Raw genomic sequence first — 72,089 nt, forward strand, 5'->3', positions numbered from 1 at the left:
TCTCTCTCTCTCTCTCTCCTTTTCAGGCTGCATCTTCATTCTTCATGTGTTGCAATTCCTCAAAAGACACACAACAAACATTGAAAATGAACCCTGTTCCTATGATTCTCTCCATGTTCCTGATCCTCCTTCTTCACCGTGCAGTTGCACAAACACAACACCACCCTCCTTTTCATTCTCCTGCACCCGCACCTGCACCTGCACCTGTTCCTGTTTCTCAACCCATTGCTCCACTTTTCACCTCCAATCCCATCCCTGCAGCTCTCTCTCCTGGTAACTCTGCTTCCTCTGTTTTTGGATCTTATGTCTTTCCTCAAGACTTATTAACAATATTTTCACCTCTCTGTTCATTAGGATTTCAGGTTGGGGAACAACAACAGCACCGAAAAAGTTCACACAACAAAACGGTGGTTATATCTGTGGCCGTAGCCACCGGTGCAGTTGGTGCAGTTATTCTCACTTTGCTATGCTTCTGGATTTGCCATACCAAGCGTCCCTCAAAATCAAACAAGAAGAATCAAAGTCTTCACATCTCAGGTACTTATAATATATTTTCTTTTAAACCTAAGTTTTGAATTAAATTGAATATTCAATTGCTTATTTCTTTAGTACTAATGGCTGCAAGATACAGTGGAGAAAGGGCTCATAGGAATGAAGACGATTGGTATGAAAGGTTGTGCTCCAATCATTGATTATAAACAAATAGAGAAAAGCACGAATAATTTTGACGAAAGTAACATCTTGGGTGAAGGAGGTTTTGGATGTGTTTACAAGGCTCGTTTGGATGATAATCTTGTTGTTGCTGTTAAGAAGCTACACTGTCAAACTCAAAATGCTGAGAGAGAATTCGAGGTATCTATGTAATCTTTTTCTTTAACTCTTATGCTTCTTTCTTTTCTTTTTCATATTTGAAACTTGTGTGACATGAATATATACAGAATGAGGTCCAATTGTTGAGCAAAATTCAGCATCCCAATATAATTCCTCTGCTGGCTTGTAGCATTAATGGGGACACCAGGTTCATCGTTTATCAGTTGATGCAAAATGGATCCTTAGAAGCTCACTTACATGGTAACAATCAAATCTTAAAGTACCAGAAAGGTTTTTTGATAGTTATAATTAGAATTCTAGCCATCTGAATAATGTTTCTAAGAGACATGTATCGCACTAAATCGAGTTGAAAAGATGACATTTATAATTGCACTCAAAGTTATCTCCGTTCTACTGATATCTTTATTTTTCCACCAAACAAAAAATGACGATGAAGGACCTACTAGAGGGTCTGCATTGACTTGGAACATGAGGATGAAGATTGCTCTTGACACGGCAAGGTTATTAATTAATCAATTAATTAATTAATTATGTGTTAATTAATTAGCAGCATGTTAACAAAACTACTATTGATTAACTGTGAACAGAGGATTAGAATATCTGCATGAGCATTGTCACCCTCCTGTCATCCATAGAGATATGAAATCTTCCAATATTCTTTTGGATGCAAACTTCAACGCTAAGGTAAAAACAAAGAGCAAAAATGTAACTGCTATTTATAAGAAAAAAAGAGATTTCCTTTTCCTTATCCTTTTCATATTACTTTATCATATCATTTATTGCAACAACTAATGTGTTCTCATTTCTCATTACACAACCGCTGGTGGTGGATTGATTCAGCTATCTGATTTTGGGCTTGCCATAACTGATGGGTCCCAAAGCAAGAAGAACATTAAGCTTTCAGGCACATTGGGGTACGTAGCCCCAGAGTACCTTTTAGATGGTATGTTATTATGCCAAAACAAACTCTTCATTTCACTGCATATGCATTTCTCTGACTCTGACATCTTTGATCCACTGTGTTGGTTTTATTTTGGAGCTTTGTGGTGTTTTTTTTCTATTATGAATTATGCCATATGAGTTTAGGGTTGGTTTGAAACATTTTGCTACTGTTGGTCATGTACCTGCCCAACTGACATGACATGTCATCTAAGGATTTAATTAATTTGACTTTGTTGTTGGTTACCTTACAATAATCTCAGATGCTTTGTTTTCTCTGGTTACTTCTCCTTGTTGATATAAACTAACATCCGAATTGTACCACTCACAGAATTAATGATTAAATTAATATATAATTATTTCTCAATGTCAATAATATCATGGATCTACACATGAGGAGCGTGCAACTGAATTATCTATTTGGTTCATGATACCAAGTGTTTTAGAGATATGAAACTTTAATAATAGAAAACATTAAATTTTAAAGTTTTTAATACATTAAATGAATTCAAAACGTATTGAAAAAGTCAAAACTTCTTATTTTAACTTTCTTAGAGGCTCATCATTTTCTTTCTAGATAATCCATCCATTTTATATTAGGGTAAAATATGTTTTTATCCTTAATACTTATAATTTTTTAAAAATATTCTTAATGTTTAATTTTATTCAGTTTTATCCTTAAGATTTTTAATTTGTGTTAAAATTATCCCTACGATAACTCCATCTAAAGCTCATGAACAAAATTAAAAACGTTCAAAGATAGTTTTAAAACAAATAAAAAACATTAGTGATAAAATTGAATGAATTAAAAATATTAGGACAAAATTAAATTAAATTAAAAGTTAGATGTATTTTTGACAAAACATCACAAACGTTAGAGACAAAAAACATACTTTACCCATCATATTAAATGTCTCTTTTCATTTTTATTTTTGTTGCAAATTAAGTGTCATTTTCTAATTCCATGAAGTCATTAATTCACTTTTACATATTATATTCTCTATTTAATATAAAAAGAGAAACTTACAAGAGTAAAGAATTAGTAGAGAGAGAGAAAAAAAAATACTAGGAGTATTTTTGTCTTTCTTTTTTAATTCTTTATATTTTTAATAAAATTTAATGATTGTCTTCGTACCTGCATAAAGCTAAAAAGAGACAGACTAATATAAAACAGAGAGTAAGAACTATATTTCACTCAAATTTTAAGTCTTCATTTATTAAATCTTATATTAATGATTTAGATTTAAATGAGTGATTTTATAAAATTATAAAAAAAATAAAATTTGTTAATTTATTTGTTAGTTCTAATAGTAAGTGATATTTATGTATTGATAGGGAAATTGACAGATAAAAGCGATGTGTATGCATTTGGGGTTGTACTTCTTGAACTTCTGTTAGGAAGGAAGCCTGTGGAGAAACTGGCACCAGCTCAATGCCAATCTATTGTCACATGGGTATGTATGCTACCTGCTTTTATTCATTTAATTTATTAACCCCACACACCGCGCGTACCCGTATAATTATAAATAACCATATGAATGAATTTATAGGCGATGCCGGCACTGACAGACAGATCCAAACTTAGGAACATTGTGGATCCAGTGATCAAAGATACAATGGATGTCAAGCACTTATATCAGGTTGCTGCTGTTGCTGTTCTCTGTGTTCAGCCTGAGCCAAGTTACCGTCCTCTAATCACTGATGTTCTTCATTCACTTGTCCCTCTTGTTCCCATTCATCTTGGAGGAACACTCAGATCTCATTGAATTCAACCACATTTTGTTTTCTTAATAACTGATTAATGTATACATTGTATATATAAATATACAAAGAGATAAAGAGTTCTGTTGATATAAATGAACGATTCCATCACATTTATTGCGAGAATTCTTCAATTATATGAACTCATTGGCAACCGACACAGCAAATAAGTGTGTTGTTACATGTTAGCGTCATAATTAAGTTAAACTAACAAACCGTATTTTTCTCCGAAGCTTCTTCTTAAAGAAAGTACTTTATAGTTTGTCACGGATTAGCAATATTACAAGTTAAGAGGAACCATTATTTATCGAAATGGATATCCTTAATGTTTTCATTGTCATATGTTTGCGGCTACAATCACAATTATATATCAGGAGATTGTGATATTAGAACTTAGAAGGATGCATGAGTAAACCCTTTTTCCTTAATTTACATTTCAGATAAAGTATATTTTTTATCTTTAAAATTTGTTAAAATTTTTAAAAGTGTCCCTAACTTTTATTTTATTTTAATTTTGTTTCTGTAGTTTTTAATTTGTATTAAATATACTCCTAACAACTAAATTTTCAAAAAATTTAAAATTAATCTAGCAAAAATATATGACTATATTTAATTTGTTTATGTTAAATGTTGTTCTTGTGAAATCGTTGCTGAGTTAGTCCTAAAGTTTTTGAAAAATTAGCGATCAGGAATATATTTGATGCAAATAAAAAATTTTTAAAAAACAATTGAAATAAAATTTTGAGATATTTTTAAAACTTTAAACCAACTTTAACATAAAAAATATATCTTACCCTTAAATTTTTAATTTTATTTTACTTTTTATTTTTAGAGTACATAATAGACAAACTATCAATTATTTTTATGAATTTTTTTATTATAATTACAAATTGGCTATTTATATTTTTTTGTCACAATTTACATAAATCCGAGTTTCTGGACGTGACATAAATTCTTTTTTTTTGTCAGAGATATAATTCTTAGACAGTGCAAATTATTCATCAAAATGTTGGTGTTTCGATTTTTTTCAGGGTCCAAATTGGGCCACAAAATGTTGGTGTTCATTTCTAACTTCTTGTAACAAGACGTTTCTCATTTTTATTTTCTAGGTTTTTGATGTGGCTGCAAGTCTTATTCCTTCTGTATATTCGGAATGAGAAGCCCACTTACAATGTATAGAAGGCCGTTTGGTTAGCTGGGGAAGCTTAAGGTTGCATTTGTTTTCTAGGATTAAGACTAAGACTAGGAGGATTGGGACTGAATATTGTATTAAATGATTAGAGATTGAAACTAAAATTTTGATCTTGAAATACAAAATTTTAGTTTCTTTAGTATTTTCAAAAACTAGAAATATAAAGGACTAAAATTTTTAGGAATGAATATTGAAATTTTAATAATATTTTTTTAAATATATTTTCATTTAATATTTTAAATTCTAAATCTATCTCTCAATTTTCATATTTATCATAAACCAAATATGATACTAAGATATAATTCAATATAGAATATTTTATACTAACCACAATAAAGAGATTTAATTTAGTCTCTGTCTTTTAATCTCAGTCTTCCCTCCAAACATAGCCTAAGAAATGAGAGGAGCACTAATATGGGTAAAAAATATTCAAATAGTTTAAACACTAATAGAGACAAATTGCTTACCTCTTGCTCAGGTAGTCAAATCTAGAAGCAACATATATGTTATTCTTGTGGACATTTTCCACCTCCTAAGAACGCTTCCTGAATCTAAATTGAAGGAGAATAGAGTATTTGGCAAAAAATACAACAACCTAGAGACCAAATCTCCAAAGTAGTCCTCTAGATTCGGCCTTTGCACTAATTTTACCTTTGAGATTTTAATTGTACTAATTTGTCCATCCAGATTGAACATCGAGCTATATACAAGTTTTTTAGTCTATTTCTGATGTGAGTCAGCAAGCGAATTGCTGATGTGGCATAGCCACTGTCACGCTGTCAATTATAATGGCTAGCTAATGTGGCTAGCAATGTATAACTCCCCAATTTAGTTCCTATTCCCATTTATGAACCCTAAAGCTTTTTCTTTTTCTTTTCTTCTTTTTCGTCTTCTACTTCTTCGTTAGTCTCCAGAATTAGTCGTTACCTATCTCTTTTAGAAAAAATTACTTTTTTATCATTATTTTATTATTATTTTTTTATAATATTTTAATCTCAATTTTTAAAAATTTTATATTGAGCCCAAAAATTTTATAAAACTTATATTTTAACTCTTTTAACTTTTGATATTTATACTTTAACCCCTAAATTTTTAGTATTTATACTTTTTATCCCAAAACATAATAATATTTGTACTTTGATCCCAAAATAGATTAAAGAGTTGTTCTTGAATGTTCTTGATAAAACTCAAAGTGTTTTTCATGTTCTTTATAAATTCTTCAAATTCTTTCTTCGATTCGGACCCGTTTTACAATCTTTTTGGTACCCGATTTTTTCTAAAATTTAAATTAAATTGCAGCCATCAAATATAAAACCTAGAACTTTTAAAAAATCTTGTTATAAGCCAACTTTAATTTATTTATTTATTAAAGACTTTAATTTTAGAAATTATTTTATTAAGGGATATTGAATCAAGTCTTGATAAGTTAAATTTGAAGAAAATTAAGGTTTATTTGATTTTACAATTTATTGAGTGTTTTCTTATTTACAATTTAAAGTTTTAGAAATTTAAAAATAATGAGGTTTTGACTATTTAAATTAGAATTTTTATCTAATTTTAGAATTATTAAATAATTTTCTAGATTTAAATTATAAAATTTAGTAATCGTAAAATAATAAGAATTTTATATGAATTGATTTAAATAATTGAGATTTTAGAATTTAATACTTTAAGTTTTATGAATAAAAAAATTAATTATATTATCTTATATTTTAAATTAGAGTGCTCGATTGAAAGCCAATTAATAGATTGATACAACAAATAATATTTTTGAAGTATTTTTAAGCGATTAAACTAGATTTCAAATTAATACCTTATACCCTAATTTTATTAATATTACTCTACTCTAATAGTCTAATTAACCCAAAAATCCCCAAATCAAATACTAACCTAACCCTAATTTTTATCTAATCCTAAATCTATTACACACACTACCCCTAAATCCCCCATCTGCCACCCACATTTCCCCATTCCCTTTCAACGTTATACACACACGTACACGAGAGGGAGAGAGGGCGCGAATCAGAGAAGAGAGGACGGAGTGAGGAGTTGCTGCCTCGCCACCTCCGTCCAGCTCGTTCTGCCACCTCCGAGCCATCGCCGAGAAGAGAGACAGAACGTGTGAGAGATTGGGTTTGTGGAGGAGAGAGAGAGACCGAACGTGAGGAGGGAGAAGCTTTCGCTGTCGTCATTGTCGTGAGGTCTGCACTGCCGTCATTGTCCTCTTCATCAAGCCACTGCATGAGAGAGAGAAGGAGCTCACGAGAAAGAAGCTCATCGTCTCCACTGCCATTGCTCCCTCGTCGTCGCTGCTGTTTGGGTAGTCACCGGGGGGAGCCATTGCTGTTAGCACCGCCGTCGAAGTTACCACTGCTTTGTTGATGCGTGAGCATCTTTTCTATATTTTTTTAGTAGTTTAGATATAGATTTATTAAGTTTTTATGAGATTTTGGTATTTTAGTCCTGTTTGGATGCTACTTTGATGCGCATAGTAATTTTATTAATTTCAAGAAAGATGCGGGCAAGTTTGATAGAGTTCCTGTAGAAGAAAAAGGAAGAAATTGGATGCTATCAAGATGGCGCTAAACGCCGCTACTTGGCGTTTGGCACCAGGTGCCTCGTACTTCGTGCAAGCTCTCTATAAAGCTGGCGCTAAATGTCACGACTCGGTGTTTAGCGCCACGCATCCAGAAAACAATGGAAATAGCCTCTGTTCAGCGGCGCTAAACACCGAGCCTGGTGTTTAGCGTCAGTAGCACATTTTGGAGCTCTAAGGAAGCCTTCGTAGCTTTAGTTTTTTTTTAGTTTTCTTTATTTATTTTATTTTTTATTATTTAAAACTAAACACAATCTTTTAGGTTTTAGAATTTATTAATTTATCTTATTTTCAAAATCAATTAGGTCAAATATAAAAGGAGAAAGATTCAGCCCTTCAGGCTCTTCTTCTCTTCTTCTTCCTCATTCCGCATTTTCAGACTTTTTAGAACCCTAGTTTTTCTCTGAGCCATGAGCAACTGAATCTCCTCTGTTAAGGTCAGGAGTTCTGTTTATTTTGATGAATTAATAATTTCTACTTTTGATTAATGTACTAATTTAAATTCAAGGATTATTTTCGTTCTTCATCCTAGAAACTAGAATATATTGGAAGATAACTCTCTTTCTACTTGAATTCTTATTGAATCTTAGAAAAGTTAACTCACTTGAATAACGCCTTGAAAGCAATTCCTCATAATTCTCTAATTACCTGTATTTAACGTGATATAGACATATAATCATCATATCTTTGGGTACTTAGGATTTGTGTGGCTAATAAACTAGAATTGGACCTAAACCTTCAATCTAAATTAAGTGACCAAAGAATTGGCGGTTGATTAGATTGTAGGAGATTAAACCACTATGGAATTAGGGTTTAATCAATTAAAGTTTGCCATGAATTGAATCTTGCATGATTAAAATAGTTGGTAAGAATTGTTAATCCAAAAAAGTAAATATCTCTAAAACCTTAACTGTTTTCGTATATAATTCTCACAACCCGTTTACTGTTTTCTTTCTTAAAGTCTCTAATTACTGTTTTATGATAATTAGAACCCAAAACACTCCTTTTTGCTTGTCAGACTAAGTTACACTCAACCATTATTGCTTGATCCATTAATCCTCGTGGGATCGACCCTCACTCACCTGAGGTATTACTTGGTACGACTTGGTGTACTTGCCGGTTAGTTTGTGGTTTTCAAAATCCGCACCAAGTTTTTGGCGCCGCTGATAAACCCCAATTTTAGGGTTTATCTTGTGTTGAATTTAGAGCATTTTATCAACTTATCTCATATTTATTCAATGAAATAGCATGGTTTTGTGAATTTTTCCTAATTTGTGCTTAAGAGTGAAAACATACTTCTTAGGCCCTTAATTTGCTAAATTTAATTCACTTTGATTCTACTCGATACCTTGATGTATTTGTTCATTAATTTAAGGTTTAGGAGGCAAGGATTAGATCAAAGAAGTGAAGAAAAAGCATGCAAAATGGAGAATTCATGAAGAAATGAGGATTTGGTGAAATTCATGTCCACGCGTACGCATGACCCACGCGTACGCGTGACACTCGGCACGTGACTTCATTAAAGAAACACGCTGGGGGTGATTTCTGAGCTCATTGAGGCTCAAATCCAACTCATTTCTGAAGTATTTGAGGCAAAATTCAAGAAGGAACAAGGGGGAGCAATTAGTGTAGCTTAGGAACCATGCTTTACGTCATTTTCTAAAGAGAGAAGCTCCCTCTTCTCTCTAGAATTAGGATAGAATTAGGTTAATCTCTCTTAGATTTAGGTTTTATTTCTTATTTTCATCTAGTTTCTTTTACTTTTCCTTATTCTATTGCCTTGATTCTCTTAGTTTTACTTGTTATTTCTTGTATTTGGTTACTTTTATGTATTGAACTATTGTTAATTTCAATTTCCTTTAATGCAATTTGATGTTTTATGTTCTCTTAATGCTTGCTTGAGTTATTGTTGTTATTTTCTTGTATTTGGTAGTAGTAGATTTTATTATTATTGCAATTTACTGTGCTTTTCTTTTTATGCACACCAAGTGTTTAATAAAATGCTTGGCTTAGTTTTAGAGAAGATTTTTGAGCATTCTTGGTTTGGAAAGAGAAATTAGATAATATTGAGTCATTAACAACCAACTTGGATTGGTGATCTAGAGTTGTTAGTTAATCTTGTTTCCATTGATACTACTTATGGATTGGGGTTAACTAGGCCTAATTGATCTTCTCCTGATGTGGAGATAACGTAATAGGCTTAACTCTTGGTAATTATTGTGTTATGATTAATGACTAGGATACAAAAGCTTGATTCTCAATCCTTGCCATGAATGCCTCTTTAGCATTTGTTATCTTTAGTTATTTTCTCTATTTTATTGTCATTTAGATTATTGTTTTCTTATCCGCAAACCACCCCCTTGAACCTCATAATCGATAACACGCATACCTCACTGCAATTCCTTTGAGAGACGACCTGAGATCTAATACTCTCGATATTTTTATTGGTTTATAATTGTGACAAAAAAATTAAACTTTGATGGAGAATTCATTGTTGGTCTAGACTATGCTTGTAACGAAGAGATTCTTTTTATTGAGGAATTCTATACCAACATAAATTCTACCCATCAAGTTTTTGGCGCTGTTGTCAGGGAATTGCAATATGTGCTTGTTATTGGTTATTATTCATATGTTAATATTGTGAATAGTTTGCTCTTTGTTTGTTTTCTTGTTTGAGTTAGTAGTTAGGATTTTGTCTCTTTGTTTCTTAATAGTTTTTGTTTTGTTTCCCTTTTTACTATGAATTCACATCCCTTTGGCTATGAGTTTGGTTACAATTATGTTGTAGGGAATGAAAGCTTCAATGAGGGATCACATTATGGGAATGGAATTCAATTTAGGGAGGAGCCACAAGCTTATATTCAACCTTCATGGCAACAACCTCCTCCGCTCTCTTATGGTTACAATCCACCCCATAATGTATACAATTATGAACTAACTCCTCAACATTGTTGGCAACCTTACTCACAAGTCACATACCACCATTCACCTCCATATGATCCTAACACATATCCACCATACCAACAACTATATGAGCCATATGAACCATACACAGAGCCGCCACCATTCCAACAATAATACTCCCAAAAACCATAAATTTCACATACGTCACCTCAACACCCTCACCAATATGAACCACTTTCTAACTATGATACCTTTCTCCAACACAATGAACACTTTCTTCTACCACTGCCTTCATTGGATAAAATTCTCCAACCTTTAATGCAAGAAAAAAGAGAGCTTCTTTCCATTCTCCAAAGGCGAGAAGTGTAACAGCCCAGACCACCCGCTAGCACGATATTGTCCGCTTTGGCACACAAGGCCTCACGGTTTTGCCTTTGACGATAGGGATGATAGCCAAAACCCCCCACACTTACTCGTCAAAATGGGTCATGCTAGGGAGAGGTATCCACACCCTTATAAGAATGCTTCGTTCCCCTTCCTAACCGACGTGGGACCTTACACTCCACCCCCTTAAGGGAGCTCAGCGCCCTTGCTGGCACATCGATCTGGGCTCCGGCTCTGATACCATCTGTAACAGCTCAGACCACCCGCAAGCACGATATTGTCCGCTTTGGCACACAAGGCCTCACGATTTTGCCTTTGACGATAGGGATGATAGCCGAACCCCCCCCCCCACACTCACTCGTCAAAACGCGTCATGCTAGGGAGAGGTATCCACACCCTTATAAGGCATGCTTCGTTCCTCTCCCCAACCGATGTAGGACCTTACAAGAAGAAGACCTCCAAAAGATGGCTACTATAGCTGAAGCGGTGAAGCACTTAATCTTATTGCGCTCATGCAATTAAGACACTCTCATTGACAAATGTGGAAAACTAATTGAGGAGCGTAATGAGAAAGAGAATTTGGAGCTTTAAGGTGAAAAAGAGGAGTTGAAACACGACTTGCAACAAGAGGAGGTAGTTGAGATCATTGGTATTGAAGAAGTGGTTGGAGAATTAAGAGGAATTGATCAAGAAGTGGATTTTATCATTAATGATTTTTTGTCCACACTTACCAACTCCCTTGATGATCTTGTTGAACCTTTCTCCATTGAATTTGGATTTGATGTTGAGGTACACTTTACTCAACCTCTAGTTTATGGCTTGAGTGATGGGGAAGAATTTGAAGAAATTGGTGAAGAAGAGGTTGAATTGGAAGAAGCTTATCAAGTGGTTGAAGTCCCTCAAGAAGGACGGACGGGAGTAGAAATTGCCTTATCAAGACAGTTGGAAGCATCTCTCCCTAGGTCACCATCATCCATTACATTATTCAAGCGGGTAAAATTCATATCTCTTAACTTTCTTATCCCGCTTGAATATGCCTTGCTAGAAACGGATGGTCAACTTAGAATGCTTTGTGGGTTGAAGAGTAGAAGAGAGATGATTAGTTGTTGGCATTGTAAATCAAGGCTCATTAAGGTTGAAGTGCAAGGATTGGTGTAGAGCTAGATTCCTTGGGTCTAGGAAGATGTTTGTGTGCTCGAATGAGAATTCGGATTTCTTGTCACCCAATTGAAATTGCCATGATCAACTTGAAGACGGGTGTGAAAACAAGGTTTGGGATCCTAGATTACAAGATGAGGATCAATTTTGGAAGCTCTTGACTTGTGTGGAACTTTATCAAAGTTTGGTGCACTTGTTTGAAAATTCTGACAATCAATGAAAGTCCAAGCATTGGTGGAAGTTCAAGGATGAATTCAAGTACAAGCCTCCTTGATTAGAGCTCTCCATAAGTCCAACTTAAGGATAATAAATAAAGTGCTAGGTAGGAGACACCTCACCATGATAACATCTTTTCACTTTTCTCTTTTGTATATATTGATAAATAAGTTTAAATTTCATGTTCTTTTAGTTTTGTTAAGTTTTTATTGGTAGTTAGCATGTTTAAATAAGGATTAGTGATGTTTTGGTGACTTTTAAGGTGTTTAGATTGCTATTATAGATGCTTTCTTTTATGTTAAAAAAAAAGAGCATGTCCCACGAACGCATGACCTACGTATATGCGTGACCCCCAAATAATGGTCATGCGTGAATCGTGTGTGTACTATGCAACTACATGGCCTGGACAAAGAGTTGTGCCAGGACCATGCGGGTACTGTGCGTTGTGCACGCTTGCTTATCACGCGTACACATGACCCACGTGTACGCATCGCTCCCCATTTTCCCATGTCACGCATACGCGTGACATCCACATACGCGTGACCCCCCTGTTCACATACCCTTATTTTCTCCTATTCTCTCCATTTTTTTCTTCTTTTCTCTTCTCCTCTCTTCTTTCCCTCTTTCAACCATCATCCATCACCACCATTCACCATCTACCACCATCTCCATTTGTTAGTTAGTTAGTTAGTTTAATTTTCTATTTTAGTAGATTAGGTTGTTAGTATAGGTTAGATTTGGTGATAAGTATTGGATTATTAATCTGAATTGCTGTGTATTGCTACTGATTACTGGCATGATGCTATTTTAACATCGTTGTTGTGAATATTCATTGTTGAAATTCTTTATTGAGGTTACAATTTGTTACTTGGTTTTGAATTTTTTATGCTTAACATTTGTGAATACTAAGTGCATATGAATTGCCTTTAAAGCACTCTAAATCTTATGAATTATATGTTTTGGCCACCATGTGATTTAAATTCTTTAACCATGATGATGCAATTGTATGTAGTTGATGCATTTTTTGTTAGGTAATGCTTGTTTATGATTGATTTTTATTTACGTCACCTGGTTGATGCATTGAGATTGAGGAATTGTGAAATCGGATCGTAAGCTTACCTAGTGACATCTTTTTGAGCTTTCTAAGCTTTGTGAACCATGCTTGCTATGTTATAGATTTCAACTTCTATCTCTATTTTTCTAAGTTGCATAGCACCCATGTCCCACCTTCTATGTCAATTAGGTGATGCGAATTAAATTTCAAAGTGTATCATTGATTGATGTGTGAATCTCATATTTCATTTGGTCCATTAAGTTTTATTGTACATCAACGAATGTCCATTCATTATCCATTTCACATTTGCTTGATTATTGCTTGAATGCTTTCACGCTTCCTTATTACTTGTTTGTTTGTCTTAACCTACAAGTTTCCTTTAAAGTATCTCAAGAACACTAAAATGAGTGAAGTGTATGCTTTTTTTTTTATGTAATTGTGACCTAGCTTTCAATGCTAGTGTGTGTATTCTAAACTGCGTGCAACTTTGAATTCATGCACTATTTTCATCCATGTCACATATGGATCAACTCACTTCATTTTAGTGATTCTTACCTTATTCCAACAATCTATGCTTCCTTACTTTCGCATTTACTCATCTTACTATCCTGTTTTCTATCTTGTAGGCTGATTCACCATAAGAAAAAATGGAAGTAGAAGAAGAACATGCAGCAGCCGGTTGATCCACCAGCTGAAGGTGGCAATTCGTGAAGTCGCCGTATCCCCTTGCTCGTCTTTGAATGCAACGAGGACGGTGCAAACTTTTAAGTGTGGGGAGGTCGTCCGACCAATTGGTCGATTTTCGGGTGAAAATTTCTAATCTAAACACTTTCACATTTCATTTATTTTTATTCTATTACTAGGTCTTTTAAAATTTTTAGTTGTATTCTCTTGGTTTGCATATATATAATAAGCTTAGTCAAAATAATGAAATTTTCCAAGGAATTTATTTATAGGGCACCCCAATTGATTTGAGTAAAAAATTTTCATTGAACTTGCTTGAAGTATATATTGTGGAACATGTTTTTGAGCTAAGAACACATAAGCTTGTGAGTTTTGAGCCTAATTGTGTGGTTATATCATATAACCACTATTTTCTTTCTTGTGTGTTATTCTCTCTCTATGATTGCAATCTTTGATTTGTTTGCTTTTATTTCATTTGAGCTCACTTACCCAAATGGCTTTACCCTTTTATCCACCTTTGTTAACCAATTTTGAGTATGTTTAATCCCTTTTATTCTTAATTTTAGCACATCATTATCCCTAAGTGAAAAATAATAAATGTCCTTAATTTGGATCTTTGATTAGCTTAGACTAGTGAGAGTGTGTATCATTTAAGTTTGGGAAGTTTGGGAACATTGGTTGAGATAAAAGTATATTTTTGAGTTTTCATTAAAAATCTTAGAAGTTGGGTACAGATTCATGCATTAAATGTTTAAACCATATGCATTGATACTCTTGTATATATTCTATTTTGAAAAGAAAAAAAAAGAGAAAAAAATAAAATAGAAGGAAAAGAAAAAGAAAAAAAAAAAGAGAAAAAGGAAAACAATAAAAAGGAGACAAAATACCCCAAAGAAGAGTAATAATAACAATGCATATGTGTTGTGATTGAAAAGAATGCATGAGTATGTGAAAAAGTGAGATTATAGGTAACTAGGTATTGTATTAGAATTGTATAGGTTGTTATATGTGTTTGATGAGAGTTTAGACTAATCAAAGATGCAAATTTTAAGCTCACTTAGCCATATATATATCCTTACCTTGACCCTAGCCCCATTACAACCTTGTGAAAAGTCCTCATGATATTTGTATGCATGTATTGAATAAGTGCATGTATTGAATAATTATTGATTGTTAGATGAAAAACAAATCTTACAAAGCATGATTAGAGGAGAATCGAGTGGATCGACCCTAAACACTTGAGCGACTAGAGCGTATACACATCCGGTGAGGGGTTCGATTGCTCAATTCTATGTTTTCACCTGTTATTATCTCCTTGCAAGTTGTTAAATTCTTTTCAATAACTCAATTCAATTGTGGATTTGATTTGATTGTGATTGCTTTAGCCTTTATGTTCATATAAGTATTCTTGAAAATTGATTTATTTTGACCAAGTAGTTGCATGCATGAAGATATATTGCATTTAGATAGTTTGCATTGAATAAATGTTGATACCCCTTTCATGTATCTTTCTTGGTTTAGCATGAGGACATGCTTGGTTTAAGGCAAGGTTTTGTTCAGTGATTTCAGGTTTAGAAGGCAAGGATTGGATCAAAGAAGTGAAGAAAAGGATGCAAAATAGAGAATTCATGAAGAAATGAGGATTTGGTGGAATTCATGTCCACGCGTATGCATGACTCACGCGTACACGTGAGTGAGAGTATTGTCAAGCGACGCGTACACGTGACATTCGGCATGTGACTTCATTAAAGAAACACACTAAGAGCGATTTCTGAGCTCATTGAGGCCCAAATCCAACTCATTTCTGAAGTATTTGAGGTAGAATTCAAGAAGGAATAAGGGGGAGCAATTTATGTAGCTTAGGAACCATGCTTTAGGTCATTTTCTAGAGAGAGAAGCTCCTTTTTCTCTCTAGAAATAGGGTAGAATTAGGTTAATCTCTCTTAGATTTAGGTTTTATTTCTTGTTTTCATCTAGTTTCTTTTACTTTTCCTTGTTCTATGCCTTAATTCTCTTAGTTTTACTTGTTATTTCTTGTATTTGGTTACTTTTATGTATTGAACTATTGTTAATTTCAATTTTCTTTAATGCAATTTGATGTTTTATGTTCTCTTAATGCTTGCTTGAGTTATTGTTGTTATTTTCTTGTATTTGGTAGTAGTAGATTTTATTATTATTACAATTTACTATGCTTTTCTTTTTATGAACACCAAGTGTTTGATAAAATGCTTGGCTTAGTTTTAGAGTAGATTTTTTAGCATTCTTGGCTTGGAAAGAGAAATTTGGTAATCTTGAGTCATTAACACCCAACTTGGATTGGTGATCTAGAGTTGTTAGTTAATCTTGTTTCCATTGATACTACTTATGGATTGGGGTTAACTAGGCCTAATTGATCTTCTCCCGATGTAGAGATAACGTAATAGGCTTAATTCTTGGTAATTATTGTGTTATGATTAATGACTAGGATGGAAAACTTTGATTCTCAATCCTTGCCATGAATATCTCTTTAGCATGTGTTATCTTTAGTTGTTTTCTCTATTTTATTGTCATTTAGATTATTATTTTCTTATCCGCAAACCACCCACTTGAACCTCATAACCAATAACACGCATACCTCACTGCAATTCTTTTGAGAGACGACCCGAGATCTAATACTTTCAGTATTTTTATTGGTTTAGACTTGTGACAAACAAAGTTAAACTTTGATGGAAAATTCATTGTTGGTCTAGACTATGCTTGCAACGAAGAGATTCTTTTTATTGAGGAATTTTAGACCGGCATAAATTCTACCCATCAGCCACTGCCGGGGGATTAACTGTGATTGACAACTACCCATTGTTTGATTACCTAGATTAGACATTCTTTGCTTTAATTTATTTAAATTTTTTTCCTTAATTTTTTATAATTATTTGGTGTCTTTCCTTTGTTTTTATTCATTTTATTTTCTTATTTTTCTCTTTTAATTTTTGAAAATTTATTTTCTTTTTCTTTAATTTTCAAAAAATTTATTTCCTTTTATTGTAGTTCATTTTATTTTATTTTGTTCACTTAGTTTACCTCACTGGAAATTCTTTTCACTCTGACGTAGAGATTTCTACTTTTTCTTGTTTTCTGTTTGTTTATGAGTAGGAACAGAGACAAGGAACCTCTTCTTGACTTTGATCCTAATATTGAAAAGACTCTAAGAAGACGCCTACAATTGGCTAGGACTTACAGAGCTGCTGAGAATTTCAAGAATAATTTTGAGAAAGAAGTTGAAGAAATCACTATGGAGCTAAACAACAATAATAATGTTGCTATCCCTAATGCTCCTGAGCAACCTAGGAGAAAACTTGACTCCTACACTGCTCCAAATTCCAACTTCTATGGCAATAGCATTGTTGTGCTACCTATGAATGCCAACAATTTTGAGTTAAAGCCCCAACTGGTTACTTTGCTGCAATAAAACTGTCATTTTTAGGGACAACCGCAAGAAGACCCAAACATGTTCATCTCTAATTTCCTGCAGATTTGTGATACAGTAAAGACTAATGGAGTCCATCCTGATCTTTATCGGTTGTTGCTCTTCCCATTTGCCGTAAGAGACAGAGCCAAGCAGTGGCTTGATACACAACCCAAGGAGGGTCTTAATATATGGGATAATGTGGTCAGCAAATTCCTGATTAAGTTCTTTCCACCTCAGACACTGACCAAGCTGAGGACTGATGTTCAGACATTCAGGCAACAAGAGGGTGAATCTCTCTATGAAGCTTGGGAGAGATACAAGGTTATGCTCTGAAAGTGCTCTCCCGACATGTTTTTGGATTAGATTCAGTTACATATTTTCTATGATGGGATTACTCAAGCCGCCAGGACATCTTTGGATAAATCTGCAGGAGGATCTCTTTATATGAAGAAAACTACTAAAGAGGCTCTAGAGTTGATTGAGATGATTGCTAACAACCGATATCTGTATTCTTCTGAGAGGACCGCCATGAGGAACGGAGTCATGGAACTGGATGCTTTGGATACACTTCTTGCTCATAATAAAGCCTTGGAATTGGTTCTCTAAGTCGGGAGTTCTCCTCCATATTGATGTACTTTTTCGCCCGTTCTTGTACTTCGTACAAAGAGGTCGGATGTCGCTTTGATATGGATTGAGAGAATGACCTTTCTTTGAGGTCATTAACTAACCCCATTATTACTACTTCTGGAGGTAAATTCTAAATTTCCAAATAAGCTTTGTTAAATCTTTTCATATAAGCTCAGAGTGTTTCCCCAACCTCTTGTTTGACCCGTAGGAGATTTGGAGCGTGCTTGACTTTATCATTTTGAATGGATAATTGGATGAGAAACTTCCTTGCGAGATCGTCGAAACAAGTCACCGACCTAGGTGGTAAGCTATCAAACCACTTCATTGCCGCTTTAATTAATGTTGTCGGGAAAGCTTTGTAATGGGTTGCATTGGACGCATCAGCCAAATACATCCAACTTTTAAAATTACTGAGATAATGTCTTGGGTCAGTTGTTCCATCGTAGAGGTCCATGTAGGGGCTTTTAAAGTTCATTGAAACTCTAGCCCACATGATCACTTCTATGAATGGATCTTCTTCACCAAAAGGACTTTCCTCCCGATCTGCATTATTGCTCCGATTTCATAGGTCGACTTCTAATTTCAGAAGTTCTTCTTCTAGTTCTCTTTGACGTCATACTTCTTGTCGCATGTCTTTTTCAGCTTCTCATTGTCGTTCTATCTCTTACTTGAGTTACTCCAATCGGCCATGATGCCCGTGTACGATTTTCATGATTTATGTAGGGTGTGGAAGCTCCTCATTCTCGGGTGAATGTACCTCCGAATTGATTCGCCTGAGCTGGAGATTTTTTGGCGTTCCTTCCCGTTAGGGTCACCTGTTCTATTTGGTAATGGAGGTATTATGAGTGCTCGGTCGTCATTATGGTGCTCTGGTTTAGATTCGGATGCCGTTTGTCCATCTTCGAACAGATCGTCTGCCATGATTGGATGTAGACTTCCAGGTCTCCGGCAATGGCACCAATGTTTCGATGACTACCTGAAACTGAGTTGTCTTTAGGCCTGAACGTGAGATCCAGACTCCTTTTTAGGCAGCGTTCGACTTCTTCTGATATTGAGGTGCCGCCGTCCGAGTTCCTCGTGAGGAGGTAGGGGTGGTACCTTCAAGGGGATCCGATGCTTAAGTTAGCAAGGGTTTAAGCAAGTTTTTAGTAGATTGGGTTCTAAATATACTTGAGGGTGTCAGTGTATTTATAGTATAATAGATAACCAACATTTAGTGTAGTTCCACCTTTGATGGTGGATAACCGTTCCCTTTCTTTAGAGAAGTTTGTTAAGATCTCCCTTCTAAATAAATGAAAGGTATCTTAGGAGTTAATTACTTATTGAGATAAGTATGATTGTGTTGTCGTTGCTGTGTCTGACCTCCATGAAGTTAGGTAGATGTTGATGAGGTCAAATCTTGATTGGACCTTAATTTATTTTGGTCCTGATTATATTTTTTTTGTCAGGATATAAACTTGTCTTGAACACTCATGTGTCATGTTATTTCTCATTCCAATAATATCCACCTTGTCTCGTCCCAAATAGAATTACTGATTTATCATTTTTCTCTTTTTAAATTTATACAACATGAAAGGAGGGTTACTAAATTAGTGGAGTAGATTCTTCACACACACACACATTCAGAGTTGTGGGATGAGATGACCATTATCCATACTTGAAGGATTACAAGTGTTCATAACACGCAGCGGAAGTAATAAAGTAATCCTATTGATCTATTTTGTGCTTAAAACTTTATTGAAATAAGATGGGTTAGATGCCAATACTTGAGTACCCTAGTGAATGAAAACTTTCTCCTTCGATAGTACGAAGGTACTATGTGTATCCACACCGAGACTGATCCTTGTTGTCAACTCCTTGACCAATGGATTTAACTGAGAAATTTCTTGCAACTCCTTGCACCAGCAATTCTTCACTAAGAATTGGAATATTTGTGTATGTGGAGGTAAAAGAAAAACTTGTGTGTGTTTTTTTTTCTTTTATCATATACACATATATATAGTATGAGATTGGTGACTGATTTGTGAATCAAATTACAATTTAATTTGAAACAGAATCAGTTGGGATCTTATCCATATTTAAAACTCATCATAGAATAAATAATTAATTATTTAATATTCTCAATTATCATATTATTATATTCATGGTGCTAGCAAAGAATATAATAATATTCCATTTGAATTAATATAATTATTTATTTGATCTAATCAAAATAATAATTAAATGATTATTTACCAAGGATTAGAACACTCGTTAGTGTGTGACCCCATAGGTTCAATACTAAGCGGGTAGTAAATTAGTCATACTAAATTTACTAATCAAGGTTGGCGTCTAGCAACGCTCCTTGACGACCCGATAGTATGAAGTAATAATATTTTTACTAAGAACCCAAGATGAACAAAAAATACAACTCCTTCCATCTTTTCAGCTCTTGGCTAACTTTTAGAGTACGGTTTAATTGTCAAACTCTAACTTGTTACCATTATTATAATGAATTATGAATGACTTAAGAAACTCATTTCTTAATTCATTCAAACCCCTTGGCCAAGGCATTGTTATTCCATTCATTATAATCGTAGAGCTCAAACTCATTACCATAGTTGATGGATTCCATTTTGACTAATCATTAATTCTACAAGTATTTAAATCATACCCAATGTCCATTCAACTAACACCGTAGGGTGTTAGGTGTCCGGAATCAAAGTATAACAAATACATTGTCAATTACTATGATAGTCGCAGGTCAAAGGAAAATTCTAATATTATGTTCATCATAAGAATATCCTATTGACAAATATACGGTAACTATAACCATTAGGAATTCTTAGAGTGAGTCAGTTCAATGGTTATATCTCTATATATACCATTTATATATATAATTTAATAAATGAGATCTATTAATCTTCATCCAATGAAGACTATTATATATATATATTAATCTATCCGAATCACTAATGTCCCATTTTTAGTGATTCTACGATTAAGAACAATTTAAATTAAAAGTACTCAAAAAAACGTATATCTCATTATTACGATCCCTATCGTAATTATTCGTTTCTAATTTTAATTAAGGACACTATCATAAATTATAAAAGTTTATTCTTATAAAAAGAAATAATAATAATAATAATTCACAATAGTATTTTGTTGGACATACACACTTATCTCCAACAATCTCCCACTTGCACTAGAGCCAATGACAGATTCGATCTAGGGCATACATGTATTTCCAACAAAATCTCCCACTTGCACTAGAGCCAATCAGTCATATATTTCAATCCCAATTCCCACATGTGCTTATCAAACTCTTTTGATCCAAGTGCCTTAGTGAATGGATCTGCTGCATTATCCTTCCCAGCAACCTTTTGAATTTCAACGTCTCCACGTTCAACGATCTCTCTTATCAAATGATACCTTCTCAAGATATGCTTAGATTTTTGATGTGATCTTGGCTCTTTTGCTTGTGCAATGGCTCCATTATTGTCGCACAGTAATGGAAGTGGTTCTTTAATTGAAGGCACCACATCAAGCTCGTTTATGAACTTCTTCATCCACACAGCTTCTTTAGCTGCCTCACTTGCTGCTATGTACTCAGCTTCAGTTGTTGAATCAGCTACAGTAGCTTGTTTGTAACTTTTCCAACTCACTGCACCACCGTTTAAGGTGAAAACATAACCTGAAGTAGATTTGCTATCATCTTTGTCTGAGGCAAAACTTGCGTCAGTGAACCCTTTTGGTATAAGTTCAGAATCTCCATAGATGAGGAATTGGTCTTTGGTTCTTCTTAAATATTTAAGAATGGATTTAACCACCTTCCAATGTTCCTCACCTAGATTTGCCTGATATCGACTGGCTACTCCTAGCGCATATGCGACATCAGGACGTGTACATGTCATGGTATACATGATAGCTCCCACTGCACTAGCATATGGTATTCTACTCATGCGTACTCTCTCTTCAGAAGTTTTAGGACAATCCTTTCTTCTGAGAGTAATTCCAGTGCCTATTGGTAAATAGCCCTTTTTGGAGTTTTCCATGTTATACCTTTTCAATATGGTATCAATGTACATAGATTGTGAGAGTCTGAGCAACCTTTTAGATCTATCTCTATAGATCTTTATTCCTAGAATATAGGCTGCTTCTCCCAAATCTTTCATGGAGAATTGTTGAGATAGCCAAGTTTTGGTATTTTGCAATGCTGGTACATCATTTCCTATTAGTAATATGTCATCAACATAGAGTACTAAGAAAATGACTGTACTCCCACTAAATTTTTTGTATATGCAAGGATCCTCTTCACACCGGATAAAATCGAACTTTTCGATTGTCTTATTAAAGCAAATGTTCCAACTTCTAGAAGCTTGCTTTAGCCCATAAATGGCGCGTTGCAGCTTACAAATTTTACTATGATCAGACTGAAGTGTGAAACCTTCAGGTTGTGTCATGTACACTTTCTCTTTGAGTTCTCCATTGAGAAAAGCTGTTTTCACATCCATTTGCCATATTTCATAATCATAGTAAGCTGCTATAGCAAGTAGAATCCGAATAGATTTGAGCATTGCCACAGGAGAAAATGTTTCTTCATAATCTATTCCCTCCTTTTGACGGTATCCCTTGGCAACTAGACGGGCTTTATAGGTCTCTACCTTACCATCTGCTCCAATCTTTTTCTTGTAAACCCATTTACAACCAATAGGTTTTATGTCTTTTGAGGGTTCAACCAAAGTCCAAACATTGTTGATCCTCATAGACTCTATTTCGGATTCCATGGCACTCTGCCATTTTAGACTTTCGGAACTTTGCATTGCCTCTTCATAAGTCTTAGGATCATTATCATCATAATCGATCCCATTTTCTACATCATCTTGCACCATTAGGTTTAGCCTTAGTGGTGGACGATGTTCTCTTGTGGACCGTCGAAGAGGTAGTTCTTGTACCAAAGGTAGTTCAAGGATTGGTTCATTAATCTCTCTTTGAACTACTATCAGTTCGTTATCCTCAACTCTTGAAGATGATAAATTTGGTGTTAATTTGAGTACATCCAAAGTTGGTTGCTCAACTTGAATTTCATGTTCTTGAGCTTGTACTATTTCATTGGTTTCTTGAACTTCATCAAGTTCTATTTCTTCACCTTGTCTTCCTTCGGAAAGAAATTCCTTTTCTAAAAAGGTTCCACCTCTTGCCACAAATACTTTGTGATCAGAAGGGTGATAGAAATAATAACCCATTGTTTCTTTAGGGTAACCAATGAATCTACATTTATCGGACCTAGCATCAAGTTTATTACTTTGCAATTTCTTAACATATGCTGGACATCCCCAAACTCTAATGTGCTTGAGATTTGGTTTTCGTCCTTTCCATATCTCATATGGTGTTGAAGAAACTGCTTTAGTGGGTACTTTATTTAGCAGATATGCTGCTGTTTCTAAAGCATAGCCCCATAAATTCAATGGAAGATCAGTAAAACCCATCATGGATCGAACCATATCTAATAAAGTTCGATTCCTCCTCTCTGAAATACCATTGTGTTGTGGAGTACCAGGAGGTGTCCATTGAGAAAGAATCTCATTTTTCTTTAAGTACTCAAGAAAATTATCATTTAGATATTCTCTTCCTCTATCAGATCTAAGCACCTTAATGCTTTTACCTGTTTGATTTTCAACTTCACTGCGAAAAATTTTGAACATTTCAAATGACTCAGATTTGTGTTTCATAAGATACACAAAGCCATATCTAGACATATCATCAGTGAAAGTGATAAAATAGGAATATCCTCCTTTGGCTTGAATTTTCATTGGTCCACAAACATCTGTATGTATTAGTCCCAATAATTCTGTAGCCCTTTCTCCATGTCCCATAAATGGAGTTTTGGTCATTTTTCCTTTGAGACAGGATTCACAAGTTACATATGATTCATAATCATATTTGTTAAGGTAACCTTCTTTATGTAACTTAGAAATCCTTTTTTCCCCTATATGACCAAGTCTACAATGCCAAAGATATGATTCATTTACTTGATTATTCCTCTCTCTTTTGAGAGTAGAAACATGCATGACATAATTACCATTTAAATCGGGAAGAATATAAATGCCATATTGGAGATAGCCATTTACGTATAAGTCATCACCATAATAAGTAGAACAAATGTCATTTTTAATATTAAAATAAAAACCACGTTTGTCCAACATAGAAACAGAAATAACATTTGCAACAAAATTAGGAACATAATGACAATTCGATGACTACCTGAAACTGAGTTGTCTTTAGGCCTGAACGTGAGATCCAGACTCCTTTTTAGGCAGCGTTCGACTTCTTCTGATATTGAGGTGCCGCCGTCCGAGTTCCTCGTGAGGAGGTAGGGGTGGTACCTTCAAGGGGATCCGATGCTTAAGTTAGCAAGGGTTTAAGCAAGTTTTTAGTAGATTGGGTTCTAAATATACTTGAGGGTGTCAGTGTATTTATAGTATAATAGATAACCAACATTTAGTGTAGTTCCACCTTTGATGGTGGATAACCGTTCCCTTTCTTTAGAGAAGTTTGTTAAGATCTCCCTTCTAAATAAATGAAAGGTATCTTAGGAGTTAATTACTTATTGAGATAAGTATGATTATGTTGTCGTTGCTGTGTCTGACCTCCATGAAGTCAGGTAGATGTTGATGAGGTCAAATCTTGATTGGACCTTAATTTATTTTGGTCCTGATTATATTTTTTTTGTCAGGATATAAACTTGTCTTGAACACTCATGTGTCATGTTATTTCTCATTCCAATAATATCCACCTTGTCTCGTCCCAAATAGAATTACTGATTTATCATTTTTCTCTTTTTAAATTTATACAACATGAAAGGAGGGTTACTAAATTAGTGGAGTAGATTCTTCACACACACACACATTCAGAGTTGTGGGATGAGATGACCATTATCCATACTTGAAGGATTACAAGTGTTCATAACACGCAGCGGAAGTAATAAAGTAATCCTATTGATCTATTTTGTGCTTAAAACTTTATTGAAATAAGATGGGTTAGATGCCAATACCTGAGTACCCTAGTGAATGAAAACTTTCTCCTTCGATAGTACGAAGGTACTATGTGTATCCACACCGAGACTGATCCTTGTTGTCAACTCCTTGACCAATGGATTTAACTGAGAAATTTCTTGTAACTCCTTGCACCAGCAATTCTTCACTAAGAATTGGAATATTTGTGTATGTGGAGGTAAAAGAAAAACTTGTGTGTATTTTTTTTTCTTTTATCATATACACATATATATAGTATGAGATTGGTGACTGATTTGTGAATCAAATTACAATTTAATTTGAAACAGAATCAGTTGGGATCTTATCCATATTTAAAACTCATCATAGAATAAATAATTAATTATTTAATATTCTCAATTATCATATTATTATATTCATGGTGCTAGCAAAGAATATAATAATATTCCATTTGAATTAATATAATTATTTATTTGATCTAATCAAAATAATAATTAAATGATTATTTACCAAGGATTAGAACACTCGTTAGTGTGTGACCCCATAGGTTCAATACTAAGCGGGTAGTAAATTAGTCATACTAAATTTACTAATCAAGGTTGGCGTCTAGCAACGCTCCTTGACGACCCGATAGTATGAAGTAATAATATTTTTACTAAGAACCCAAGATGAACAAAAAATACAACTCCTTCCATCTTTTCAGCTCTTGGCTAACTTTTAGAGTACGGTTTAATTGTCAAACTCTAACTTGTTACCATTATTATAATGAATTATGAATGACTTAAGAAACTAATTTCTTAATTCATTCAAACCCCTTGGCCAAGGCATTGTTTATTCCATTCATTATAATCGTAGAGCTCAAACTCATTACCATAGTTGATGGATTCCATTTTGACTAATCATTAATTCTACAAGTATTTAAATCATACCCAATGTCCATTCAACTAACACCGTAGGGTGTTAGGTGTCCGGAATCAAAGTATAACAAATACATTGTCAATTACTATGATAGTCGCAGGTCAAAGGAAAATTCTAATATTATGTTCATCATAAGAATATCCTATTGACAAATATACGGTAACTATAACCATTAGGAATTCTTAGAGTGAGTCAGTTCAATGGTTATATCTCTATATATACCATTTATATATATAATTTAATAAATGAGATCTATTAATCTTCATCCAATGAAGACTATTATATATATATATTAATCTATCCGAATCACTAATGTCCCATTTTTAGTGATTCTACGATTAAGAACAATTTAAATTAAAAGTACTCAAAAAAACGTATATCTCATTATTACGATCCCTATCGTAATTATTCGTTTCTAATTTTAATTAAGGACACTATCATAAATTATAAAAGTTTATTCTTATAAAAAGAAATAATAATAATAATAATTCACAATAGTATTTTGTTGGACATACACACTTATCTCCAACAATACTCTTCTTATATCCAAATAGAAACAAGTGGATTTTATCTAAATCTACTCCAAAATTAGATCAATTATTGAAAACTCCAACCCAAATAAAATGGATAGGATATATCCATTTGAATTGTCATCTTTGAGTCAAGCCAAAATAAAATTGAAATTGTACCAAATTAGTGTAATTTTTTTAAAAAAGTAAAAAATAAATCAAAATTAGTTTAACAAAAATTAATATGTGCTGGTTTTGCTTCAGAATCAAAGTAAACTATTTTGATTTTTGAATGACAATGAACTGATTAAAAATCAAGCAAACCTAACGTGAATGCTTGCTAGTATCACGTGGACACATACTTTAGCCACCATGTCAACAGCCTACTGGCCCTAGTCCAATCACCAACAAATTTCTGAGCAACTGTCCGTTGAACAATATCGGCTAAATTGATTTTTTTTTTGGTGACTATCGGCTAAATTGATTTGAAATAAACATTTATATATAAACTGGTTAAAAATAATTTTTTTATAAAGTAGTACATTATATTATAAACTAATTTAAAACCAATTTGTTACCTTGAAAAATGATTTAGTGCACTTTTCAAACCATTTATAATGATATGCTACAACTAGATCATAAACACCACTATTCAAAAGTCAAAACCAACCACCCTTGTTTTTGGTAAATCCAAACTAAGCCCATCAACAACAAAAAATTCATTAAATGTTTTGACACACCTAAATATGGACATAGATCCTCTGGTCATTCAACACATAGTTTTGTTATGAATAGCCAATCATCACTATACGAATTTGTTTGGTAAGATTATCTAATTATTTGATCAAAAGTTTTCCAACCAAAATTCGGGATTCGTTGAATTTATGGATTTTACCATCCGTGTAAAAATGTGATTGATCTTTAAGTTCACCTGTTGTAAATAGGATCGTATTAGAAGATTCTCCATGACCAAAAAATTGTTTGGATTTCTCTTTTCTCCTTTTCTTAAGCTTGATGCGTTGACATAGTCTACAAGATAATTATTTGTCGACATCATTTTCATTGTTGGTCATCCATCAATTTCGTAACATATTATTACATGAATCCAGTTCCATGAAGACCAAAACAGTGTCTTGTACCATCCAATTAAAGGAACTTGTGATCGGTCTTCAATCTCTATGATTCAACGTCCATATATAGTAGCAAATTGATCATGTTGTGGCGGGTACCACTCTCTTAGACAAAAAATAAATAAATAAATAAATAAATAATCAAGTCACATGCATCCTAACAATAATAGGTAATTTTCACACGACTTTCTTTCCTACCTACTAGTCCCTTAATTATCGCTCCTTAGTTTTCCTAATTATGTCAAAATTTATATTTGCCCGTTATCTAAATTAATTAAGACTTAGTTGGGTAAAACCCTTACTTTTTTTTAAATAATTTATAAAAGTTAATTTTTTTTAAAGTTATAGTATCTGTATTTAGTAAATTAAATTAAAAATTATTTTTAATAAACACAAACAATAATAAATAGAGTAAAAAATTATAATAAGCCAATGCCAGGCCAAAATTACGTAAATAAGCCAAAACCAAAATCGTTTCAGTAATGAGCCAAACCACATATTTATATAATTCGAACTATAGTGGTTCGAACTCTATTCATGAATAATTCGAACCAATGCAGTTCGAATTACATAGGGGAGTTGGTTCAAATAAATCGAACAAGCTTGGTTCGATTTAGCAATGCTAGTAATTCGAACCAGGCTGGTTCGAATTATAGAGAGAGAAGGCTCCATCAAGTAATTCGAACCAAGCTGGTTCGAATTACACAAACCCAAATTCGAACCAGGCTGGTTCGATTTAGTGGTAGACAGAGCAGTATATATATGGTTGTAAACGTGAGTTGCTCTCATTAGAGGGTGTAAGATGGCTAGTGAGGAGAGTTTTGTGGTTTTGGTTCACCACAGAGGATCCATTAAGAGAAAAACTCGCTCCGGTGTGAAGTTCACAGATAAGGATCCTCTCTGTATTGTCGTGAACCCAACGACGAGCTATGATGACCTTGTTAGATCTGTGTTGATGAAACTTGGTCTGGAAGGTGCGAAGCGGATTAAGAAGTTTTTCTATCGCATTCCAATCACGGTCTTGCAGGATACCGTGAAGTATGATTGTTTCACGATTGGTAGTGATGAGGACCTGCAAGTCATGTTTCTATGTCGGAGGCAGTTTCCCGAGGTGAGGACACCAGAGTTGTTGGCAAAGCTGGTTGATGTGGTATCCAGCTCAGGGGGTTCAAACCGGAATACCACCACTGTAGCCGCGGCAGCCGGTTCCAGTTCCAGGCCTGGCGTTGCTTCTTCGTCCGTCCCTGTGTACGAGCCAGCGGTCCAACCTGTCGCCTCCCCGTCTTTTGCTGTTGATCTCAATGACGGAGTAGGCGACGTGGTAGGATCAGTTGATATTCTGCCGAATGCTTTACAGGGCGTTCCACCGGTTGGCGTCGGAGACGGATTGTTGGGTGATGTAGAGGAGGACGACGTCGAGCCGGATATGATTGAGGATGACAGCGGCGACGAGGTTGGAGCGACTGAGCCTGCATTGGCGGTCGGTGGTTCTAGTTCTGGCACACAGCAGTATCCACCACATTTTTCCTCTTTGGACCTGGATGCCATGAGGCAGGAGGGTGTTTCAGGGCACTCTATTGGATTCGGAGCTAGAGATGCGGAAGGGACTGCTAGTCTGACAGAGTTCCAGGTTGGTCAGCAATTTCAGGATAAAGATGAGGCCCTGTTAAGTGTGAAGACTTACAGCATCCGGCGAGGGGTACAGTACAAGGTAGTGGAGTCTGATCATCGCCGTTATGTGGGCAAGTGTTCTGAGTTTGGGAATGGGTGCACATGGTTGATTCGACTGAGTCTGCGGCAGCGCAAGGGCATTTGGGAGGTCAAACGGTACAATGGACCTCACACTTGTCTTACGACCTCCATCTCGAGTGATCACAGGAGCTTGGATTATCATGTGATTTCGTCGTTCATTATGCCAATGGTTAGGGCTGATGCATCCGTCAGCATCAAGGTGCTCCTAAATGCCACAGCAGCACACTTCGGGTTTAGGCCGACTTACAGGAGGGTCTGGATGGCGAAGCAGAAGGCTATTGCCCTCATATACGGTGACTGGGATGAGTCATACAACGAGCTCCCCAGGTGGGTGTTGGGAGTCCAGTTGACGATGCTCGGTACTGTTGCAATACTACGGACGAGCCCCGTTCAAGTTAGTGGACAAGTAGACGAGTCTCAAGCTTTTTTCCACAGACTTTTATGGATGTTTCCACCGCTCATCGAGGCATTTCGCCATTGCAAGTCCCTAGTTAGCATTGACGGCACCCATCTGTATGGGAAGTACGGGGGTACTTTGCTCATCGCGATTGCACAGGACGGGAACTCCAACATTCTACCTGTTGCATTCGCACTAGTAGAGGGTGAGAATGCAGAGTCTTGGTCATTCTTTCTCACCCACCTTCGACAGCACGTGACATCGCAGCCAGGTCTTCTGGTTATATCGGACAGGCATAACGGCATCAAGGCTGCGCTTGAGGCTCCTGACGGAGGTTGGTTACCTCCATCTGCATACTGTGCATTCTGCATTCAACACGTAGCGGCTAATTTTGCCCTAACCTTCAAGGGCAAAGACGCACAAAGGCTTCTAGTGAATGCCGCATATGTCAAGACCGAGGTTGAGTTTGATTACTGGTTTGATATTCTTCGGTCTGAAGACCTGGCGATGTGTGAGTGGGCGAACCGGATTGATTATTCCTTGTGGACTCAGCATCGTGATGAGGGACGGAGATTCGGTCACATGACGACGAATATCTCCGAGTGTGTGAACTCAATCCTGAAGGGTGTCAGAAACCTCCCTGTATGCTCTCTGGTGAAGGCAACATATGGAAGGCTTGCGGAACTCTTTGTTCGCAAGGGGAGAGAGGCTGAGGCCCAGATGGGAACCGGACAACAATTCAGTCAGTACTTGGTGAAGTGTATTGAGGCCAACTTGAAGACGGCCAGGTGCTTCACGGTGACTTTGTATGACCGGGATAACTCCGAGTTCACCGTAGCCGAGATCACTCCGACGGGCTCTTTCTCATTGGGTAGCTACAGAGTATCGCTTGCCTCTCAGACATGTGATTGCGGGTACGTTCAGGCACTTCACTTTCCATGTCAGCACGCACTTGCATGTTGTGCCTACTCACGACTGACCTGGACTTCTTATGTTCACAGCGTCTATCGGATTAGTTCGGTATTCAGTGTGTATCGGATTGGATTCACACCTCCGATCCCGGAGGGTTTCTGGCCACCATACGACGGGCCCACTGTGATACCGGACCCTAACAAGAGGCGTGCGAGAGAGGGTCGTCCGAGGTCCACTAGGATACGGACGAATATGGACGAGGCGGATCCGAATCGGCCAAAGAGGTGTGGCCTATGTCGCCAACCCGGACACACACGCCGGAATTGCCCACAGCTAGCTGGATCGTCTCACACAGGGGGTCATTAGTAGCCATGTTCTTAGTGTTGGAACTTTTTTTTTTAAGTTTCGCGCTTCGATGTTTTGTTTAAGCACTCATGTAACTTGTTGAGCTTTGTGTGTTGTATTGGGCATGCTGTGGGTTTACTAATGAATATGTTATGTTTCGCTTTGAGTCTTTCTATAAGTATGGTGAATGTAATTTTTAATAAGTAAATCAAATTATTACATTGTGGTGTACTACAAATGAATCTGATATTCAATGATAAAACCTTTAAACACCCGTTTACAAAGTACAACAACATGAACAAACTACAACAGTGAAAAAAAAGCTAAGATAACAACAAAAGATAACATGGCCAGCATACATGAAACATGAATCATCTAAACAGATGCGAGCCCGTAAAGCAACGATGGGGTACCCGTGTCCTCTGACCTCTGCGTATAAGCGGCTCCTCGTCCTCGATCTCATCCTCCTCCTCATCCGGGGCAGGCTATGCAGGTGGCGTACAATGGATGGGTGCCACAGACGGCCCGGCAACTGAATGTGATGCAGCAGTGTAGGCGGAGGGTGGGGTACCTCCCAAACCAAAATGGTCGGCAACGGATGTCGTAGGAGGCTCGTTTAGATCGACATCTAAAGGTGCCTGTGTGCCGGAGGTCTGACCACGTCTCTGGGCCGACATGTCCTCCTGCATGATGGTGGTAATCTCCTCTAAAAACTGCTGACCCCCGAAGTCCGCATCAAGCGTATCTGAGGCAAGGAAGTCTGACCACTGTGATCCCGGAATAACCCATGGGGTACCCTCCTACTGAGACGGGTCATCGGCGGGTACACCAACGAAGTAATCTCCCAGAGGCCCCGACCCGAGTTGAGCGTCACCAGGGTCAATCCCGTCACCCATACCTGACCCATACCACTCACCTCCATGTCCGCCATCGTGGGTACTAACACCAGCAACTGCTACTGCCCCTGCACCATCCCCGCCCACGGGACCATGCTGATCGTCGTCATCGTCGTCCTCCTCACGACCAGGGTGCTCCGCTGCACCACGCCCTCTCCGTCTCCCTCTCTGACCTCGTCGTCCACCTCCAGCGGGACCCGCACAGTCATCATCGTCCATAGCATGCTCAAGCCATCTCCAGTCACGCCCACTCCGTCGTGTCCCCACACGAGCTCTCCTCTCAACCCGCCGTCTGTCCGGCACGTCCTCAGGACGATCCATGTCAGGAACTCGCCCAGCACCCCGCTGTGAGGCCTCAACTGGAATAGGAACGGATCTCGGATCCCCCAAGTGCATATCCGGAGACAAGAACCTCTTTCCATGCTGACTCCACCACTCAAGGAACTCATGCGACGGTCCGGGGTCGGCAACGACATCGAACCTCAGCACGGTCTCCGCACGGTCGTCCCAATATAGATGCCACTTCTGCAAATGGTACAGAAATCATCGATCACCGCCTCTGCCGTCATTCGACATCAGAAAGTCGATGTTCAGGGCGAGATTCGGACGGGGCTGCACCCCTCCGAACTGCGGAAGAACCCGGTCTATCTGATGTTACTCTATGACGGCAAAGTAGATTAGCAACGTCACAGACCGCCACAAAGCCATATGCCGAGGCTCCAAAGCCTCTGGATGCACAACCTGAACTACGTCGGGGCTGCTGTACGGCATCCAGATAAACTGCACGGAGAACTCCCCAATGTCAGGGCAACTCATGGAACCAACTTATAAAGTGTGGTTAAATAGACAAACTTATTAAGTAGCATACTGACCTCCCTGTCCTGTAACCGGTCTATCCTCAGCCTCCACATCTACACTCTAGGACCCTTCTCGCTACCGGAAGGGTTGTACCCGGACCACCTGCATCATAAACATGTGTTACGGCTACTTAAATGTGTGTTTAGGGTACGTAATACATTATTAATCAACAGGGAGTAATGTATATTAAATTGAAATAAAGAAGGCTTAGTATACTACCTTGAGGCCAATGGCCAGCTGAACGTCTCATACCGTGCAGGCCTAAACCGAGGAAATCGCCAGAAGATCCATGATTGAAGTAGCTGAAGTGGGCCCGCTAGCTTGACGACATGTCTGTTCGCCACTCGGCACATGCACCGGTACAACCATGCCAGTGCTGCAGAACCCCAGCTGTAGGTACCCATCTCCTCCAGCCTAGCTACGTACGGAAGCCATCTGATGTGAATGCGGTTGCCGGACTTGTCCGTAAACAGCTGCGTGCCCAACAACATCATGATGTACGCAAGTGCATATCGGTGCACAGTCTCGTCATCGGCTCCCTCAGGGCACTCACCAAAAGTCTCCTGAAACCAGCTGCAGTTCACTGCGTACTTCTGAACCTGTCTAGGAGGAGGTATCACTCCAAGCAACTCCTGGAACCACTTCCATGCTGGACACCCACCCTGGATGTATATATGGAACTCTGATAGGCAGCCGCTCACGTAACGCCCGTCCACTGGCAAACCCAACTGGTATGCCACGTCCTGGAGTGTGATCGTGCACTCTCTGAACGGCATATGAAACGTGTGCGTTTTCGGACGCCATCGCTCGACGAATGCACTGACAAGGGCCTCGTCTAACCGGAACCATCTATCGTTCAACCTTGCAAGATGGTATAGACCGGTCATCTACAAGTACGGAACGTATCTGTCATCCAGTCGCATGCCCTGCTGCCGCCGCATGCTCCTGATACATCGCTGAGGCTGCGCATGAAACCGCATAACCAACACGATAAATCATGAACAAAACATTATACTAAATAAAACCGCATAAAAATACATGAACAAGAACCACATGCAAAACAAACCTATAGACCGCACAACTAAACCGGTAACATAAAACAACTTAAGTAGAACCACTAACATAAAACAGCTTAACTAAAACCGTTAACATAAAACAGCTAGCATAAAACAACTAACACAAACCACTAACATAAAACAACTAACAGAAACCACTTACATAAAACAACTAACATAAACCACCAACATAAGAAACCAACATAAACCACTAACTTAAAAGAGCTAACATAAAACAACTAAAACAAACCGCTAACATAAACCACCAAAATAAACCACCAACATAAACCACTAACATAAACCACTAACATAAACCACCTACATAAACCACCAACTAAACCACCATCTAACCCGCATGCAAAACCACTAAGTCACATATACCGCTACCACGAAGATTTTTCTGTACTAACCTCCTCGTTGATGACCCCGGCTATATGAGCAACTCCGTCCAAGCGATATAACCGTGCCGGATCGTCCCCCATCAGCAGAGTATTCCGTTCAGGTCTTCTTCGTACAAAATCTGGGTCGTTTTCTCTGGGATTTGGTGGGGTAGGGGAAGGGAAGAATAGTTCGAATGAGGCTGATTCGAACTCCTTATATAGCCGAATCACTTGTAATTCGAACCAGCTCGGTTCGAATTATTAAGGAGCCACGAGAAGTGTAATTCGAACCAGCTTGGTTCGAATTACATGGTTTGTTACAATAGGCATAATTCGAACTAGCCTAGTTCGAATTATGTGGAGCTTGAGTTCGAACCACCTTGGTTCGATTTACCTTCAACTTTTCCTTCTCCTAATTCGAACCATGTTGGTTCGATTTACTAAGGAATGTAGTTCGAACCAGGCTGGTTCGAATTACATAAAAATAGGCCTTGGCTCATTGTTGAAACGATTTTGATTTTGGCTTATTTACGTAACGCGAAACTACCCTTGGCTTATTACGGTTTTTAAAATAGTTTTTAAATAGTTTTTAAATTTTAAAAATATTATAATACATATTAATATAAGAATTAAATTTCGATATTAATTAATGTATGAAGTTATATTAAATTTTTTTAATTTTGATAAGTATAAATTAATTTAAAATTTTTTTTAAATACTTTTAAAAGTATATATAATGATTAAAAGTCACAAACACAAACATATAAATTTTTTTATTTACTAAATACAAAATAAAATACTTATATTTTTAAAAAATATAATTATTTCTTCAAAAAATTTTACCAAATTAACCCTAAACCTAACTACCTATTTATCTTTAATTTCTTGCACAATATAGGTATAATGTTGGAACTGTATCTTATATGGCCTCTGTTACCCAAATCTACTTAGGATATTTGATTAGACCGCTTCCTTAGCTAATTCAAACCCCTCTTGATTAATTCCCTCTCACATGCCAAGAAAGTAGCCCTTAATTTTGTAACTATATGTAATAACTTTATAATGATTTTGACAGCAACACTATGATGATGCTAGAAATAGAAAAAGTAAAAGAAGAATAAAATATATATTATAAAATAGAGAAAATAACAATGTTTTGTTTTTATGAGATGTTTAAACGACATTTTCTTCTCCATTTATAAAATATATATTTTTTTACAAATTTAAAATAACATATATTTTTAATCTATTTTATAAAATACCTATGTACAATAATTATAATTAAATATATAAATATTTATAATTATTTAATTAATAATCATATAAAAATATATTTATTATTGAAATAAATTTTAATTATTTTAAATATTTTATCATATAATATAAAATATTTTAACTAGTTGTGAAAATATTAAATTTAAACTTTTTATATATTTTATTATTCATTACAAAAAAAAACGTTGAATACTGTCAGATTTACTGTTGGATTTAGTGTCGCAGAATAATGGTAGATTTATTGGCGGAGAAGGCGTGGAATTCGTTAGCTTAAATTATTACCAGCAGATTTACATTTCTAATCGTAAATTCGCCGGTAATAATTGAAGGGAAACAAGAAAAAAAGGCGTGTAATTTAGTATTGGATTTACCTTCGGATAAATTTGCCGGTAAACCTATTTAGTGAAAACGCTGCGCTTTGGTGACCTGTAATAGTTTACTGTGAGATTTTTTTTGGAAGCCCCTCTCCCTCTTGCTGCCATCCAGTTTTGCCAGCTGCCACCAACAGTGCCGGCTACCACCAACATTCTCCCGTCCACCTCTGTGTCTGTATTTTTTGGTAAATAAATTTTTGTTTTTGTTCTCGTTAAATTTAGGATTAATTTAGGTTTTAGTTGTTAATTAGTATTATGATTTAGTTAAAAATAATTTTTCTGTTTAGTAAATTTACGTGGTTAAGATAGGATTAGATTAGGTTATTAGACTTTTGTGAGTTCTAATGCTATAATAATAGGTAACTACTCAAATGAAGATGGCAAAAACATCTTTTCATGAAGATGCTTTATTTAAAAGTGTGACTTATTTATTTAGCCACATTTTAAACAAAGACAACACTTTTATAAATATCAAAATCTAACCATACAATCCATCATCCAATGGTCAAAAAGAAATATTCTCACATGAAAACAATTATAAAATCTTCATTGTAGTATCCACCATAATGATACGATATTATTGTTGTTATGCTGTTTGTTTTGAATTGGAATTGATTTTAATAAATTGGTGATGCTCAAATTTCAATGCATATATTTCATATAGTTCAAGTTATTCTGTTCAAATAGGCATATTGCTAAATATTTGTGAAGTTGGTTAAACTTACTTTTATACAGGTCAATTTTTGGTTAAACTAATTTTATCTGTGTAATTAAATAATTAATTTTTTTTATCATTTTAGTAGTTCTTTATTTTATGCATAGTCAGTGTAATTAATTATATTATATTATTCGTTATAATGTATATTATATTTTATTGTGTTAAGACATTATTATTATTATTATTATTATTATTATTATTATTATTATTATTATTATTTCTTGCATGAGTCAATAGTCAACAAGTTGATTAAAGACTCCGATAATAAGTCACATTAATTTTTAATATATTTTAAAAGTGAAAATGACAGTTGTTAAAAAAAATTAAATATGAGATCATTTTAAATGACTTATGAATAACTTTTTATTTGTATTCGGATAAATTTATACATGTAATAATATATATTGTTAAATATTTGTGAAGTTGGAATGTGCACTTACCTCTTTTGTTTTATTTAATTTGAACGGATAATGTATTTCTTTAACTAAGTTTAACATAGTTTATTTTGATTAAGTATTTTGAATGATGTTGTGAATATGTTTAGCACATTTTTAATTGGTATGCTATTTGCGGATATGACAACAGGTAGAGGTGTTGTGGATCAGCTTAGCGGTCGTGATCATGGTATTGGTCGTGGTCATGTAGAAGAAGGGTTTTTGCCAGTACTCTTGAAAATTCTGAATCCTCTCCCTTTAATCCGACTATTCCGATGACGTCACAGGTTAGTTGCGGGTGCATCGGAACAGTCGTTCATCATGGAGCTTAACCCCAACTACGTCCCTGCGTCTATGGCGATGATGCCGTCTCCATTGGCTCAGAAGCCCACTGTCTCGGCGACACCGCCTCCATCCGCTCAGCAGCTCACTGTCTTAGCGACGCCACCTCCAGCGATGGACATAGTGGCGCTAGAATCCTCACACGGAAGCCAACCAACTGATGCCCCTCCACTACCTCCCATCGTACGGATGATAATTTAACTTGATGGCGGAACGGCGTAAGTACTACTTTAAGTCTTTTATATGATGAAAGTTTTTGATATATCGTGATTAGTGATTCTTGATTATTGATTCTAGTTTTAGTGGATTTAGGGTTGTAAATTTGAATTGTTGAAAGTGTTTGATATATTCTGATTATTGATTATTGATTATTATTTCTAGTTTAGTGGTTTTATGGATGTTGCTTGTTGATTATTGATTGTTGTTCATTGATTGTTGACAATTGATGTTGTTTAATACTATTGTTGACGGATAGAGTTTGTGGTGTATTCCAATTATAGATAAAACTCTGCCGAAATTTCTAAAAAAATCTCTATATATTATGGTTATTTGCTTATGAAATTTTAATTTATATTGCCATATTAGTTTGTTTGTAAATTGTTGATAGGTTTATGATAAATAATAATGCATGTACTTAGGAGATGACCAACGTCATCAAACTGATATACAACCATCCATGGATGAGTTACAAGAAGATCCCATCTGAGGCCAGAGAGCGATGGTTTCAGAAGTGGGCAGTAAAAGCTTAATATAGTCAAACCTTATTAGCTAGTTTGTATCTTCTATTTTGTTTAATACGATATCTTTCGATTAACTAATTTTAAAGTTTCTTTGTACAGGTGAACTTTGTATGGGACAAGGAGCATGATGCCCTCATCAGGAAGATATATGACCATCAAATGGGTAGACGGATGCAACAGATGCTGGAGGATGTACATGAAAGGCACGACCACTCCACTTCTTAGCTCTGCCCGAAAATCAAGAAGGCTCTGTACGTTCACTGGGAGACCGATGAGGGGTTTAGATGTAACACCCTCCCACACAGAGCTTTACGCTTGCACGCCAACTTGCTTCCCCTCTGGTGGGAGCGTTGGCACAGCCTGTGCGTATGAACCCCTGCCCTCTTATGCTTCTGTGCGCGCGCACAGACTTTTGTGCGCACGCACACATGATCCAACCCATAAAAAAAAATTAGCCTTCCTGTGTGTGGGCACAGGTTTGTGCCTATGCACACATCAATCCAAGGCCTCTGGTCGCAGCGTTTGCATCCCTAGTGCGAACGCAGAAGCCTTCTACATTTTTCTATCCACGCGTACGCGTCATATTGCATTTTCGCCCTTTCACGCGTACGAGTCGATCTCCATTTTTTGCCGCACCACGCGCACGCGTCCCTTACGCGTACGCGTGACCCTCTGTGCCTACGCACGCCCCTGTTTTCTCACATCTAAACTTCTTTTCTTCTCTTATCTCAACTTCTTCTCTTCTTTTCCCCTCCACCCCTCTCTTCTCTTGCTTTAGCCCTCTTCTTTACTTGTTCCACTTTGTTTTATTTTCATTTCATTTTTTTATTTTGGTGATTATATTAGTTTTAGTTTAGTTGTTTGTTAATTAAATAAATTGCAAGTGTTTGCTTGATGATTATTGGGTTGCTTCTTGCTTGAATTTGGTTTCAAGTTTAATGAATATGTGCACTGAACATTAACTCTTTGTTTGATTGCCTAGATGAATTGCTAGTTTGATTCATATGTTGTAGCTACCATATGTGTTAGACTTTATCCTTGCTTGGCATTATAAATTGTGCACTTTTACTTTAGTGAATTGAGTTAAGCTACTTAGTCATCATAGTTCTTAAGTGAATATAATCACATAACAAGGTATTTGTTCCTTGTTAATGCTTTGTATTTTTTTGAGTTGACTTGACTTGATTCATATCAAGACTTGTCACTTTTTGTAACAAGCACCTTATACATGTGATTATTTCCTTATTCTTAAGGGTGAATAAGTAGTCTCTTTTCATCATTGAATTGGTTGTTGTTGATTGTGCCATTTTCTATTCACCAGCGCTTTCGGCACGATTTCGATAACCAATGTCTTATATACTCAATTCACTTTAGTTGTAGTTACCTAGGGTTACTTGTGCCTCAAGTTTTTCTTATTCTCCATTTGCAACCTAGGACTACTTGATTGAGGAACATGCTATTTCTTTTGCTTTTGTGGTTATTTTTTTACCCGATCAATGTGTTGTGTTCTAAATTGTGCACACATTTAGAATACACACATTGCCTTTTATCATACCACACATCTTACCATTCCTCAATTGTTGTTTCTTTATCTATAAAGCAACCCGGAGCCCCCGGAGCCCACCAGCTGAAGGTGGAGCCTCACAGTCCTTCATCCCCCGGATCATGTGCATGCACGGAGGACCGTGCATTATTTAAGTGTGGGGGAGGATCACTAACTTCAAGGGGGTAAAATTTCTTTTCTTAGACACTTTGCAATACTCTTTTTGTCCTTTTTCTTCAATTTTTACAATTTTTTGTTCTTGTTTGCATTTTGTTTGGTTTATTTGTATATATCTCTTTAATGCTTATAGTTATATGATAGTAAATACTTGCATGTTGCATGTTAGATTGAATAAGTTTGGTTGAAACAACAAAGAATTTCAAGAAATCTCTTTTAGGGCATTCCATTGATTAGATTTGAAAACTTATTTTTGAGCTTGCTTGAAGTATTTTTAAGGAACATAGAAAAGAGCTTGAACAAATTACCTGGTGAGATTTGAGCTTTAATTGGGTGGTTGCACATTATCAACCACAAAAATTTTGTTCTTGTGTGATAAACTCCTTTTATGATTGTAATCTTCGATTTGCTTTAATCTATATGTCCTATACTTGTTGTTTTGAATTGCATTTAGTATGATTGAGGCCATTTTTGAATTTGAACTCACTAACCCATATGGCCAACCCTTACATTTACCATTGTAAGCCACTTTTTGAGCCTTTAATTCCCCTTTTATTCTAATTTTAAGCACATCATTTGCCCTAAGTGAAAAACCAATAATGTCCTTGAATTGTATCTTTGATTAACTTGGGTTTGAGTGTGTGTGTTAATCAAGTGTGGGAGAATTTGTGGAAAAACATTGGTAGTTAGTTATTTTGGATGTTCATTGAGAATACTTGGAAAAATGGGTAAACACTCATGCATTTTATACTTGAAACACATGCATCTCTTTTTTATGTTAAGTATATATATATATATATATATATATATATATATATATATATATATATATAAAGAGAGAAAAAGAAAAGAAAGAAAAAAAAAAGAATTGAAAATAAGAATGTTAAATAAGAGATGCATATGTGGTTGAATTGGAAAAAGGATGCATGAGTGAATGTGAAAAAGGAAAATGAATGGGAAGTTAGGTTGTTCTCTTTAGTATACATAGGTTGATTTAGGATTAGGTGGGATACTTGAGCTAATCAAAGATCCAATCTAATAGCTCACTTAACCATATTAATCCTACCCTTACCTAAGCCCCATTACAACCCTCAAAAGACCTCATGATATTTGCATTCATTCATCAAATATTAGTTGATTGTTAGATGGCTTGCAAATCTTTGAAAAACATTATTAAAGGAGAATTGAGTGATTAAACCCTACACACTAAGCGATTAGAGTGTAAACACATCTGGTGAGGGTTTCAATTGCTCAATTCTATGTTTCCATTGCTTACCTTATATCTTCTTGCAAGTTGTTGAACTTAATTTTGAGAATTTCAAATCAAATCTTTGGACTTTGAGCATATTGCATTGATTTCTTGTCTCGGCCCTAAGTTCCTACTTTGGATTGATTGAGATTCTTTTGTTTGTGTTTACCAAACTCAATAGGAAGCATATTGTAGACATATATAGATGGTATTTAGTATAGTTGCATACATATAAGTAGTTGCATTGAATAAATCATTTACCCCTTTCATTCATTCCCTTTGGTTGTGTTTAACATGAGGATATGCTATTGTTTAAGTGTAGGGAAATTGATGAGTCCATATTTTACGATATATTTTGGTTTGATTTGAGTGTATTTCATCACATAAACCCACATTTATTCATCTAAATAGCATGCTTTTGAGATTTCTTCCTAAATTGTGCTTGAAAGTGAAAACATGCTCTTTTGTGCTTAATTTAGTCAATTTTAATTCACTTTAATCCCATTTGGTGCCTTGATGTATTTGTTAAGTGATTTCAGGTTTCCAAGGTAAGTATGGGTTGAAAAAGTGAGGAAAAGAGCATGCAAAAGGGAAGAAACCATGAAGAAATGAAGTTTGGGAGTTTTAGCACGCGTCCGTACGCACAAGTGTGTGTGCGCACGCACAACGAAGATTTGCAAGTGACACGTACGCGTGACCCACGCGTACACGAGGGAGTGAATTTTGTGCAGGGACACGTACGCATGACCCAAATTACGTCAGCTCATTAATGCAAATCGCTGAGGGCGAATTTTGGGCCTCCAGAACCCAGTCCAACTTATTTCTGAAGCTATATGAGGCCAAAGTGAAGCTGAATGAGGGGGGCAATTAGGATTAGCTTTTGTTATATTTTCTCTTAGTTTCTAGAGAGAGAAACTCCCCCCTCTCTCTATAATTAGGTTAGGTTTAGTTTAATTTCCTTTAATTTCATCATTTAATTCTTATTTTAGTGTAGTTTGATTTATGTTTCTATGCTTTCTTGTCTTTATCTTCTTCATCTTTTTTGTTATTTTCTCTTTTATGTTAATTTTTATGTTTGAACACTTTTGTTATTTTAATTCTAATTAATGCAAATTTATGTTTCCATGTCATGTCATCTATTGCTTTCTTTGGTTGTTATTGTTATCTTCTTTCTTTGGTAGTTTTAGAATTTATTTTAATATATTTTAATATTATTTTATTCTCATGCACACCAAGTATTTGATAAAATACTTGGCTTAGTTTTTACTTAGTTTTTTTCTCCACTCTTAGCTTAAAATTGTTGATTTTGGTGATCCTTGAGTCATTGATGTCCATTCTTATTTGATATATTAGAGTAGTTAGTTGATTTGGTCTCCCTTGACTCTATGTGACCCCTTAGTGTTGACATAGGACTTAGGGATTGAAATTAACTATGCCTATTTGACTTATCTTTGATGTAAGGTTGACTAAGTAGGATTAACTCTTCATAATCATCATGTGTTTGTGGTCAATGACTAGGATAGGTAACCTTAGTCCTCAATTACTTGCCAAGAGGTTTCTTGCATTTAAAGTTTTATTGCTTGGACTTTTATTGCTTTGATGTTTAATTTCTTGCATGTTTAGTTTTCACACTCTTGGTTGAGAAATTGGGTGTTTGGGTGGAATTAAGTTGTGGATGTCCATTCCGTATTGTGTGAGAATGGTTAATTAGTTTGGTTTCCATTAACGCTAGTCCTTCACTAAGTAATTAGTGAGTTGACTAGGACTTATGGATTGAGATCAATTATGCCCTTTGACTAATTCTCAAGGAGGATTGACTGATTTGGATTGATTCCACACAATTGCCATATTTGTGGTCCACAACTAGGATAGGAATCCTAAACCAATTCTTGCTAAGAGTTGCCATTTACATTCCTTGCATTACCTTTACTTGCTTTCCTTTAATTTCTTGCATGTTCATTTACTTTCTTGCTATTTACTTTCTTGCATGCTAAGTTACCTTCTTGCACTTTAATTTCTTGCTATTTACATCTCTTGCTTTCATTCCCAATCCCTCATGCTCTCTCGCATAGCCAATAACATGACATTTCATTGCTACTCCTAGGGAAGAACGACCCGAAAGCTAAATACTCTCGGTTAATATATTGTGTTTTGATTGTGATATCCTTTGGATTGACATTTGATTTGGGAATTAATTGTTGATTTAGACTATACTTTCAACGTTGGAATTTTATATTTTGAAATTCTAGATCAACGATAAATTCTCGTCTTATCAGTTGGCACACGGCCTGACTGTTGATTCTGACCCTCATCTCGGTTCCTCCTGCGGTGACAATACTTAGATATATGTCCAGGTTTCCCACAAGCATAGCATCGACTATTTCCTTTTGCCTGATGAAACTGGGCTTTGTTGTCCCTTTTTGAGGTTCCCTTGACCTTGCAGATGCTGAGGAGTATGTCCATCTTTCTTGAAGTTTTGTCCCTTTGGTCTGAGGAAATCATCGCATTCCCTACTAGAGTTTCCTTCATGAGTGTCCCTTGACGGGGCTACCGTCCTTGCATATTCTTTGACAACCCTCACCTTGTCCACCAATTCAGAGAATCTCCTAATCTTCAATGGAGCCACGACACCTCTGATATCTTCCCTCAGCCCTACTTCGTATTTAACGCATTTCCAGCCTTCATAGGACTCAGGGGCACCCTAACTTTTTCTCGAGAACTTACAAAGTTCCTCAAACTTACTAGTGTATTCAGCTATAGTCATGAACCCTTACTTCAGCTGTAAGAACTCCAACTCTCTGACCTCCTTTATTGACTCAAAAAAGTACTTCTTGTAGAAATCTTCCCTGAATAACGCCCAAGTAATGCTCACGTTCTGTTGGTGTAGTATTCGGCGCTCTCCTCGCTACCATTGCTGAGCTTCTCCCACTAGTTGATAAGCTGCATGCTCTACGAACTGGTCATACAGTACATGTTGAGTTAGCAATGCACGCTCCACAGCTTGGAACCAGTTGTTTGTTTCAGTATTGTTTGTTGAACCAGTGAAAACCGGCGGGTCAACTTTCCGAAAAGCAGCTAGAGTTCTCGGAACACCTCTCAAGTTGCCTTCAACACCTTCTCCATTTTCGTTTCCGCTTCTGGCCGGTTGAGCTAACCTCTGCACAGCTTGCAGAGTCACAGCAGCATTCGCTTCCATGGTGTTCACCAGATTCGTCATCGCCGCCATGAACTTGGCTTGGTTATTAGCTGGTTGCTCATCCCTACTTTCTCGTGTACGTGCTCGACCTCGTCCGCGAGTGGCCATTGGGTTTCCTGTCTACACCAAACGGTCGATATCAAGGTGATCAGTCTCAATATCAAAATTCTAGTGTTTCAATTATCTCTAGACAGGCACTTACAAATAAGCATGCTATGAAATATCAAGTAGATAACCTAAATAGCATGAAAAAATGACCCAGAGTATGCAATGAAGTACAATCGGTGCATCCCTCAGGCTCACGAAGACGAACCGCTCTGATACCACTAAATGTAACACCCTAATTAGCCTATGCTCTACCTCGCATCGTAAAGCAAAGGTTAATCAGAGATTATGACAGTTCTAAGCTCATACATATAATATATAGAAAGGATTAATATAATCTAGAAGCCCGATGAAGAATATAGCTCAAAACAAGATTTAAAAAGTGCAAAACGTGCTAACGAAGCTCCTAACTTAAAGCACAAGAAATAGATACAGTTTAACAAAAGATAAGTATATAATATCAAAAGAAACTAGCCCCCGCAGAGTTTAAGCCGGCTAGCCATATATACAGACATACAAAACCTGGCAGTAAAAACAGCTTATACGTGTTTTGTTCTCTCAAATACAAGCCTCTAGGCAAAACAAAATACAAAAGTGAGAGACATATACAAAGTAAGCCAAAAAGACTCAAAAGATATCCGGATCCTCCGCTTCTGTCACCAACCAAACAACTCACCGAGATGGGTTGTGACCTGCATCTGAAAAATATAACAGAGATATGGTATGAGAACCGGAAGTTCTCAGTATGGTAACAGTACCCAGTGATGTAGGATATAAGACACCGGGATGCCAAAGGCAATCCTAAGCTCCATATCCATCACAAGATTCAAACTTAAGGCATACTAAAACAGTTAAGCATAATTATATAAACCTTAATATAAATAAACTGGGTAATTTATCTTAGGGGATTTCTACTCTAACCAAACACCGCTGTCCCATAGCCTTCACCAACTGACCCACCATGCGATCCAATCATCACCGCCTTCCGAACCTCCTCAATCCCAGTAGAAAACACAGATAATATACAATGCAAGTAAAACACAAGTAGAAGCATATAAGGCAATTAATTTAAATAGCAATTAGGCATGTTATACAAATAGGCAAGACATTTCAAGTAGTCAAAGCATACAAACAGATAGAAAATGCATATGATGAATGCTTGTCCTACTGGCTGTGATATCACATTGTCGGTTCAACTGCCAACCCGACACATCTCCATAGAGATTTCGCCCTTCGGAATCATTATTGGGAACCTCTGAGATATAGTGCTCGGATCATTGTCCAGGGTTTTGTGCCTGCAAACTCTGATGATCCGAAGAGATGCGAGCGAGATACTCTTGCCACCGACCTCGCATCTAAGTGCAAGCGGGACGAACCACCGCCCTTACGTCGCCGCCGCTACCTCGACAGGCGGGAATCAACCACACGCCCCTGTCGGGCGCATAGCGTCTCATAATCTCAATATAAAATAGTAGTTCAATGGTTTTTCAGAAAACATTTTCAATATAACAGTGATTCCTCATCACCATTTTGAGTCCTCGACTCATCGCAACCACTGTCAATTCACATTTCTATTTCGAACTCATCAGTTCCTCAATTCGCATCTCATACATCAACCATTCGTCACATACCATCAAACCATCCCAGTACACCCGAAACCTAGACCTCCATCTTCTAAGTTTTTCAAATAATATCATCCAAAATCCATTAAATTCTTTCCCATGTTTTAAATATTCAAAACTAGGCCCAAGAGTCTTAAAATGGTGTTATAGAAGCTTACAACCTTGTTGGGAAGGTAGAATAGTTGAAAACAAGGAAAATTTTGAGAAACAGGGCGTGTGCGGCCACACAGGGGTGTGCATACACACATGTGTCAAAATTTGCAAAATCTGTTTACTCGCACAGGGCGTGCTAGCACCCCCAATAAATGACCCTTCCCGACTTGTGCGTGCGCACAGGGTTGTGCGTCTGCACAGGTCGCAATTCTTTATTGATGTGTACGCGCACAAGCTATGCTAACGCTGCAAGAAGAACGTATTTCCCTGCCTGTGCGTGCGCACAGGTTTGTGCGTCCGTACAGATCAAGATTTTTGCAGGGTTGTGCGTCCGCACAAGGCTGTGCGTGCGCACATATCAGAAATCCTGAAATTCTGCAACTTTGTAGAATTTCTGATTTTTAATACCAATTTTGAATGATCATAACTTCCTCTACAAATTCCAAATTTTACAAACTTTATATCAAATTGAAGGGTTTTCAGTAAGCTTTAATTTCAAATAAATTCCAATCAATTTTGAAAATCGAGGAAAAAGTTATGATCGAACAAAGTTCATCGAAAACTAACTTTTACCCAAGTTCACAATTTCCACAACTTCTCATAAAACACAATCAAAACCATACCAAATAATTCCAAATTCCATTTCTCATCAAAATCTACCCTCTTTGTTATACTACACCTATCTTACCACATTTTCCTTCACATTTCATCCTCCTCCTTCTCAACATCAATATATCACATATAACACATTCTAATCAAACTTCTTTCACATTTTCCAACCACTTTACTAATTCATCAATTCCAACATCACGCATATTATCACAATTCACTTTTTAAATTCACAAAATCAATCATCATTACCATATCACCACCAATTCACAATAAATCATCATACATCAATATTTACAACTCATCAACCATTATAATTCATACCTATCCTATAGGTCACTAGCCTAAGTGTCCATGAATAATATATACTACATAGAGAAAACTGAAACCATACCTTGGCCGATTCTCTATATGCACTAAAACCCAAAATGAGCACCAAATAAGCTTTCAACCACAATCCAACCACCAATGTACTCCAACAAGCACCAACAAGCTCCAAACTCACAATAATCAAGCTATATACATATAAATCACCACAAATCAACCTAGGGTTCAACATAAACATAATCTCACAAAGGTTCAAAAGCTCTTACCTTTCTCAATAGCTTTGGAAGCCAAAACCCAATGCTAAGTAAGGATTAGAGTGAACCCAAACATCCAAAATCACAAAAACTCACTTAGCCAAAAATCCTAAAACTCAAAACTTTGAGGAGAAGAACTGAGAGGGATTCCAGCTTTACTTACCAGCTTCTTATATGGGTTCTGTAGAGCTCTTCACAAGGAACGCGTAGCCGTAAACAGTGCGGCAATCGGAGCTCTGTAGCTCAAGATATGAGCTTGGGAAGATTGAAGTGAATAGTAAAAATGGAGGTTCTCTTCTTCTCCTTCTCAGCTGTGTGAGTGTGTTTGTTTGTGTGTTATGGGTGTTTGGGTTCATTAATGAACCCTTATATATGTTGGGCTTGGGCCCAACTTGGGCCCGGTCCAACCCGTTAACGTTTTTAGCCTGTTTGGCTAACTTCGGGCCAAACCTTTAAAATTAACGCCCGGTTTTCGACCTCTAATATTTTTCTAAGGTTTTCTACTGTTTTCACTTTCCCTCGCACAGTACTGGGCAGACTTGAATCGGTTCAACCGGTTCAACTGTCGGTTCGCGATTTTTCACGGTTTTTCACAGAAAGACCTACTGAGTCCAAAAATCATATTTAAATCCTCAAATTCTCACTCTAACTTTTCGGAACGTAACGTGAGCAATATAATCGTTTAATTAACCGATTGATTAGTTGCGGTTCTTACATGGAGCAGCAGATGGCAGTGTACCAGGCTCAGATGTGTGCCAGTGGTAGCGGTGTTGCTGGTGGGACATAAATATCACCGCCGCCTCAGCAGGACCACGGAGACGATAACGATGACGACTACCAGGATCTTTAGTGATTAGAGCTTTGTTTTACTGTTTCATTATATTTGATTTATCTGACTTTTCATTTATTTGAACATTTGATATTTAATATTACATAATTGGTTTGTATTATTTATAATTTGACCACTAATTGTGTGAAAAATAAGTTTAAATAAAAAATTAAAATTAAAAAGAAAAATTAAAAACAAAATTGCATCACAAATTTTTTTTTAAAATTGACATTACTGTCGAATTTACCAAGGGAATAATCCGACTGTAATAATGTGAAAAAAGGATATTGTGGTGCCAACGTTGCCGTCGAAAAAATCTGCCTGGTAACCAAATAATTTTTTGGGATTGGTAATCTGTTGCAAAATCTGATGGTAATTACCGTCGGACGAAAAAATCTGACGGTAACTGATTACTAACGAGGTTTATAATCCGACGGTATTCATCATTTTTTTTGTAGTGATTGATAAAATATTAAAAATGAAAAAAAATTATTACATTAATCATAAATAAAATTTTGTTACACGATAATCAAGAATTGTATAAAACTTTAGATTAAATATTTTTTAATATGATAAAATGTTTTATATTATGTTATAAAATATTAAAAATAAATAAAATTTATTACATTAATAATCATGAACTATATATAAAAATTAAATTAAATATCTTAGTAAATTAAAATATTTTATATTAGGTGATAAAACATAAAAATAAATAAAATATATTAAAATTATATTATTATTTTTATCAATCAAATAATAATCACTAATTTATATGTAATTATAATATTTATTGATAAGTATTTTAGTTAAATAAACTAAAATGTATATTATTTTAATCTTATAAAAAGAAAAGTGTCATTTTTTCTATATAATAATACACAAGGCAACAATATGGTTGGTTACCTCTAAGTATTGGCATTTAGCATTTTGCAGTTTGGAACAGTGAGTGAAGCATGTGCTTCATTTTGACTAATTTCTGTGGGGACAAAAACTACGTCCTCTAATATAATGCTCTTCAATTGGATGGATAAAGAACTAATACATTCCACACAATAAATTACAACGTTTTATGTTCTTGTCAGTAGCAAGCGCACACGAGAAATTTCAACAACTAAATTACTAAACTAATCGTTAATGTAGAAGATTCGTGTATATATTAATATGAAACAATAGTAGTATAAAGATCAATATAAAATCGAAAGCCATTTGGTTTGTTCTGGTAAATTGATGCATACTTCATATACACCATATACATGCACTAATTAAGCAAGACAATCTTAGAATGTAATGACTTCATTTCTTTTACAAAGATGAGATTTTAAACTCTATACAATATGTGTATGCAAAACCATAATAAAGAAAGAGAATAAATAAAACAATGCATACTATATATTATTGGAGTAGTTGAATTGTTTTATTAAGATTGTTTGATAAATTATGTTCGTTAGAAATAGCATTATTATTCTATTATGCAAATACATTAATGGTGCAGACAAAATAGGAACATCCACATGGAAGTAGCATATGCCTTTTCTATTTCTGTTTTGTCCTTAATATAAAATTATAGTTTAAAAATTGAAAGCACTTGTTAAAATTTTATTTTGTTTTTATTTTAAATAAAAAAATAAATCTCTACAAGACCTTTTTTTTTTACATAAGATTTTTAGGTGATGTAACCGATTTTTATTTGTCACAACATCACTTTTTTCAAGAACTTAAACTAATAGGAGAAAATACATAAATAATTATATCTCTAACATATTTCTTTAAACAAAATTTTTTTTTTATGTTTATTTAAATTTTAACATAAGTTATTTTTTTCTTTTTATTTGTCTTATATTAAATATTTTTTGGAATAACAAAAATCAAATTTTGGACTATTTGGTCTGAAAAAAATCTCATGTCCTAAGCTATTCAAGCTGTGATGTTAATGGTTTGACAAACCAAAAGAAAGAGAGAAAGAGTTAAAGTTGAGAGAGGAAGAAAAAATAGTTCTTCATTTTTGTTAATTTTTAATGAATAAAAAAACAGAAAAGTGAAAAACCTTATGTATTCTTTATATACTCCTACTATAATTAATTACCATCAACGTAGAACTAATAAAAAAATATTTTAGGTAACATCCTCCCTCAAGAATTGTATAAATCTAACAATCTTAGTTGGAAAATATTAATAAGAAAAGGATTCGGTGGAAGAGGAAAATCAGTAAGTTGGTCTTTGGAACGAACTAGCATAAGATGAATGAGACCAGACAAATACTTTTCACAAACCATGTGGCAGTCCACGTGTTTGGTTCTTTCATGAAAAATGATATTATTGGCAATGTGAATGGTTGACTGGTTATCACAGAATAGTATGATAGGCTTTTGAAACGGCAAACCAATGAAATCTTTTAAAAAAGATAACCAACTAGCTTCACAAGTGGCAACAGCAAGAGACCTATATTCAACTTCTGTATAAGACTTGGCAACTGTAATTTACTTTTTACTCTTCTAGCTAACGAGAGAGTTTCCAAACATGAAGCAATAATAGCCCAGTCAGCATCGGCAAATCCGGTGAGATGCAGATTAGAAGTAGAGGAAAAGAATAGACCAGTTGCAGGTCTGCCTTTTAAACATCAGAGTACGCGAAAAGCAGCCTGTAGATGAGAAGTAGTTACACAGTCCAAAAACTGGCTCAAACGTCTCACAACATAAGAGATATCGGATCTAGTGCTATGAGAAATGTTCATTTGAAGAGTGTGGTATGTATGGGTGTTTGCAAATGATGTGTGGATATTGTATCATATTGAAAAAGATTAATGCATTGTGGAGTACGAGTGGATACCATAGGAATGTCGGTGTTAGTGGAATGTGAAAATGTAAAATGAGTTTCATAGAAAGTTACATTTCTAGATATAAAAATTTCTTTTGATTTTAAATCAATAAGTCGAAAATCCTTTGTTCCTAGTTTAAAACCGAGAAAAGCTATTTTTCTGGCTCTTGGGTCTAATTTTGTTCTTGAATTTGTTAACGTAGAGGCATATGCAAGAGAACCAAATACTCTTAAATATGAAAGGTTAGGTAAGTTACCATTCAAAAGCTTATAAGGACTAACATTATCCAGTTTAGTGCTGGGTAGTCTATTAATTAGGTGAATAGCGTGAACAACGGTATATTGCCAAAAACGATGTGGAATTCCTGATTGAAATAATAGTGTTTAGCAACACCTAAAATGTGCTGGTATTTTGGCTTTACAATCCCATTTTGTTTTGGTATTTCTACACAAGAAGTTTGGTGTAAAATGCCAGTTGATGTAAAAAAGGATTTTAGAGTGAATTTTAGCCCATTGTCAATCTTTATACACTTAACTTGTTTTTTTAAATTGTACTCTGACAAAATTCACAAAATTAATAACCAATTGTGATGTTTCAGATTTGGTTTTCATAAAAAAAAATTCAAAATACCTATGTCTTTTATTGGAAGGGACCGAAATGGGACCCAGATATCCATATGAACTAACTCAAAACAATCTTTTATTTCAGTTGTACTAAGATCAAAAGATAATTTCTTTTGTTTTGCAAAATGATATGAGTCACAAGGAAGTTTTGAAATAATACAATCTATACGAGAAAAATATTTCTTCAGTAAATTCAATTTATGCATTGGTATGTGTCCTACTCTAAGATGCCAAATGCTGTTGTGCTCAGTGTATGAAAGTGTTGTGGGATGAGTAGTAGTCGTAGTTGCTGCCAATGAAGCTTGCTTTGTTGGAGAAGGGAGAAAGTGAGAGAATTCCGGTTCTCTACTCATTGTATATAACCCTTCTCAACACTTAGCAATGCCAATCATCTTGAATGTGAATCGATCTTGTATCTTACAACACTTATCATCGATTAACAGTTGACAATGTAAGTTTGAGGTTAATTTTGACACAGAAATCAGTCTAAAATCAAAAGAAGGAATGTACAAAATATTTTTGAGAAAATTTTTTTTGGAGAATGTGATTATGCCAATGATGATGTTGATAGTTTTAGTCCCATTTGACAATATCACATTGATTGGAACAATATTTTAAAAGTTTGTAAAATTTTTTAAGTTGAAAGTCACCTGATGATCTGTTGCACTGGAGTCAATGACCCATAGTGCAGATTTTGGAGCGATAATGCTCATAATTCTTGCATTAAAATGTAATGCAATGGTTTTACTTGGAGTGGAGGTCTGAATGGAATTAGTCAAAATTTTGTTTGTATTATGAGATTGTTGTTGCACACTTTTGTCTTTGATCAACTCTAACAAAGCAAATATTTGCTCTCACTCAGAACTTGATATTCCAATGCTTTCTTGAACACAATTGAGTTGGGATTGTTTGTCACTGAATATATCATCATGCTCCTCCGTGATCACGTGACTGATTGTGGTATTATGTTGCTGCCGTTGCTGGAAATGGGAGAAAATGGGAGGAGTACCCATACTTTTTCTATAGCACACATTTTCTGTGTAGTCTTGCTTGTTCCAATGAGAGCATGTCATTGTAGCTCTACGATTTCTACTACCTAGATTTTCTCTAGAGGAGACTGGCATTACTCTGGTTGTCAAAACCACTACTCCAAGATCTGCTTACCAAATCAATGAATTACAGAATAATATGGATTTAGATATTTTTCTTCCTTCCAATTCGTTGATCGGAACAGCTATGTTCACCAAAAAAGAATCTTGCGAAATAGCCTCTCATCAAACTCTATTCTCAAAGAAAAAATGAAAGAAAAAAAAAAAAGAAAACGGCGTCATTGACAACTATTGGTAATTTACAACTTTTTAATTTGATTCACAACTTGGTTACTCTCCATACTCACTGCACAATGAAAAAAATCTCATATCCTAAACTATTCAAGGTGTGATTTTAATAGTTTGATAAACCAGAAGAGAGAGAAAAAAAAGTGAAAGTTAAGAGAGAAAAAAAAATCATTTCTTCTCATTTTTTTATAATTTTTCATGAATGAAAAAAATATAAAAGTAAAAAATTTTATATATTCCTTATGTACTTCTATTATAATTAATTATCATCAATATTAAAGTAACAAAAAATAATCTAAATAACATAATCATTAAAATTTTGATATCATATTATAAATTTTTTTAAAAAAATTTAAATTGATGAGAGAAAATATATAAATAATTATATTTTTAAAAGATTATAAAAAATTAGATTAAAAAATAAATCTTCTTATCTTATAATATATAATTGCATATATACATTATTAAGTTAAATAAATTTGTTACCTAAGAAAATCAATGGGCAAAATCCGGCGCATGTAGTGCGGAGAGGGTGGAGACTGTGGAATATGTAATGTTTAGAATAAAAGTATAGAATATGTAATGTTTAGTGTCACATCATCCCTTTAATTCACCCTCACGTCTCACCCTTCATTTTTTTTCTTGCTTAGCAACGAAACCGCGTTAAGCCTTCCCTTGTTGAAAATTACGTACTATAATTATTAACTACTTATATAGTTATATTTATGCACGGCAACTTGATCATGTGGTTAAATTGATGAGAAATATTAAATAATTAGTAGAATTTATTATTTTTATTTATAATTAGTTATTAATATTTAAAAATATGAGTTAAAAATATATTATTAAATTATTAAAATAAAAAAATTTGACTGATAATTAAAAATAATGTCTAAACATAATAAATTTTACTAATTTTTAATTTTCTTTTTCTGATTTTATTTCTCTTTGACCATTAGTAATTTGTGAATCTCGTTTCCATCCAGCTGTTTCATTTCAAATGAAAAACAAGAAAATGTTGAATTAACAATAAGTAATTAAACAACTTATATATTAGTAGGATCAGAATGGGAACTAGCTAGTTCTTTCTTTAGGTACAAGAAAAGAATTTTAGGGGCGGTTTTAACCGGTAAACGTTTTCTCGATGGATATATAGATATGTCGATTGATGAAGCTATAAGGCATCGTTATTATTACTAGATATTTAGTTTTTAATAAATTTTTATTCTCAAAATTATTTTTATCGAAACAAGTATTCTTTGCGTCATTTTAAAAAGGACAAATTTATTTTAAAGTGTATTTTTTGAAGGCCAAATTGACTTAAAAATTTATTTATTTAATATGCATATTAAAAATAATAAAAAATTAATTATCCAAAAAAAATAATTTTTAAAGAATTTAGAGAATAAAAATTTTTTAGGAGTAAAGTCTTCAATTTAAAATTTTTTAGAAACAAATTTGGATATTCACTACTACTACTATTACTACTACTATTATTATTATTATTATTATTATTATTATTTGTTAGTACAAAAAATAGATTTTTTTTACTATCAATAACTTCAATCATCAAAGTAGTGTTTTGACTGCAAGAACGGAATTAGGTAAGTTGGAGTCGATGGAAGAAGGTACAAATATGTCGAAATCGAAAGGTAATTGGTGATCTCCTTCGAAATATCAAAAGCTTAATCCGATCTTAAAGCTGAAAATGGGAACATGGGAGAGAAAGTTGAGGAACAAGCTAGTACTTAGAGACTAAGAAAGACGTAGTTGTCAAAATTTTGAGATAAAGATTTTTCGGTCAAGGTAAAGTCGTGGCTGAGAAAAAGGAGGAAGTGGGATCGTGGATGACATGCTTCATGGTCAATTAAATTCATGGTCTATAAATAATAGAAATTCAGAAAATGTGCAAGACTTCACTCAAGAACATTAAATCATCATCTAAACTCATAAAATTTTCAATATCTGCAATACAACAGAAGAACATGGAGTGCAAATACATGCAAGTGTCAAAAGTCAATCTTTAATTTATTTTCTTTTGCTTCTTATTGCATTTATTGTTATTTGCTTTCTTTTCGTTTTATTATCACTTTATTTTAAAAAACTTTTTACGCTTTCATCTTCTTCTTTTTTTAACTTCTTTGATGTTTGTCATAAGTTTACCATTAGCAATATCAAGATAAACTGTCTTAACATTAATTAAATAATTTTTAGATCGAGTTCACTCTTTTTTTAGAAGAATTGTATCTACTCCCCAATACTTGAGATCTTGATGCAAGCACATTTCGACATCACCTGTCGAAGTCGACCAAAAAACGAGTGAACTATTATTATTATTATTATTATTATTATTATTATTATTATTATTATTATTGATCTAGCAATAAGACCAAAAGAAGAAAACAAACAAATCAAGGAAAAAGACAATTGACCCACATGAATATGTATATGGTTCATGCATGTGTGTATTCAACAGAAAGAAAAAGACATAAGTTGTTCAATTCATATCGCTAGTATTATAGAGAAAAATCCCATGTTATGTTACATATCCTTAGGCTGACCCTTGCTTTTAATTATTATTTGAATTCAATGGATTTATTAATTCATATTATCATGTGAAGAAGTAGTTTGTCTGTGTGTGCTTTGTGACATGAACAGAATGGGCGTCATGAACATATATATATGGAGATCAGAGGTTTAAGGTTATATATATATTGCTTATTAATTAATAAACACATTATTAACACTATACTTTTGCTATCATCACCCATGTTATGTTTTGGGTCCCATTTCACGCGTATGTAATAAGGATGGGTTACTGGGTTTTATGTCAAATATTATATGAATCTCTTGACATTTTGTGCATATATCATTATCAATTTCATCTTATTAGCTGTACACCAAGTTAAAGAACAAGGAAAAAAAAAAAAAAGGATTTCTCTAGCTACTAGGAAAAATAAAATTTAGAACAAGAAAATAAAAAAGGGGAAATTTTGAAGATGGAGATAGAGACATAGATAAGGATACTGATGTAAAGTTCCAAATCTTTCAATCCATGACATACATGTTACTTGTTCTTTTGTCTCCCCTTCTTCTATTCTTTTTTCCCTTTCTTAGTGAGTGGTCGATGACTGTGTTACATTTATATTCATTCAACATAGAAAGAAACAAAAGGCAAAACTGATGTACCAAAAAACTAGAAGCAGGTTCAAGATATAAAAACTAACATCAATCGTTCTAAATGTAGACCAAATTCAATTGTTAGTATAAAATATAAAATTATATTAAAAATAAATTAAATTATATATATAATAATTAATTTGATATCTAATTTTTTGAACTAACATATATAATTAAACTGCGAGCTAATGAAAAAAGATTCTTGAGCCAGAAAATAACATGAACAGCACTTCATTGACCATATCAACTTGTACGCGTGGCGCACAGACATGCATGGAACTTGATCACCTCCATAGAATGGACCCCATCATTCTGTGTGTGTTTCTTTTTTCTTTAATTTTTCTTTTTCGAAGAAAGAAGCCAAGGTATATACATATATTTTTCCGTTGGTAGTTTTGATCACATGGGATTTGATGGAAGTTAGCCCCAGTTCAGTGAACTACGCAAACAAAATTTGTTGTAAAACAAAACGCGGATAACAAATATATCCCTAGCTTGTACTTTATGACATATTTAAATAATAAATAATCATGTAACCCATATAATCTTGTATGTTCTGTGAACTATTCCGAAAAGTAATTATATTTATTTCTTTTAGAGAATTTTATTTGTGGTCATTTAGCATAATCTAGTGTTGAATGATAAATTCCGGAAGGTACATGTGGCCTTGTGGGTGAATAGTATTTGAGCGAAGAACATATGGACCACTTACCTACAAAAACCCTAAAAATTACTGCTCATCTTATGACTTATGCCAATTCCCATAATGCTTCTTTTTCTCTTGCCATTTATGTTACAAAATGCATGCATTTGAATTATATTCTGACCTCGTACAATAAACTACGGGTCATAAAATTTTAGTCACGGCACAAAAATATATAAATACATATACTTAAAACATGCATCCAGTTGGTCCCTCACTTTATTTTCGGTCATTTAATCTTGCCGACGACAGTGACGCAACAAATGAATATTATGTTGGAGCTTGCTTGTCTCAGCTGTTTTTGGGCCCTAATTTCGTCGGAACTTGCCTTCGCCATTGCTCAAATAAGAGCCGTATTTGCCAAATGCGGGCCTTTCTGCAGGTCTTGTTGAAGATGATATACTCCTCTCGTGATTTATATATGCTTCTGCATTGTTTGATTTTTTCTCTTATATCTACTCTGTATTTTTTAATACCCACATGCACTGCCCCAACATCTTTGTCTATAATAACATTATATGGACTCTCTCTTCCTCTGATCTCCCTATTGGCCGGTGGAGCTGCCGAATCGGCCTCCTCGGCAGCGCTGTCGATCTTCTGGAGCTTCTAAGAATCAAGTCGGAGCTATTTCGATTGGACTCTAATTTCTCATCAGCAAACACTGTGGCGTCGGGCTCAAGCATGATGGTGCGGTTGTCGAGTTGGAAATTGCTGGAGGAGAAGGTCTGGAAGGCGCCACCGCAAATTGCGCAGATGGTGTCCTGCAAAGTGCGATTGACGTCGAGAAGAGTCTGGAAAGTTTCCGAAGAGATGTTGAAGGCGGGGGCAAGCTTCGGCGGGATCAGGACCTAAGAGCAGTGGAGACAAACTCCAGCATGGTACTCATTTGCCACGTCGTTGTCGGCGACATGGTTAAATGGCCAGAAATGGGGTGAAGGACTAACTAGATGCATTTTTTACAAACTTAGGGACGCAAATAGTACAATTAGTAAGTCAGAGACTAAATCAAATACATTTCGTGAATCTCAGGAACCACTTTGAAATTTAACTCAAATATATAAGCTAATTTAAATTTAGTAACTTTTAAGCGATAATCCAACTTAAATAAGAGAAATCAAGTGCATTCTAATTAAGCATACTTTCGAAAACAATCACCGAAATAAAAATATAAATGACTTTTGTGTGAACTAAGTCTACGCTTTATCTTTTGTATTTTTGAATATGAACTTAATTTTAGAAATAGAAAAATTGAAACACACTTAAACAAGGAAGAATAAAATTATGTGTATGATAAGATTTAACTCGAATTAATTGCTTTCTTTCTTGATTGATTCATCATATATAGTGTTTGTTAGGACTTGTTTAGATGGACTTTTATAAAAAGATCTTTTTTTTAGTAATTTTTTTAAAGAATTTTATAAAAAAATAAAAATAATTTTATGTTTGATTATCTCATATAAAAATATTTGTTTATCTAATAGTTATGTTTAAATATAAAAATATAAATTTTTTTGTTTATTTATTATGTTAAAAATATTTTTTTAAGTAAAAAAAATATTTAAAAAAAATATAAATTATAATTTTTAAAAAAATATTTTGTTTTATTTTTTTAATACTTTATTTTTAATACTAAAATTTTATCAAACACATTATAAAATAAAAAAAATTAATAATTTAATAATATTCAAACAAGCTCTTAATCTCTTCTGCAATGTAAGAATAGTGTTTTTTTAATGAAGTTAGCCATTGTACAAATCAATGCTATAGCCATTGGCATTGAAGAGTAAAATTTTTCCTTCTTTGTTCTTTTTTCACAAGTGCAACAGCTTCTCATTCTAGAATGGTTTGATCTTTGGAGTATATTGCTCAATAATCATGCATTATTTTATTTGAATCATGAATTATTAATTGTGATTATTAATTTCTTTCTATTAATACCTATAAGGATTAAGTTCGATTTTGGTTCCAACGTAGATGTCGAAAATTGGAATCGTCCCCAACTTTTTTTTTTGCTACAAAATGGTTCCCAAAGTTTTAATTTGTTTTAAAATCGTCCCTCGGACAAAAATACCCTTCCCCAATCACCCCAAAATCAACCACTACCACCACCACCATTATCATCATCAGAACAACAAAATCAAACAGGAACCCAAGTTAAACCAGAACCCACCACCACCATCATCATCATCATCATCATCATCATCATCATCATCATCATCATCATCATCATCATCATCATCATCAACAAAATTGAAAATCAGAAGAACCATCAACCAAAAACAGAACATCAAGCAGAAGCAATTTTCAGCAATTCAATAACAGAAGCTCAACAACAACAACAATAATTCAGCAGCAATTTTTAACAATTCAATACCCTAAAATCAACTAACAGAAAATTAAAATCCAGCTAAACTAATCCAGAATCAAATCAAGCATCTAACACTAACCAAAAATAAAAATTGAAAGCAAAATGATAACTGGATTATGAAAATAGAAAACAGAAAAGAGGGGGACAGGGAAGGCAGTGGTTGAGCGCGGTGGTCTGGGCATGACAGGAAGGGGCTGGAGGGAGGGTAACGGGCGGCGGTGAGCTCTAATTCCTTCTGTGACAGGGATTGAGGGAGGGGAAGTAGGGAGGCTCGCTGGCGGTGGTGAAGCAGGGGAGGCTCCACGTTGCTGCGCGATGGTGAAGCAGGGGAGGCTCACCGACAATGAGCTCTGGGAAGAAGAGGCGGTGGCGGGCGGTGGTGCGGCGATATAGCGAAAGAAGAAGAAGAAGAAGAGGCGGCGGCGGCAGGCGGGCAGTGGCCCTTCTCTCCCCCTTCTCACGCCCCAACCCCTCCCCCCTTCTTTCTCTCCCCACCCCTGCTTCTCTGTACCATTTCTTTCCTTTTTTATTTATTTTATATTTATTTTATTTTATAATTTTTTTAATGAAGGGTAATTTAGTAATAAAAAAATAAAATTGGTAAAAAAGACAATTTTAAAACAAATTGAAACGTTGAGGACCATTTTGTAGCAAAAATAAGTTGGGGACGATTTCGATTTTTAACCTCTACGTTGGGGACCAAAATCGAACTTAACCCTACCTATAATATTTATAAAAAAATTAATTAGAATAAAAAAATATTAATTATATATGTTTATCATCACAAAAGTTAATATTTAATTTTTGACTTAACAATATATATAATTTAAAATTAGAATTACATGCTGTTTTATTTAAATTTTTGTTCTATTTTTAACAAAAAAAATATATGAATATTTCAATGTCTTAATTGATATAGTGCCAATAGAAATTAAAGAAACGGAATTAGAAGATAAAAGAAGAAATGCAAAGTGTTAGAAAGTAAAATAAAATGTAAAAATTAAAAGAAAAAAATGAAGAAGAATAAATTAAAATAAATAATTTTAATTAAAAATAAAGTACCAGTTTAAATTCAAATTTTTGAAGAATTACTTATTAAGATTTTCAGTTTTATTACTCTGTGATATCAGGAAGCTGAAAATATTTTTAAATTTTTAAGTGTCTTTTAAGAAAAACTGAATTGATTATAATATTTATTTAAAATTTTATTTATAAATTAATCTAATGTCAATTAACAGTTATTTTTATAATATATTAGCCAATTTTTAAATTTAAATTAATAACCGTTTCCGCACTTATTTCATTGATACTTTGTATTGCTACCTCTGTATGTCCAATAACATCATGTCAATTAGAACATTGATCATTTGCGTCATTCTAATTGAAAATTAAAAGACCTGGCAAAAATAGATAAGTGTATTCCAAATATCACCAAAAAATTAACTTAAATCTATTTACTTGATAAATCAAATTTTTTTCTTAGATAATATTATTTTTTTTTATGAAAAGTATATTAATCTAAAAGAAAATATAAAAAACTAATTTTTAATTAATTAATATTAACTAATTTTAGTGTATAAATTTATAATTTAAAATTTATGATTAAATATTTATAATTTAGAGTCTAAATTTTAAGATAAATAAAATAATTTTAAAAAATTAACTAATATTAAATAAAAATTTAATTACCTAGCATTACTTTAATATAAAATAATAAAAACCATAATTGTTTTTCTCTCTTTATGTCTAACTATAAAAAAATATGTGTTTGTCATTTTATAACGATTTTTATATTATATTGTATTAATTTGATTCTTTGTTCAGATTTGATATTTTAATAATTAATTATTTATTTTAAAAATATGTAAATAATATGTATATACATGCATAAATATATAATGATTTATTTGATTATTAAATTTTGGATAAAACACTCAAATAAACTAAAGTCATTCAAATACTACATAGATCACCCAAAGCCAAAATTTTACGTGAATGCCCTCATGCATGTTACTATATAAATCGAATGAGCTAAATTCGATTTACAAATTACGGTAGTAAATCGAAATGCAGTGATTCAATTTACTACGGTGTAGGGTGATTCGAAAAAGGGTGAGTCGATTTACTAAGAGCTGCACATGGTTTAATTTAACTCATAGTAAATTGATACAAGACATATCGATTTAGTACATAGTTTTGGCCTATAGTAAATCAAATTAGATGTATTCGAATTGCACCCATGGTAAATCAACATAGCCTGTATCGATATAATATATATATACACACACACGTGCTTCAATGTAAATCGAATTAGTCTCATTCGATTTACACACAAACCCCTATGTATAGAATTTAAATTGACTTGATTCGAATTACATTTCACCACCACATACCCCACTAAAGTCGAAAATCCAGATAAAGTAAAGCAAGCTATACTACAAAATTAATACTGCAAAAATAGAAGACGACTCAAATTGAATCTATTGGTTGGACGGAGTCGCCCATATTGCTAGTAGCGTGCATGAAGAGGTTAGTAAATAAAATTTAATTTTTTTATTTTTTTAAGAAATAAATAATTGATATTAAATCGCTTAGAACTTGATTATTAGAATTATTAGAATATCTAAATTTCAAGTAGTAGTTAGAGTATTCATTTACGGGTAGTAATGTGTTAGAAGATTGGTAGTGATATTAAACCGTTTTGAACTTGAATATTATAATTGTTAGAATCTTTAAACCTCAAATAGTAGTTAGAGTATTGATACAGCTATAGTAGTGTGTTAGAAAATTGAAATCACAAATGCATGTTGGATAAAGGATACCAATGTATGTTGACGAGTATATTTAACAGGTTTGGTTAGAGTTTGTAAGTTTTTATTGTTACAAGTTTAACGAGATTAGAAATTTTATGGAGTTTAAGTTAATTTAACTTAATTTAAGTTAATTTGGATTTCAAGTTTTGGATTATGTAGGCAGTAGAAAATTAGTAAAAATCTAGAATGATTTAATTTATTTAAAAAATTAAATTATAAAATGTTAAATTAACGAGGTACTACAAAGTTAGTTATATGCTAAAGGATTTAGCTGTATGCCATAAATAGTAGGTTAACTATGTTCCCTTAAAATTTAATTGAATTCTGGTCAAAGTATTGTTCGATTAAAATTATCAGTTTTAGGTGTTTTTGTTATCTAAAGTGTTATGATTCTAAGAGAATTTTTTAATGTCGTGTAGCCCCACCGTTGTATCACAAGCATGAGGAGACAACATGGTATGTCGTTAGACAATAGGATCATATCGTACCTGCAGATAGTTGGCATGTCCCATCTCGCGAGGCTCAACGACCACTAGTTTAGGTTGGATGAGCCATTAGTGAGTGCATTTGTGGAGAGATAGTATCAGGAGACGCATACATTTTATCTATCATTCGGTGAGTGCACGATTACGCTACAGGATGTAGCCTACCAGTTAGGGCTCCCGATCGATGGACAATACGTCAGCAGATGTCAGACGGACTTTGAGCGGTACATCGATGGCAGCCGTCCGACATGAGTTTGGTTCGAGGAGTTGTTAGGTGTGTTGTCACCACAGGACTGCATCAACAAGTTCACTGTGGAATGTACTTGGATGCAAGAGACATTCAGTGACCTTCCCGAGGTGCAGACGAGGAGACAGTCAGGAGATACGTGAGAGCAAATATTATGATGCTATTATCGACACAGCTCTTCGGTGACAAGTCTGGTACCCGCATGCATATCAGGTGGCTACCGTACGTAGCGAGGTTAGAGGACATAGGAAGGTATAGTTGGGGATCTGCCGCTTTGTTGTGGTTATACAGGTGCTTATGCCGTGTGGCCAACAAGCATGTGGTTAAGTTGGCAGGTCCACTACAGCTCCTCTAGTTATGGATCTTTTGGCGGTTTTAGGCCGGATGGGTTTGACACTTTTCTCTGGCCCTTGGCGACGAGGTACTCAATTGATTACTAGTTGTTTTCTGTGCTCCTATTTATCAGATTTTTTTGTGATATGTTGATAACATATCTTGGGTGGCAGGTGGTTAGGTTATCAGCCGACATCGAGCGAGAAGGGACCTAGAGTCGCGCACTGCAGACTGAGGATAGATTTACTTCATTTTGGCTATGTGAGATTCAGACACTTTAGTGTTTTATTCTTCAGTTATTTAGTATCATTACTAGTCATGAAACCTTATTTTGGACCCAATTTCCCTTTTTAGTTCGCTTGGATGCAGTACATCATGCCGAATGTCATACAGGTAGTGCATCCCAAGAAACTAGAGCCACGACACACATCGTTATGGAGGTCTGTGACGGCATTGATCTACTTTGCTATCATAGAGTGACCATCAGGTGGATCGGGTTCTACCACAATTTGGAGGAGTACAGCATCGGCCGCGACCCGAATTGAACATCGATTTCTTGAGGAGATTAGCGTCATCATGCAGGAGGATGATTTGGCATGACACAGATATCAGGTAGGTGGATCCTAGACACCTCTTGACGTGGATCTGAATGAGCCTCCTTCTGGACCTATCGATAAGACATTTGCGTTGGGTGAGACACCTCCGTCGGCACATGCTACACATACACTTGCACCTCCCGATCCATCAACGTCACCGAAGCGCATACCAGATGAGATGGAGAATGACGGCGACAAAGACGAGGGTGATGTCACTCTAGCACAGAGAGCACGACGGATCAGACGCCCCCGCCACTGCTTCATAGGATCGCATCTCTTTTGACTTGGGTTTTTGGCACTAAGCCGTTCATGTTAGGTCTTCCCTATTGTTATATGCTATTAGATATGATTTAGTATTGCAGCTACAGTCATGGTTTATCCGAACATGGTTTTGAACTTGTTAGTATCATGTGTTCATGTTTCCATTCAGAAGCACAAGTATTTTATTATGTTCAGAACCACATGAATTTCATTATGTTTAGAAGCACATGTATATTATGTGACTCTTCCATTATGAGTCGATATTTTATTACACTAAATAAGACTAAACAAGCCACTGTAATTAAAATAAAGCAAAAACTACTAAACATTACACAAGCCATCAAATAAAAATAACAAAGAGACTAAAAACAACATGACTAAACAATAAGACTAAAACTAAAGACAAAATATTACACTAAATAAGGCCAATACTAAACGTTACTGGCGGAAGTAGAACCAACACTGACTCCTCCGTGTGGATATCTCCTACATGTGTGGCCAGGCTGTCTACAAAGGCCACATCTCTTGGGTCTGTTCGGGTCAGCCTTGTCCATTGTGGTCCAGATCCTATTAGTCCTGGGATGCCCTTCAAACGCACATCTCTTGGCGGGATTAGGAAGACTGTCGGACCATCGTATGGTGGCCAAAACCCCTCAGCGATTTGAGGGGTGAACCCTATCCGATAGGCATCGAATATCGAGCTAAGGCGATACATCTCATGGGTATAAATTGACCAATCCAGACGTGAGTATGCACAGCACGCAATGCATGGTAACATGGGTAATGAAGTTCCTGAAAATATCCACAGCCACAGGTGTGGTCCCTGGGGGACACTCTTTAAGAGCCAAGTGAGAAGCTCCTTGGCGTAGTCTCAGCCACAGTGAACATAGAATTTTTCCTATCATACAAAGTCATCGTGAAATACCTTGAGGCCTTCAGACTTGCCTCAATTACCTTCATCAGATGCTGACTAAACTGATGCCCGGTTCCTAACTGTGCCTCTGCCTTTCTTTCTTTGCGAAAAAAAAGCTCTGCCAATCTTCCATAGGTGGACTTCAACAACGAACAAACTGGTAGGTTCTTTACACCCTTCAGTATCAAGTTTACATACTCAGAGATGTTCGTAGACATATAACCAAACCTCTGATCTTCATCTCGATGTTGAGTCCACTGTGCACAGTCAATCCGATTAGCCCAGTCACACATTATCGGGTTTTCAGAGCAGAGGATGTCAAACTAGTAGTCAAACTCGACCTTAGTTTTTGTATAAGCAACATTCACTAGAAACCTCCTAGCATCTTTACCCTTAAAACTCAGGGTGAAATTCGCTGTCACGTATCGGATACAAAATGCCCGGTATGCATTAGATGGAAACCAACCCCCATCAGGAGCCTCTAGTGTAGCCTTGATCCCATTGTACCTATCCGATATGACTAGAATATCCGATTGAGGCATTACGTGCTACCGAAGGTGAGATAAGAAGAATGACCACGACTCTACAATCTCACCCTCAACAAGTGCGAATGCGACAGGAATGATATTGGAATTGCCGTCCTGAGCAATCGCAACTAGCATTGTACTACCATATTTGTCGTACAAGTGGGTCCTGTCGACACTAACCAGAGGCTTGCAATGTCAGAAAGCCTCAATACACGGTGGAAATGTCCAAAAAAAGACGGTGAAAATAATCATGTGACTCATCAACTTGCCCATCCACTCGCACAGGACTCGTCCTCAACACTGCAACACTACTCGGCATCGTCATCTGCACACCTGGCACCCATAGCGGTAACTTATTATACAACTTTTCCCAGTCTTTGTAAATCTGAGCCACGACCATCTGCTTAGCCAACCAAACTCTCCTGTAAGTCGGTCTAAAACGAAAATGGGGCTATGTCGTATTCTACAATACCTTGATCAACACGGTAGCATCGAATCTAATCATAAGTAGTATGAAGGTTGAGATCACATGGTAATTAAGCCTCCTGTGACCACTGGATATCGAAGTGACCAGACAAGCATGCAATCCATTGTACCGTTTTACCTCCCAAATACCATTGCGTTGGCAGAGACTGATACGAATCAACCATGTGCATTTGTTGCCGAATTCCTTACACTTCTCATAGTACTTGCAATAATCGGATTCCAACACTTTATACTCAACTCCACATCGGATGCTATAAGTCTTCACGCTCAGCATGACCTCCTTTTTATCCTGAAACTGCTGACTGACTTGGAACTCAGCTAGTCCTCTTGTATCTTGTGTGTCTCTGGCCCCAAATCTGAAAGGCACGCCAGGTATCCCCTACTGTCTCATGGCATCCAAGTCCAAAGTTGAAAAATGTCGAGGATACTGCTGAGTTCTTGAACTAGCCGCTCCATCACCCCCAGCTGGAGTACTCCTCGCTATGTCATCATCGCTATCATTGGCAGTCGTTGTGGGCTCCACATTATCATCATCATCATCATCCTGCAGTGCATCTTTCACACCATCCAGTGCTCTACCTTGTCAGGAATCCGGTACTACATCAGGAGTACCAGCGATCGCAAATTGCAACATCACCGAAGGATCCAGTATCACCTACTTCTCTGTCACGAGTGGGGTTTAGATCGGCAGCGAAGGACGGGGAGGCAACCAAAACTGCCTCAAGCTCAATCATGGACACAAATGAAGAGGCACCAACAGGCATCAAACTAGAGCAGGCCGCCATGGCTGAAGGCTGAGGATTCTGGTTAGAACCTCCTGAACTAGAGGCCACATCCACAAGTTTGGCCAATAGCTCAAGAGTCCTCACCTCGGGAAATTGTCAACGACAATGGAATAGAACTTGCAAATCTTCGTTGCTGTCTATGACGAAGGAATCGTACTTCACATCATCCCGCAATACAGAAATCGTAATTCTATAGCATAACTTCTCCACCCGTTTCATGCCTTGCAGCTCCAATTTTCAGATTATCGTATTCTGGAACTTGATGAAACTCGTTGACGGTTTGAGAAAAATACTAAGCGGATCCTTATCTGTAAATTTAATTCTAGATTGCGTTTTCTTCTTAATCGACCCTCTATAGTGCACCAGAACTAAAAAACTATCATCACTAGCCATTGCATGTCACTATGACGAGGAATTCACATTCAACCGCTATTTATATACGTTTGCACCATAGTAAATCGAATTAACTTATATCTATTCATATATCTTGATAAATACATAATAAATCGAATTGTGTTGTGTCAATTTATTCATTAATTTACGTGCATGTAAATCGAAACAACTCCAATCGATTTACTTGGTTACTAATACCATTGAGTAAATCGAACTGACCTTATTCGATTTACTAAGAGGTCTAAATATTCATGCATAAATCGAATCAATCCCTTCGATTTGCATGTATTCCTACTAATTCGAATCAGGTTGATTTGATTTAGTACCAATATTGCTAAATCGAATATAGTTGTATCGATTTACATAAAAAGTCCATTGGAGACCTGCACATAACGGATTAAACCGTGAGCGATTCATATAATATACCACTCCCATTTATTTATTTAGATTTTTTACCCTTAAATTTTAGTAGACATAGAATTCTTTTTATTAAAATCCGCATGACAGACACCACCATTTATAAAAATTCATCGCCTAAAGCTACATATATAACCGTTTATTTAACTTGTCCCAAGTACCGATACTTTTTTAACTCCGTGACTTACTTGATTATATATATGCCCTCGTCCCCCACAGAAAATAAAGAGAAAAAAGAAAAAGGAGAGGGGTTAGTTGCCCTAATAGATTAGAGATTTGAAAATAGTGAAGCAGATTTGATCAAATGATTTGATATGTTAGGGTAATTATGATGGCCAAAGAATCTTTTGTCTTAAACCGATGTATCCCAACTTGGGATTGACCCAATTATAATAATGATAATCATATAGGGTAGGATTAAGTGAAAGATTAGTGGCTAATATATATAGTGCACAATATTTATCGATGTTTGTTTTAATTTGTGAAACCGATCGAAACTACAGAGAGCTATGCAACTAGAAATAGTTGGAAAACATATACGATGGATACCCTCGGTTATCTTGGTCCCCGACATCTAAATGTGATATGATCTTAATTATAGAAAAATGATACTATGAAAATGTGTTGATTATTAAGGCAATTGTTGCTCCTTTTATATTTGAGAATGATGATATGTTCAAAGATTTGTAGCTCAAACCTCACACCAAGGGGATTAAGACTTGCAGTCACTGTCTACAAATTGCTCTCTACTCATCACATGAAAAGAATCTCCGGACTTAGCTTCCATCTTCAGTTATGGATTAATTAAAGAGAGAAAAAGAGACATAGAAAGTAAAAGCAATTTATAACAATGTTACCAAACACTTAATCCTCATATTTTAAAGCCAACTTGGTATATTTTTGGTTTTATAGTTTGGTTCATGTGATGATCTACATTTGAAGATGAGTTTAATTGCTATATATTGATGATATTATGAGAGTTTTATATTTATTTTCCAATCAAACATTTATATTTGTATAATTTTATTATTTATTAATATGATAATATATAAATTAAATATCCATATAAAAATAATAAAAAATTTGTATAATTAAATAATAATTTTTAGGTATAAAATTACTAAAGAATCCAAATATGATGATAATGTAAATAAACCACTTAACTCTATTTCCAAAATTCATTAAATAAAGCATTTTTATATTCAATGTTATCATATATATTAATATTTTTTATTTATTGTATTTGTAAATTATAAAATAAGAATACACTCTTTTATATATTTTAATATGGTAAATTATATTAATTTAAATTTTGATTAATATTAAATTGAGATATTTTAATTACAAATTTATTCTCATATATTACAGATAATTTATTATAATTATTTTTTGAAATTTATTTATAATTTTACACCACAATTAGTAATTTATTTTTAATATATATTAGCTATTTAAAATATTTTTATTACTAAATACCTATTATTCTATTCATATTTGTAATATAATTCAACTATTATTTAATAAAATATTTATTTAACCAATTGTTTAATATAGATGTTTTATTAACATTTATTCAAGACAAAGTGTCTAATCTATCAGTTGTTATATCCTTTGTATTTTAAACATATTCCCTCTATAAGTTTACTTTATTAGATCTTTTTAATATAAACCTTCAGATCTATTATCTAATCATCTGAATGGATAATATTAGTGAAACACTATTGTTCAGTATTTGTATCGGAAGATTTTTTAGACGCGTCCAAAAATAAATGTATGCAAGTAAAGTCGTCTTTAATTTAAAGCAAAAAACTAATAATCCTAGTGCGAGACTAAGAGAGGGAGACATAATTGTGTCCAGAAAATGAATGGACTAGTAATCCTTTGATAATTCCATAATCATAGCATACAAATTGCAATACAGCCAACATATAGCTGCTAGGTAAATACAAAGAAACTTTATAATAACCTCAAAATCCTCCAACTGGGACCCTCTATAGGTCTCTTTAAAAAAATAAAATAAGAAAAAGGGCAATGAGCACAACTACATAAACCCCATTCTCCCTCCAACTTCTTCCCCCTTACCACACAACAAAACTCATAACATTTTGCAACCCAAAAAAAAAAAAAAAATGGCCAGAGCACAACAAAGATACCGAGGAGTCCGACAAAGGCATTGGGGTTCTTGGGTCTCTGAAATTCGCCACCCTATTTTGTAAGTATTCTGCATTATTTTTAGAGAAATATTAGATGAATTATTTTTAAAAAAATACAAAGACATTAAAATTTATTATTTTTAGTCATTATTTAGTTATAAACTCAATTTTTTTAATTTAGTTCTTTTTAGTTTAGTTATCCAATAACACATTTTATTTCATACTTTTAAATATTAATAATTAATCAATAAACAAAAATAATAAATTTTAATAGTTCTCTAACGTTTTTCTTAATTTTATAACAAAATTCAATTAATTTTTTTTCATTATTATTTTTTATTATGTCAATAAATTATTAGACCAAATTGAATGAGGTTGAAAATAGAAATAGAGGAGAGAAAATGGATTGGATTAATGTTAGAAAGCTAAAAGAATGAATGATGTATTATGTTTCAGGAAAACAAGGATATGGCTTGGAACGTTTGAGACAGCAGAAGATGCAGCAAGAGCGTACGATGAAGCAGCAAGGTTGATGTGTGGAACGAGAGCCAGAACCAACTTCCCTTACAACCCTGATTCCTCTCACTCCACGCCATCCAAGCTTCTCTCTGCTACTTTAACCGCTAAGCTTCACAGGTGTTACATGGCCTCTCTTCAAATCACTAGACCTTCTCCCATCAACAATGGCGCCTTTTCCACTGCACCAACACCCACCATCCAACAGAAGAGACCACACAAGGATGAACAACAACAACAGCAACAGCAACAAGAACAACAATCTTCATCTTCATTGGAAGATGGCAACTGGGCTTCCATGAAGAAGGTTAAAGTGGAAAATCATGAGTTTATTAAGCCTCTTGAGGAAGATCACAATCACATTGAGCAAATGATTCAGGAGTTGCTTCATTATGGCTCCATTGAGCTCTGTTCTCTTTAATATCATTTGCTATATATGCTTCCTCCTGAGATCAATTATTATTCTGCTAATTTTTAACTTAATTTAGATTATGATGATTATCTTTAATATCAGGTCCTTAATATCTTCTATATTCAAAGTGACCTTTTTCTTTCTTTTTGTAGACAATGCTGTCTATGTACCACCCTTTTCTATGTATAGCCAATCCAATCATATTCCAATATCTTCAATTAATTATTTGTTTCTATCTTTCAATGCACATTTTCTTCTTTTCCGTGTGAAATAATGTTTTTTTTTTTGGGGGGGGGGGGGGTGTCAAAACTCAAAAAGTCTGTACTACTCTGTACATTAGAACCCTTTCATTTCAAACATTGTAGTTCTTCATTCTGACACAAGTTTTTGAAAAACAAGGGAAAAAATAATTAAAAAGAAAATGATGAGTTGAATTATAAAATTTAAAATGTATGATCATTAATTAACTTGTCCCACAGTGATATATATATATAGTAGAAATGTAATAACAAAAATAGCAGATATGTCACTACTCACTTGACTAAATGAACCAAGAATATGACATCTCTCTCTCTCTTTATGTATTATTTGTCCTGGAATTAGAAGATTGTGGTCGAGAACCAATTAGCAAGCAGTTTGGTTAAGTAAAATGTATCACCCAATGTGTAGCTAGGCGTAATCTCTCTATTGCGTAATGAAAAATATAGAATCTACTTACCACTCAAGGGCAGAGCTAGACCAATAGACCTGTTTTCAAGGGAGCCAAAACTTTTAACTTGCATATACATACTTATATTACACGTGATTGATATGCATACAGATACAACGTATTAGGAAAAATTTCAAGAGCGTACCGGAGAATACAGGTGTTCCAATTATTTTAATCGTTAATTTTAATTAATATATATTATATATTTTTTTTTATAATTCAGATCAACAGTTAAAACAACTAAAATATCGATATTTTCAGTATATTTAAAACTCTTCCCATATTTTATTTTCCTCCGCATTAGTTATATATATATACACACTAGTATTTTTGTTCATATAATACAAAAATATAAATCATTCAAAATTATATCAATTTTGTCATCACATTATAAATTATGACAAAAATAATTTATAAAATTAAACTATTTTAAAAAAAAAATCGTAAAGAACAAAAATTTTTGTCTGCTAACAAAACTAAGTCTTTGTAGCTAAAAAAATCATATAATAAATTTTTTAGTTATTATTTTTATGCGAAAGATTTTAATTTTTTATTAATAATTAATTTTAATATTCATTATTTAAAATTTAAAAGAATTTAATATGTATATTTTTTATTTAATTAGATGTTAAGTCTGATACACAAATAAAAATAATTAATTTCTATATTTATTATTTAGAAATAATATTTTCTCTCTATATATATATAATTAGATATTAGTATAAAAAAATTATATTAATAATTATAAATTAACTCAAATTAATTTTTTGAAATAATTAAATTTTGATTCTAATTATTAATCACAACATTAGTATTCTTTTCAAATTATATATAATAAATATTTAAAAAAAAAAATATATATATATATATATATATATTAGAAAAATAATAAACAATAAAAATTTAAAACTAAATAAAAATACTAAAAAGGTATGCATATAATAATAGTAGTTATATATTTTTTATGTAAGTAATATTATGAGATATTTTTTAATTATATTTAATTATAAATTTAATATATTTTTTATAATATGAATTTATTTTTGAATTATATTATTTTATTATTTTTTGTAGAACAAAAATGTAGAGAGATAGAGATTGAGAGAGAAAAGAGAGAGAGATAAAAAAG

At 34.7% G+C, this 72,089-nt stretch overlaps 2 protein-coding genes and 2 pseudogenes across 3 annotated transcripts in view; 2 read left to right on the forward strand and 2 right to left on the reverse strand.

Annotated features, from left to right (window-relative positions):
* Positions 1–3,642, forward strand: part of LOC107624226 (putative receptor-like protein kinase At1g80640) — a 3,726-nt gene extending 84 nt beyond the window's left edge. Inside the window, exons 1-9 of one of the 2 annotated variants that reach the window (XM_016326709.3) lie at positions 1–273; positions 355–537; positions 632–852; positions 939–1,071; positions 1,268–1,331; positions 1,419–1,515; positions 1,672–1,774; positions 3,106–3,224; positions 3,321–3,642. The exon at positions 1–273 is cut by the window's left edge and continues 84 nt beyond it. In XM_016326709.3, the coding sequence (XP_016182195.1) occupies positions 45–273; positions 355–537; positions 632–852; positions 939–1,071; positions 1,268–1,331; positions 1,419–1,515; positions 1,672–1,774; positions 3,106–3,224; positions 3,321–3,536 (1,365 nt within the window). In that variant the 5' untranslated portion in view covers positions 1–44 and the 3' untranslated portion in view covers positions 3,537–3,642. Of the gene's footprint in view, positions 274–354; positions 538–625; positions 853–938; positions 1,072–1,267; positions 1,332–1,418; positions 1,516–1,671; positions 1,775–3,105; positions 3,225–3,320 lie in introns of both variants that reach the window. The other variant, XM_016326708.3, reaches the window with a different exon arrangement.
* Positions 3,643–21,209: 17,567 nt separating this feature from the next.
* LOC148581530 (secreted RxLR effector protein 161 pseudogene) lies at positions 21,210–21,735 on the reverse strand (annotated as a pseudogene).
* A 9,720-nt stretch (positions 21,736–31,455) lies between these two features.
* LOC148581531 (uncharacterized) lies at positions 31,456–32,416 on the reverse strand (annotated as a pseudogene).
* A 36,817-nt stretch (positions 32,417–69,233) lies between these two features.
* Positions 69,234–70,473, forward strand: LOC107621703 (protein PPLZ02). Its single transcript, XM_088491660.1, has 2 exons — positions 69,234–69,382; positions 69,780–70,473. The coding sequence occupies exons 1-2, from the start codon at positions 69,300–69,302 to the stop codon at positions 70,258–70,260; spliced, it is 564 nt and encodes a 187-aa protein (XP_088347786.1). The 5' UTR covers positions 69,234–69,299; the 3' UTR covers positions 70,261–70,473.
* The last annotated feature ends 1,616 nt before the right edge of the window (positions 70,474–72,089 follow it).

Source organism: Arachis ipaensis, chromosome B10, assembly GCF_059453495.1.
Source record: "Arachis ipaensis isolate K30076 ecotype BB chromosome B10, ASM5945349v1, whole genome shotgun sequence".
NCBI classification, from domain to species: domain Eukaryota; kingdom Viridiplantae; phylum Streptophyta; class Magnoliopsida; order Fabales; family Fabaceae; genus Arachis; species Arachis ipaensis.

Excerpts from the sequence above, each read along its gene's own strand:
- LOC107621703 (XM_088491660.1), top strand. The coding sequence starts at position 69,300 with ATGGCCAGAGCACAACAAAGATACCGAGGAGTCCGACAAAGGCATTGG. Across the intron at positions 69,383-69,779 it reads GAAATTCGCCACCCTATTTT|GAAAACAAGGATATGGCTTG; the intron begins GTAAGTATTCTG and ends ATTATGTTTCAG.